A 65,196-nucleotide genomic window follows, 5' to 3' on the forward strand; every position below is an offset into this window, starting at 1 on the left:
ATAATAGCCAAAAACTCCCCCAATCTTGAGAAAAAGACTACATGAGACTTTCATAACTCTAAACAGGCAAGACTAGAAATGTACACCTCTAGACATAATATACAGAACAAAGAAAGAATATTGAAAGCTGCAAGAGAGAAATGCAAGTCACATATAAAGGAAAATTCATTAGAATAATAGATTTCTCAACAGGGATGCTAAAAACAAGGAGAACATGGAAGGATATATTCTAAACCCTGAAAGAAAATAATTGTCAACCTAGATTAATGTATCCAGCAAAGCTATTCTTCATAATTGAAGGGAAAAAATACTTGCATAATAAACTAAAACCAAAGGTATTCATGACCACCATACCAACACTGCAGAAGGTACTCAAAGTAATTCTATACAGGGAAGAGGACGATAAACACAATACAAGAAAAAAAAAAAAACCAAACAAATCCCAGTAGATGAGTAGACTAGCAAATAAGGATAAGGAAATAAGTAAACACCACAAAACCAACAAAATACTAATACCTTTCAATATTAACATTCAATGTTAATGGTCTCAATTCTCCAATCAAAAGACAGAATAGTGGGTTAGCTTGAAAAGCAAGACCCAACCATTTGTTGCCTACAAGAAATACATCTCACTGGCAAAGATAAACATTGGCTTAGGGTGAAAGGACTGAAAAAAGAAGCAAATGGACCCTCAAGTCAGGCAAGTGTTGCTATACTCATGTCTGAGAAAATAGATATAAAAATAAAATTAAAAGAGAAAAAGAAGGTCACTTCATATTACTAAAAGGATCAGTCATCAAGAGGAGATAGCAATTGTTGACATATACACACCAAACATTGATACACCCAATTTCACAAAACAAAACACTATTGGATATCAAGGCACAATACACAAACTCAAACACACTAATAGTGAGAGATTCAATATTGCACTCCTACCAATGAGCATGTCATCCAGACCAAAAAAAAAAAAAAAAAAAAAAATATATATATATATATATATATATATACAGAGAGATTTCAGAATTAAATGACACCATAGACCAAATGGCTTAACAAACATTAGAATACTTCATACATCAGTTACACAATGTACAGTCTTTTCAGCAGCCCATGGAATTTTCCATGGACATAAAGTAAGTCTTAACAAATATAAAAAAATTGAAATAACTGCCTGTATTGCATCACACCATAATTGAATAAAAGTAGAAATTAACAGCAAGAGAAACTACAGAAAATAACAAAATATGTGGAGATTGAACAATACATTTTTGAAGAAATAAGGAGGAAATAAAATTCCTAGAATTTAATGAAAATGAAAACATACCTTATGGGAACCTTTGGGATACAGCAAAGGCTGTGCTAAGAACATTTATAGCTATGAGGGCCTACACTAAAACAAAACAAAACAAATCTCAAATAATATATAACCTAATGCTATACCATAAGTTCTTAGAAAGCCAAGAGCAAGCCAAACCCAAATAAGTAGAAAGAAATAATAAAGATTAGATTCAGAAATTAATGAAGTGAGACTAAAAAGATACAAAGAGTCAGTGAAGCAAAAAGTTAGTTCTTTGAAAAGATCTAAAAGATTGGTAAACTCACAGTCAAACTAAGCAAATGAATGAGGAAGAAGACCCAAATTAACAAAATTGGAGATGAAAAGGGGCTATCTTGACAAATACCAATGAAATTCAGAGGATAATTAGAGAGTATTTTGAAAACTTATATTACACTTACCTGGGAAAATCTACAAGAAATAGATAAATTTCTAGACACATTTGACCAACCAAAATCAAACCAAGGGGGTTATAAACATTAATATATCTATAAGAAGCAATGAGATTGAAGCCATAACAGTCTCCCAACAAAAAAGAGCCCAGGATCAATGGATTCATGGATTCACTCCTGAATTCCACCAGAACTTTTTTTTTGGAAGTACTGGGTTTGAACTCAGGGTTTTATGCTTGCTAGGCAGGGACTTCACTGCTTGAACTTTCTTCAACTATAAGAAAGTTTTAAATTTAAAGAAGAACACACCAATCTTCCTCAAATTATTCTATAAAATAGAAAGGAAAGAATGCTACCAAATTCATCCTATGAGACTAGTATTACCTTAAGACAAAACCTGATAAGGACACAACAAAAAAGGAAATTATAGACCAATTTTCTTGAACATAAATGCAAAAATTCTCAATAAAATAATTGCAAACTAAATCCAATAGTACATTAAAAAGATTATACAGCCTGATCAAGTTGGTTTCATTCCAGGGATGCAAGGATAGTTCAACATGCACAAATCAATAAGCGTAATGCAGCACATAAACAGAATCAAGCACAAAAATCACATGATTATCTAGATAGAGGCAGAGAAATCCTTTGATGAAATTCAACATACCTTTGTCATATCAACTCTGAAGGAAAGGAAAATAGGAAGAAAGGACCTCAGCATAATAAACGCTATATAGAGTCTTTGCTCCCATTTCCTGCGTGAGGAACAGGAAATGTTTCTCTTTTTTTCTCCCCCCTCATCCCCCCTCCCCGTCTTTGCTTTATCCTATTATACTAAAATAAATTCTTGATAACACTTAAAAAAAAAAAGAAGGCTATATACAACAAACCTATAGCCAATGTCATACTAAAGGAGAAAAACTGAAATTATTTCCTCTAATCTCATGGCCAGTGTGAGTAGGTCCGTTTACCTGACTGGGGGCAACTGGGGATTAAGAAAAAGACACAAAGACAGACATAGGGAAAAGCTGGGATCGCGTGGGTCCGATGCTTCTGATGAGCGATGCCAGAACCCTCTGCTTCCAAGTGCATTTACTTAGACAGCATGTATGAGACAGCAGGGTGAAATGCAGGTTAAGTTCTCATGGGTCCAGTCGCATAGGTGGCAGGAACAGAGAAGCTGTGGTATGTTGTCATTTACTACAGACTATCTTGACTAGGTCAGTTTGTCCTGTTTTTCTTACAAGGCAGCCTTGTCAGCATCCCATTGCTGGGTCCTTGCCTGCCAAGAGGCCCTCCACACAGCCGTGCTCATGTCAAGGCCCTCTTCCACGGTCTCAGTCTCCTACACTCTAATGTCAGGAAGGAGACAAGGGTGTGTACTCACACTACTTTTATTCCATATAGTACTAGAATTCCTAGCAGAGAAATAAAGTAGGAGAAAGAAATAACAGGGACTCAAATTGGGAAGTATGATCCTATACTTAAAAGACCCTAAAGACTCCAACAAAAACTCCTAGACCTAATTCTGCAATGTAGCAGGATATAAAATTAAGATACAAAAGTCATTAGCTGTTCTAATACCATCAATGAATAGGCTAAGAAAGAGATCAGGAAAACAATTCCATTTTCAATAGCCTCAAAACCAAAATAGCTAGAAACAACTTAACTAAAGAGGTGAAAGACTTCTAAAACAGAACTATTTAAAACCATGAAGAAAGAAACTGAACAAGAGCTCAGAGAGTAGAAAGACCTCCCACGTTTGTGATTGGCAGAATAAATATCATGAGGCCAGGCATGGTGGCACATGCCTGTACCCCAAGCTTCAGGGAGGCATAGGTAGATGGTAATCCAAGTCCATCCTCAGGTAAAAAGTGAGAGATCCTATCTGAAAAACTACTAAAAAGGCTGGGGTGGTAACTCAAGTGGTAGAGCACTTGCCTAGCAAGCATGAGGCCCTGAGTACAAACCCCAGTACTCCCTAGGAGAAAAAAAAAGAATTTTCATGAACTAAATATGTAGACTAAAACTATATGGAACTAAACAGCAGTGTGAACACTATGGAGAGCAACCTGCTGGGATTTACAAAGACAGGGTTACCCGTGCCTGTGACCTCCACTTCCCCAATGGTCCAGTGGGGGACTCACACACACGTGCAAAGTATGTGGGTGGGAGGTGATGGTGACCACAGTTTAATTTAAGATGGTGAAAAAATGGAAACCATCTTAAGACCTAGCAAGAAAATAGCTAAATAAACAGAAATAAAGTCAATCAGTGGAACATTATGTAAAAGTTAAAATAAACAAATTGGATCTGTAAATACCAGCAAGGTGGTACTTCAAAGCAAAAATGCTGAATTAAAAGCAGATTGCAAAAAGTTGCATGTAGAATGAAACCCAAAGACAATCCCATACATTAATCATGAGTATGTTCTCACATAGCAATAGTATAAAACAGGCTTGCAATAGTGATTACCACAACCCGGAATTCAGGGTGCTGTTACTTCTGGGAGAAGAGGAATGAGAATCAGTTTGCTGAAAAGGAAATAGTGCAATTCAACCACATCTGAAATACCTTGTTTCTCATTAAAGTGTAGGACATAAATGACCAAAGACAAGATCCGACAAAGCTAAACAGTGAATGCTTTTCTGTATGTTGGAAATGTTTCATAATTTTAAAATCCTGTCTTATTACATGTTTTTGTCTTCTCTCTCCTCTTTTTTTCTCTGTTTATTGTCTCAACCTTATTGGCACCATCTGCCTAAGTGTGCATTTTTTGGGGATGGTTACAAACCCTCTGTCAAAGGTTAGGGGTTTATGGATTCCAATTCTAGAGCATTAGGACTTGTTTCCTGTGGCTCAAATGCAAGGGCTGCAATGCAGGCTGGAGTCTGTGTGGAGTCAATTCTTTCATTGGCTTTCATGTGGCCTGTGTGAGCTGGACAAGCTCTCCTCCCTCTAGGTCACTCACTTGGAGGCCTGCAGGGAGAAGATGGGAAGGGAGGTTTGCAGCATCCTTCCTGCCTCTTACAGGCTCTCTGCTGCTTATTTCAACTAACCAACAGCCAGACTGGGCTTGGGAGGAAATGGGGCATGTGCAGAGTGATCACTGACCTACTGAGAGAGGGTTCAGAGAGGCCAAAGAGGTGTGTGACTTTCCGATTAAAATGTGACTTCAACCAAGGTGGACACCAGGGCATTGAGTTCACAGATGGGAACGTATCAGCAGGAACAAACCCAAGTGGGTGACTGGGCATGGGCAGGCACACATGAATAAACTGGACAGTGCGTTAAGTTTAAATCACACTACACCTAAAGCAGGTGCTTTGAATAGCGTAGCTCACAAGTTCCTGACTCAGCCAGCACACCTTGAAATGTCCGCCCTGAACTTCCACAGAGAAATGACTCATCAAAGATAGGGAGGGCTTACATGATTGTCAGTCCCAGGAAGCCAGGTGAAAGACCCAGCAATTCTTCCCTCAAATGGGTTTGTGGTGGGTTGGTTTATTTTATTTTAGTAAGAACACTTAGCATGAGGTATATCCTCTTGACAGATACTTTGTTTGTTTGGCTGCTTTTTGTTTGTTTGAGACAGGGTCTTGCTTTTATAGCCTAGGCTCGCCTTGAACTCATGGTCCTCCTGCCTCAGCCTCCCTAGAGCTGAGATTACAGGTGGAACCACCACATCCAGCTCTAAACTCCATTTAAAGCAGTTAATCTTTTGATCCAGGATGTAAGGTCAGATGTTGTATTACTGTGTCTCCTTAGTCACTTTTATTCCAGAATAGTAACTTAGCACTTTTCTATTTTTCAACCTGACAGTTTTGAAGAGCATGGGTCAATTACTCTGCACAATGACATTCAGTTTGGGTTTGCTTAGATTCCAGTTAAACATTTTGACAGAAAAACTGAATGGTGTGTACTTAGCACACCCTATCATGAGGCAATGTCAATCTGTCATGCATTTGGAATCCTGATTAGGAGTGGCTTTGAAATGTTTACGATGGGGCTCACTGGAATACGTTTATTCACAAGATTGCTCCCTTGAGCATAAAGACCTCTTTAGAACAGCTCTCTCCTAGGACTGTTCTTCTTTACTCCTACATAAGGGCGGAGTCTCTGCCAGCCCTGCTTTAGTGCATGTGGCCAAGGAACACGCAGTCAGCCAGCAGTAAGCCACTTGCTGGCTCCCCGAGGGTTCCTATTCTAGTGAGGAGATAGGCTATGAAGTGAGTAAATAAGTCAGCTCCAGGCTGTGACAAGTGCTGTGGCAGAAATGAAACAAGGGATTACACTAGAGGGCTAGGCAGAGAGGAAGTTACCATTAACCAAACCAATCCCTGTGCTTCTGGAGCACCTCTTGCTATGGGGAGACCAAGGATGCATGCATGAGTAAATATGTAGAAGACAGGTGATGACAAAACCAGGAGGGAATGAAACTGGTAAGAAGAATAGAGTATCCTGCAGTGTTCTGTGGTGGGGACAGAGAGGACCTTGCTCAGGTGGTGACTTTTGGGCAGAGACAGAATGAAATAAGGATGGGTCATGGGAGTCTTTGTGGGGAAGGGGGCCATAAGCACTGGAGGCAGGACCTGCTTCTGCAATGGAGGAAAAGTAATGAGGCCAGAGTGGGGTGGAGGTGGAGGTGGAGTTGGAGGTGGAGTGGAGAGGACTGGCAGGGCATTGGGGGGATAGGAGGAAAAGAGAACCAAAACCCTGGAGGTTTTCCCCATGATAAGGACATCAGATGTCATCCTTAGTAGCCTGGGAATCTGTCGGGATGTTGAGAGCTGGGAGTGTTGTGATCCATATTTTAAAAGTATCAGTTTGGCAACTTTGTAGAGCAATCATGAAGTACAGGGAAGCAGGGAGATTGGTACTGGAATAAAAATCCAAGGGAACTATGGCCTTGTTTTAGTCACAGATGTCTCCCCCCTGCCTAGTAAAGGATGCTCAACATTTGTCAAATCAATGAATGGATGGACAGATGCATACAATAATACATTAGCATCTGTTGTCATTAACATTCAAGTATAGAATTAGCCTGGCTCAAAAAACCAAAAATCGTATGTTCTCCCTCATATGTGGACATTAGATCAAGGGCAAACACAATAATGGGATTGGACTTTGAGCACATGATAAAAGCCAGAGCACACAAGGGAGGGGTGAGGATAGGTAAGACACCTAAAAAACTAGCTAGCATTTGTTGCCCTTAACGCAGAGGAACTAAAGCAGATACCTTAAAGCAACTGAGGCCAATAGGAAAAGGGGACCAGGTACTAGAGAAAAGGTTAGATCAAAAAGAATTAACCTAGAAGGTAACACCCACGCACAGGAAATCAATGTGAGTCAATGCCCTGTATAGCTATCCTTATCTCAACCAGCAAAAACCCTTGTTCCTTCCTATTATTGCTTATACTCTCTCTACAACAAAATTAGAGATAAGGGCAAAATAGTTTCTGCTGGGTATTGGGGGGGGAAGAGGGAGGGGGCGGAGTGGGTGATAAGGGAGGGGGTGGGGGCAGGGGGAGAAATGAACCAAGCCTTGTATGCACATATGAATAATAAAAGAAAAATGAAAAAAAAAACATTCAAGTATAGAAATCCTTCTTGTCTGATGGCAGATTTGTACTGTGCTGATTTGGCTAAGATGGGACTACGTTTCTCTGAATTTGCTTTCCTTTATTATTTCCTCACTGGCGTTGCCCACAGAGAAATTTGCACATGATTTAGAAGAGGGAAGTGAAAGAGCTGGCAGTTTGAAAGCACTCCGAAGGCCAAGATAAAGCCAACACTCTGTCGGCTCCTGCAAGCTGTTGCTGGTTTGCAGGCTCCTGTCCCCCGGCGATGGAGAGCAGTTCTGCCTACAGCTCCTGCAGCCCACGTGGATCAACTCCTTCTGGAGTTTGAATCCTGGTCCAGGCAGGTGTGTAACTGCATGGTGAGGGGTCAGCCTCTAGTGTGGGTCACCCACGTCACTGAGATGGAAGATAATGAGGAGAGACCCAGCTTCAGGGAGTCAGGGAGGCTTCAGGTGTGTCTCATCTCCCTGGTTCACATCCATCTTCTGGGAGGCTCCAGGAGCCAGCTCCCACTTGAGCCTGCATCTAATCCTGTAATGAGCCCCTGCTGCACTTGTGCTCCTGGCTAGGCTTCCCTGAACAAGCCCGGAGCAAACAGACTGAATTCAGTGCTTATTAAACTTGAGGCTTCTGGGGCTTTTCTATTCTACATTTAAGACAAAAACTGATTAAAATTTTAAGGACTTTACTAGAATCACTCTCAAACTCTGAGCTGTTCAGGTACCAGTGTTGCTCACGGAGTTGCTCTGATTTGTTTTTGCAATATGTGAACTCAGTGACTCCTCAGCGAGTCCTGGAGGTGAGGAGGTTCACCTGGCAATCATTGGCAGACACGCCCCCCCACACTCCAGTACCTCTGCTTGGGAGCTGTGACCTTTAACCAAGTTCCTGAGATTAAAGTTCAGTCCCAGGCCAGACCTACAAGATCCTAATTCTTTGGATAAGTGGGAAAAATATAGTGGTTTTCCAGAATCAAGCAGGAACTTGAAGGTCAGATTCCAATTTTTTTCTGGAACTCAGGTGGACAAGCCAGCGGGACCTGGGACAGGCTAGAAGAGACCAGATCTACCTCTGGGGGCAGCTGCTGTTCAGAGGGGCCTATTCTTGCCATCCATGTTAGACAGAACCTCTGCTTTGTTTATGTTATTTTTAATGAACTTTATTAACATGTAGTAATGTAGATATGAATGAAGTACCGTGATATTTCAACACGTGCGTACTGTATCCACCAATCTAATCAGGACATTTAGCATTCACATCTCCTTATCATTTCTTCCTGCTTGGGGCCTTCAGGCATCTCTCTTCCAGGTCTTCATAAAATGAAAACCATAAAATATGCAATCAGTGATTATGAATCATAGTCACTTCGACTTTCAGATCAACCACCTCTTTTTTTTAAGCCTCTACATTATGAGAGAGAACACGAGAAATTTGTTTTTCTGTGTCTAGCTCACTTCTTTTGACATCACGACCTTAGTTGATCCACTTGGCTGGATTCATTCTCCTCTATGGCTGAAAAAATATTGCACTGTGCATGTGTCACCCAGGCAATGGTTGCTGGGAGCCCTCGATCCATATCTTAGGTATTCTGAAAGATGCTGCAGTGAACATGGTGTGAAGGTTTCTCTTTGATACTGTCATTTCCTTTCCCTTCACACCTTCCATTTTAAACAGTGGCCAAAAATCTGGATTTTGTTACCAATGGATTATGATTTTTAAAAATGCAAAATGATCCAAAAGATATGTGTCTGCAAGTTGGAGAAAGCTCAGCCATCACAGTTTGTGGCAGATGTCAAGGCCTTGCCTGCCTGGCTTGTGGCTGTGTGCACAGCACTGTCTGTCCAAGCAGGGCAGTGTGCTTAGGGACCACGTCAGAGAACTAACTTTGTGATGAAGCTCAAAAACAAAAAAGAATTTTTCAGCCAGCTGGATCCTGGATAGTATGACGAGGAATGTCATCTAGAAATCTGGAAATGTCACCAGATAGAAAAAAGATGTGAGGGACCAAGCAGCTACTAGGAAACAGATTGATTCTGTCTTCAGGCTGAAGAATTAGAGAGAGAGGTAAGACAACATACATTATTTATTTATTTATGTATTTATTATGGTGCTGAGAATGGAATCCAGGACCTTGCTCATGCTAGGCAGGGGTTCCACCACTGAGCTCTATCTCCTGAGAGCACAGAATTTAGACAGGCAGATCCTAGCACTCTAGGGAAATTGCTGAACCCAGAAATCACCAGGACTCTAAGCCGCTCCTCTTCCCTCCCCACTGAGATCTTTCCTGAGCATAGGGGAACTTTTTTTCATAGAGTTTACAGCTGAGGAGAACTACAGAGACCTTTAGTTCTTCATTTATTTTTTTTAACTTCTGAGGCAAATAAAATGGGGACTATAAAAAATCCAACGTCCTCATGGCCCACAGCTCTTGCCTGTATCCTCAGTGCATAGTGGAGGGAGTGAAATAAATGGACCAGGTAGGAGGGCACAGGGGCCCATAGAGATTGACCAATGAGTTAGGGTGTGACCTGCCAAATGGGCTCTTATTCAGCTGAGGCAGCTGTGACTCCCTGTGCCAAGCAGGAATTAGGCCACAATGGACAGTTAGATCTTTGAAGACAAATGAAAATCCCATGTTTAAGTCCTTGACAAATTAAAAAGTTTAAAACACAGGTGTGTGCCAAACAAAACACATCAGACATCCACATGGGACCGAGAACCTGCCAGTCAGTGCCTTTTATAAAGAATCTTCTAGCACCCCACACAGTTCCGGACAAGGTGAGTGATTCTCCCTCACTTCCTGTCAAGTGTTGCTAAACTGGGCACCCTTGATGTGATCAGATCTGAACTTTGAAGAAAGGCAACATTTTACTTTTATTTCCTCACTGCCATTCACTGGTTTGTGCTTGTTCAATCAGAAATTCAGGAACTGTTAAGAATAAGGAACATTCGAAACTCTCAGGCCAGCACTATTTTCTATTAAATACTTTTTTTTTATAGTAAACTAGAAGAAGGATGTTCAGAGTCCGAGTTCAGAAGGTGCAGGGGTTTTTGCTCAGCAGAGCACTAAAGTAGAATAGGAAAAAAATAAAATGTTGTAAATCTGTAACCCTCAAATACTACTCCTGCAGCTCCTGCCTCTGCACTTGGGATGAAATGCTGATTAGGAGGCTCATTCCAGTTTTTACACCCAGATGATTCTGTTTCTTGATTCTCTTTGAACATCTTTAATACAAGGAGGAGAGCAGCAGCAAACCTGACAGAGTCAGAGATGAGTTGTAAACCTGTGGACTTCAATTTTGGGTGTAGTCTCTCATTTAACAAAGTGATTCCCCAGATTACATTTTTTCCTATTTAGCAAACAAATGTGTTCACTTGAAGACACTAATTAACAAAGTCACTAATCAGATACCATCTTTTGAAGAAATGCAGAAAACGTTATCATGCCTCCAACTCTTTAGAATAGGAAAATACATTATTGTAAAATAAGAGAAGAGAGCAACTTAACTGATTCTTCACCTGTTAAAATTTAGGTCACAGCCAGGCATGGTGGTGCACCCCTGTAATCCTAGCTCCTTGGGAGGTTGAGGCAGAAGGATTGCAAGTTCAAGCCAGCCTGGGCAATTTAGTGAAAAAAAAAAAAAACTTAAACAGGAGACTAGGGATGTAGCACAGTGGTAGAACACTTGCCTAGTATTGTGAGGCCTGGGTTTGACCCCCAACTCCAAAATAAATTAGGTCACAAGTTACATTCTCTACACCCACACATACATTTCTGAAATACAAGAGGAGTGAGCGAGTGTATAGAGCAATGAACCACTAAACATTGTGGCATGGATCTGGGTTTTGCTCTCTGTGGGTTCTAGTTACTTTATTCTTGCCTCTTTTACTCATCTGAAAAACTTGGGCAATACTAGAGCCCCCCTCAGAAAGTTGTTGTGGAGCTGAAATGATACAAAGCGTGTAATACATATCCGAGAACCTCACGTATAAACTGAAGGTCCACAAATGCTAATGCTACTTAAACTTGCTCTTCTATGACCTTGGAGATGCCAGCTATTAAATGAAGCAGACAGAATTGTCAATCCCAGGGCTCACACACTTTCCATTATCGCCCATGGCCAGGAGAAGTGTGGCAGAGTTTATTACCTGAGTCTATTTTTTATATCACACTCTGATAAACAACGAGCCTTGGGTGATGCTTGTACCTCCAAAACCCACATTGCTGGTTGTGTCACTATAAAGCATGTGATTGGTGGGACAGACACAGTATCTGTGTTTGGAATTGTCAGATTCTCAAGGAAGCAAGAGTTTAGGTAGGTTTTGTAGGCAACTGTTGCCCTTGGGTTTTTCATAGCTGTGGCAGTGAAAAGCATGTTTATCAAATGTCCCTGCAATTTGATCAACAAACAGCCCAGGTAATTCCAGCATTTCTTCTTTGTTGGATTTACATTTTCTTCAGTTTCTCACTCAGACTGGGTACTGCTAAAATAGAGGTAAATAACTCATTTTATCTGCTTCATTCCAGCCAGAGATTACAGCACAGTGACTGAAACTTCAATGCCACAATCAGAGTGCCTGAGTTGGGTTTTTGGTCGCAGTATTTTTATTTGTTGGTTAATTTGGGGAGGGGTGAGACAGCTATGATGAAAATAATGGTATCAACTCCTAACTTGGTCAGGAGGACTAAATGAATGGGTGGCTCTGTGCACGCAGGGGTTCCGAGCTTTTGAGCACCCAGCTGTGGACTCGGTCCTGAGAGTGTGCACGGACCCTCACGATCAGATGCTTTCAGGTGCTCATGGCTCTTCGTGCTCCACTCCTCCCCGGGTAGCCTCCAGGTTAAGATCCTCTGCTGCCAAACATCTGTCTGGGGTCCTTTTCTCTACCCAGATAGGGATCATGGGTAGGCAAGGAGAAGCTCTTCCAGGGTCGGCAGTCCGGGGCCCTTGAGTGTCCAAGGCCTGGAGCTACACTGGCAGACCGAGAGGCTTACAGCTCCAAGAGCCAGGGCGTACTGCTCCAGGCTTCAGAGGCCAGAGGTTTTGACAATAGGTACTCGTATTAGGAGCTTATTTCTTGGGGCTTTAACCACAAGCAGCTCTGGCACTCCACAACTTTTGTAATCCTCAGCTTCCAGCAGCAGGGAGTGGCGGCATCTATGAACGTTATAGTTCCTGAGCCACCCTGAGGTGTTGGGACCCTCAGCCCCCACAAGCAGGTGGTGGTTCAGCTCTTGGGCTATGGTGTTGGAATCCTCAGCCCTTGGTAGCTCCTGGAACTCTTCCAGTGTCTGGGGCTGCAGTTTCTCTTTTCTGGCTCTTTTGTGTTTTCAGCCTTGGTTTTCTGCCCTCTCTTGCCTTCTCTCTGCCCCTCGTGGTCTCCACCACCTCTGCTCCCCTCATTTCTGCCCAGCTGCTCTCTGGGACTCTTTAACCACCCTCTTATTGTTACTGCTAACTGAGACAATGGCTGCCACTGCTGCCTTTGCTCCACTGCTCTTTCCACACCTTCTCTTCCTGTGACCAGCCCAGCCCACTTCATTAATAAAAATCAAACATAGGAAAGAAATGATCACTGGAGACAAGCCCTTTATTGGGGCTAATGTTGCAACACCAGGACACAGCACAGGAGAGTGCTGCCTGGCTGACTCAAAAAAATGAGCCCAACAGCTGTTTACATAGCCAAAAAGGGGATGTGGCAAGGGAGCTTGCACCAATCACAACACAGCCTTTCATGAAAATGACGGCTGTATGCACCGATCACAGATCTTCTGCTGAGCCACCAGGGGAAGGGCTCCCCCTTAGGCCTGGATGAATATGGCTGCTGGAATTCACTGAGGCTTGTGATGGTAAAAAGTCTAGCATGAGCTGTGTGAAACAGTCATAGGTGGGACAGTGCCTTCTAGAACCTTTGCTTGTAAGCAGCTGTGGTTGCTCTGTAGTTTTCTCAGGTTGTCTGTGAAATGTTCAAAGCTGACCTGAGTGCAGGCCAGCTGGCTGCTTGGCTGATAGTCCACCCCTCAAAAAAGCCAAGACACCAGGAAGGAGTCTAAGAATGTCACTTTAGGAGGCAAATTACCCCACCTGCAACATCTTAGTTTATTTATAGGAAAAATAGACATTAAAAGGAGAGAGGTACTTACAACGCAGTCCTCTCATTAGCAGTAACAGTGCTTTAACAGTATTTAACAGTGCTGTAATCCTAACTAAATACCCTTGGGGAGATCTGGGTCATCTTATTTGTTTCACTCTGTTCTAGAAAACATCTAAGAGCAGTGTGGAGAGGTGTGTTTACATTCAAGAACCACCTTCATCCTGGATGGGAGACTTGAAATCTTTTTTGACCCATGGCAAGATAAATAGGTATTATTTGAAGGAATGAAGCTGGGTTTCTTTTTTAACATGGCTAAAGTTTTGGTTTGTGTATGAGGAAGGCTCTCTCAGGCTGGTAACTGATCATTGCTTTTCTTTAGGGAAAGAAAAGCAAGGAGTCTTGACAGTGTTTCTCCTTGGCTGAGCCTGCTTTGTGCAACAAGGAAGACATGAAGGCAACCTTCTTCCTCCTGGGGGTTCCTCTCTCCATACAGTACTTTGGGGAAGGACCTTCTGAGTCATTTCTGTTTCTAGACACATCAAAGAGCACAGACACATCTGTGCCTGCTTGTTGGGCTCAGTAAATCCAGTGAGGAGAGCCAACATGTTGGTTTCCCTCTGAGTCACTCAGAGTGAAGGGAGGGGTTGGAAGGTGAACAGGTTCACTAGGCCTGGTTTGAGCTCCACACATGCAACATTCCTCCCTGGGAAGGCAAAGTCATGTTGACTCTTGCCAAAGACAGTCAGGTAAGGAAACACTGTTGATTTTGTCTCTGTGTGTTGGTGCCAGAGCAAACCCTAAATGGCTTCCAAAATGTTGATTAGGTTTAAGCCTTAAAGAAGAATGTGACTATCATTCAACAGTGTATGCACTCAATAAATTCCTGGAGCATGAGTTCAGGGCACATACCATTAAAACGGGCCACCATTAATGAAAAGAAATTAATTAAAAGAAATATGAAAAAGTCTGATGAGAGCAAAGGTCAAATGGTAGTTTGTGTTCTTCTCAGAAGCTGAATCCAGCACAGTTAAATCGGAGAGTCTCACTATTTTCCACAAATTTCCTTTCCTTAAAGTCACTTTCCTCTTAGACCTGGAATGTTCTACCACATCCCTTAACAGATTTAATTTCAAGCACATCCCACACTAAATCACATGTGCATTTACCGCATGTGCACACGTACACATGCAGGCAGACAATGTTTGCTTGTCAGTTCACTATCATCATAGTTTTGTGTCTCGAAGATATTTAATTCCACTTCTGTTACATGTGATTTGGGCATTTCTTTTGTATAGATTAAAAATGCTTTTCTAGGTTTCAGTTATTTTTGGAGATTCTATGAACTCCTGATCCTGATTTAAGTAGTCCTAACATGACTGATGAGTAACTCAGTGTATGTTTCATGGCTCCATCATAAATGAACTTATCATGAGGGTTTTCTGAGCCTGCACAGTTTCCAAGACTGTACACTTGACTCTATACACTTGTTCAAGTCAGGTGGCTCCATTCTGTAACTGGTAACTGGATACTAGGTTGGTTCTGGCTTGAGAAGGAAAGAACATAACCTCCCAGGATCTAACAGCACAAAGGAAGTGGACACATAATACAGTGTGTGCACTGAGGTTCTGAAAGGAAATTTTGTCCTGAGAGGAGCATGTGCTTCAAATAGTATATGAACGTAGGCAAACTGGATGCTCTTTGCAATGTCATCCTCAAAGGAGGGCATCCCCCATCCAAAGTCTCTGTAGGAGTAACTCATAGTGATCTTAGACTTTCACCCCTAGTTGGATTAAGACTGGCTAAAGGCACCAACAGTTCCTTCCACGGCTCCAGGCTGGGTAATAGTGGATGAATGCCCTTGTCTCCCACCAGACTGCGGGCTTCATGGGAACAGGGATGGTGTCTGCTTTCACTTCTGTGTTACACCCCCCGCACCAAGCACAGTGCCTGACGCATAGCAGACGCTTACTAAATTCTCTCTCTCTCTTTTTTTGTAAATACTTAAAAAATTTTTTTTTATTTTTTCTTTTATTCATATGTGCATACAGTATTTGGGTCATTTCTCCCCCTTATCCCCCTGCCCCTTCCCTTACCCCCTCGCCCCCTCCCTTACTCCCCTGCCCCTCACTCTCCCTCCCACCCCCTCGCTACCAGGCAGAAACTATTTTGCCCTTATCTCTAATTTTGTTGTAGAGAGAGTATAAGCAATAATAGGAAGGAACAAGGGTTTTTGCTGGTTGAGATAAGGATAGCTATACAGGGCATTGACTCACATTGATTTCCTGTGCATGTGTGTTACCTTGTAGGTTAATTCTTCTTGATCTCACCTTTTCTCTAGTTCCTGGTCCCCTTCTCCTATTGGCCTCAGTTGCTTTAAGGTATCTGCTTTAGTTTCTCTGCGTTGAGGGCAACAAATGCTAGCTAGTTTTTTGGGTGTCTTACCTATCCTCACCCCTCCCTTGTGTGCTCTTGTACACCACTTCTCTGGACTAAGACGTTGTAGTGTAGTCGTTCTATGTAGCTCTGGAGTGCAGCCCCAGGGTCTGAGCTCCAGGTCAATCACTTACCTACTGTGCATCTTCAGGTGGGTCACTTCTGCCTGTGGCTTGTTTTCCTCCTCTGTAAAGTGGGGATAGAGAGAGGACTCACTTCCTATGGTGGCTGTATTCTCTCTTTATCTGCCAGTTTTATGAGTGCAAAATGCTGCTTAGATTCATGCTGACTTGATGTTTTTAATGCACCACACTCTGTAATTTTAGATTTAAAATGTAAGTAATTTTGGTTATTTTCTTCTTAATAAATAAGTAGTTTGGTTTAGATAAAAGAAAAGGAGAATGTGTATGTGTGTGTGTGAGTGTGTAATTTCTTCAGCAGCTAGTAAGACATGTCAAGCCAAGTTTTAATTCTTTGTAGCTAGTGAATCTTTCATTTTAGGAAGCTGTCACTTCTCTTTTCTGTTATTTTTTTAGACAGGGTCTCACTATGTAGCTGAGACTGATTTTGAGTTCACAATCTTCCTGCCTTACCTTTTGTAGTGCTGGGAATACAGGCTTACATCACTGTGCCTGGCCACATTTTATGTTTAAACATGTGAAAGATACATCTTGGTGATGTCTTTAAACAGCATGGGATTTTTGTAAGATTTTCACATTTGAAGAAGGGAGCAGAGACTTGAGTCCAAATTGACACCTTGTATTTTCTAGGCCCCAGGAAATACTGGGGTGTGTGTGTGTGTGTGTGTGTTTCTGGTGGTCCTGGGGTTTGACCTCAGGGCCTCACACTTGCTAGTCAGGTGCTGTACCACCTGAGCCATGGCCACAGCCATTTTTGCTTTAGTTATTTTTTGAATAGGGTCTCCTGTTTATGCCCAACTGGCCTGAACCGTGATCCTCCTGTCTATGCTTCTTTCATAGTTGGGATGAGTTATTGGGGTCTCACTAACTTTTTGTCCAGGCTGACCTCTAACCATCATCCTCCTGATCTCTCCTTCCAGAGTAGCTAGGATTACAGGTGTGAACCACAGTGCCTGGAAATGTTTGTGTGTTTTCATTACTGCCAGTATGCATCTGAACTTTGAAGAACACTCACAGGAGAAAGCAAAGGGAAAATGCCTTTATTTTAAAGGCTCCTAACTGAAAGCATGTTTTAGAAGGTCATGCTTTGGGGCATGTTTTGATGGGGGGTACATCATCCATGGTTGTTTATAAGGCTGGTAGCAAGGAGAATGAGAAGTGCAGGGGTGCTTCGTCTTTAAGTCAGGAATGCATTCCTCTCTTCACAATGCTACCGAGTTGAGCCAGGCGAACTGAGAGAAGGAAAGACAGACGACTCAGAGTTCTTGGACTGGGCACAATGGATTCCTGAGAGGAGCAGGTTGTATACATGGCACATACCTTTCTTGGGGTGCTAGGACACACCATAATACTCTGTAATGATCCCAATCTATGCTGAAGAAAGAGCATCGGGCCTCCTGGCCGGGCCCAGCCACCTCTCAGCTCAGTACAGTGGAACTGACTTTGGGGAGTCAGCCTGCAAGATTCTGACATGTAGTAGGACATCCTTTTCTTCGGGAGAAATATTACTGCTGTCAACTTGGAATCTTTTCAAGCCTTTGTGTGCTCACTCAGTCTGACACTGAAAGGTTTTCCACCCAGAGAGCGTATGTGGACTCTATGGAACTGTGTTTCAAACCTCTGCTCCAGTCCTCTACCACTTAGAGTTGACCAATTGACTGTTTTCCATTGGTTATTTTTATTGGTTTTCCTTACAATTACCAGCATGGGAAAGTAAACTATTCTCCAATGTGTTCAAATCCAGTGGCAGCTGAGTGTGTAGCTGGTGAGAAAGTTTGGGATTTATTTTATGACATTGTTCATAATAAGCAACTTCAGCCCCATTCAGCACAGGATACTATTGTCCTCATTTTGACTTTTTTTTCTCACACAAATTTCCTTATGAGATCACCCAATAATTCTATCACTCCTGCTGGGAGTGGTGATACCTGGGCCATAACTGAACTCACTGAATTTGTAACTGGGCTACACACCAAAATGTGCAGGAGAAAGTATCTCACCAGCACACCTGGTGACCCTAGCTTTCTGTACTTGGGCAAGAAAGTGCTCGGCGGGGCACTTACCAGGCTAAGGGCTTCTGTCTCCAGCTCTCTCCCGCTTGGCTTGACCACGGGCTGTGTGCACATTCCTGCCTGAGGGGCCACAGGAAGTGCCTGGGCAGTCTGTCTAGTTACCACCTTTATGTTGGGGCCATTTCACTCCTTTCTTCATTTCTAATTGTTTTTTACCTTTACAAAAATATTTTTTTTCTTCTTACAGGTCAGTTCTAGAAATTGTTTTGGGCTTGTCTTTTTAAGAAGGAACTAGCTTGCTAACCGTGCACTGGTGAGAACAGTGATGTCACTTACCCACTTCTATTGAAATGGGCATTCATTTTCTTTTTCCCCCAGAGGGAAATGAGTTCATGTGGAGAGTGCATGATAGGATGCATTCTCCCTGGTGGCAATAAACAAACGTGTTCTTTTTTTTTTGAGCTAGGGTCTCCCTATGTTGTCCAAGCTGGCCTTGAACTGTGATCCTCCTGCCTCAGCCTCCACATGCTGGGATTCCAGACACGCCCCGTCATGCTTAACTTCAAGTGTATTTTTTTATTCACTTGGAAAATCATTATGATATATTACCTGTGCTAAGAATGAGGCTGGAAGGAAAGATTGTAGTAGATGGCTCTCTGTTCTTGGCAGTCCTTGGTTCACCAAGGGCAAATGCTAAAGAAGGGAGGACTGCCCCGCCCCCTCCCCCAGTCCCCGCTGTCTTGAGACTCAAGTAGGGAGTGACAGTAAGGTGAAACCCAAGGGACGAATGGGAGCTGGACTGGTGAAGAGGTGGGTGTGTGGGGGGATGATGGACATTTCTGATGGGAAAGAACATTCCAGTGAGGAGGAGGAGCATTCACAGAGCCCTGGAAAGAGAATGTTAGGTTTTTTCAAAGTACTTATGCTTGCATTATGCATATTTGTTTAAAACTGTGAATAAGTTACACAACTCAGCAAGTCTTAATTTCCTCATCTGTGGGAAGGATAATAACCCTTACTTCATGATGAACTTGGGAATGAAAATGTAGTTTTGAGAGCCTGTTATCAGTTCCATCCCAGAAATGGGGTGGCTGGATTACATGATAGTTTCATACTAATTTTCTGAGTATTTTCTGACTGTTCTCCACAGTAGTCACACCATCATACATTTCCACCAACTGTGAAAAAGAGTTCCAGGTTTTTCACATCCTTGCCAAAGGGTGTTATCTTCTGGGTTTTTTTTTCCCTTTTTTGTTTTTTTGATAACAATCTAACCTGTCTTAAATTCTCTTTGGACCTAGCTCGGATACCAATAAGAGAAGAGAAAACCTCTCACTGAGTTTTCAGAATACCTTTACAGTTAGAGTCAGGAAGATAAGTAACCAGGTGTGTGACAGGTGGTGGTTTGATAGTGGTCACATACGAACTGCTTCACACAGTTGGGGCAATTCTGTGTCTGTTTCATCATTTGATCTATTTTATCATCAGGAATAACGTGACATGTGTATCAGGTACTCCCTGTGTGCCAAGCACTGTTTTTAATGCCTTTTGCACATTTGGTCATTTTCTCTTCATGAAAATTCTCTGACACAGGTTTTATTAATGTACTTAGTACCCCACTGTACAAATGAGGAAAGTGAGGTGAAGGTGAAAGGATTTAAATGCTTTTCTCAGGATGGAAGCAGCTGGGATCAGGAGGAATCAGGATACTTACCAGGCAGCAAGGCCCATAACTACGGCACCATTTCTAACTGACTTCCTACTTCTAACTGTCCATATGCTGAGCCGACGGTGGTGGTTAGGGGGCTAAATAGTCCAGCACAATTTGGGGTCTAGCAGCAGGAAGGAACCCCTGCTGTGCAGACAAATGCCAGCATCTACTATGACCTGCATCACCCCTCGCGAGTCTTATATCTTTATTTTCAAAGTACAAACTGGGCTGGGACTGGTAAGCCAGGCCTCTATGCTGGGATAGAAGCAGGGCTCTGGCCCTCTCATTTCCCATTCTCTGATTACCTACTCCCATTGGCTGAACTGCCATGTGGTCCCTGGTGATGGCGCTGGGGCCAGTGATGCAGCCTGTGCAGGTCCACCCTTAGGAATAGAGTCAGGTAGAAATGGATCTTGTTGGCAGTGCAAAAAGATGCATGGAGTGTTGTAACTCCATCGAGGACCCTCCACCCAGGGCCTTTCTCAAGAGCCTTTGCCAGCCCTAGCCATGAGGGCCTTTCTCAGCCAATAAACTCACCTCTCATTCAGCGAGTAAACTTTTTTGGTTTCATTGCATATGAAATGCATAATGTCCCACTCACTCCTCTTCCTAGTCTCTTGTCTTCTCTTTCTTTTCTTCCCTCCTTTTCTTTGAGACTTAATCTAACGAAGATCTGAAGCTCCCTGAAGACGTGACAGCCCTTTTCTGAACTTTCCCCTTCCCAGAGAATAACAAAATTTTGATAGGGCAGTTCTAATTTTGAAACTCAGAAAATTGCTCAGGACTTCATCTTCAGGATACAAACATTGGTCTTGAGATAAGACTATTAAGAGGTTTTATTAGTTTGTTTAATATAAATGGTTACTTCTTACATCATGTAGTGAAAGAAAAAAACAAAACGAAACGAAAATCCATGACGAACATTGTAAATCTTTTCTCACAAGATGACTGTCGACTTATTTCTCATTTCTTCTTCTGATCAACCAGTGCAAAGCACTGGTTGCACCACTCAAGCAATTCTTGGTCTCGTCTTGAGAGCTGTTTCCGGTTGGATGAAATAAAGTTGTTCCAATTGTTACATACAATGTGGCTAGTGAGTCTGACAAATAAATCATCCTTTTATTAAAATTATTGATTATTAATTATCTCAGTTTCCAAATATGGTGATGAATTCATTATTGCTTAGCCAACAGTTTTCAAAACAAGAACTTAAGCCTTTTATCAGAAAGAGGGAAAACTGTTTTCCTTTTCAAAACAGGAATGGATTTTCTGGTTACCACATGAAACCGTATTTAATGGTCCCGAAGCACGGAGAGGAGTGACTCATGCACTGAAGGCGTTGGTTTCACACACTTAGAAGTCTGCAGTTGCCCCACTGAGATTTGGAGTAGCATGCAGGTGGGCATCGCTGGGCTGACAGAGGCACAGAATCCATTGGAGCACTCTGTGCTGGCGTTTGCCATCTCTCCCTCCTGTCTGAAGCCCTGTGGATATGTAGAGGGGAAGTTTGCTAGGGGAGCTAGAGGAGATGGTTGCTCAGCCAACTCTGATCCCCTGGCAAGGTGAGAGTTTGTCATTCCCTTGAGGCTAGGTGTGGACCTTCTAGTAAGTGGTAGGGTGTTTCCGGGTAAGCTGCCTGAAAGGTTGGGAGTCCTATCCTAACATGGCTTCCCTTTTGTTCACCCTAACAGGTGTAATGTCCACACAGATCCTGGATTTGTCTTTAATTATTAGAATGCCTGCCTGTGATGTGTCAACTGCTTGATCACTCAGAATTGGAGCGAAGCTGCCGTGGGATTCATAACCTGTTACTTTTAGGTTCCAAAGTGCCTAATTAGAATGGAACATAGACACTATGTGGAGGAGAAGGAATACAAACAAGATTGTTCATGTGTTGCTGGAATTTTCTTTGAAGCTGTAGTGTTTTCTATGGAATCAGAGAGTTGGCAGTGAGGTGGAGCCTGTGATCAGAAGACTTCCAAATTCTTTGTGTCCCACTGGGAAGAATGCAAGGCAGGACACATGGGTGTAAAGGGAGTTTATTAAACATTAGGGAAGGGAAATACGAAAGGGAGCTTGGTAGGCACAGGAGGAATCTGGAAGCAGGTGCTTTTAAAACCTATGCTAACCTATGGGAAGGGAGGAACCAGGTGATTTCCATACATAATCAATGGGTGGGGAGGAACATGGAAGGTTCTTGGCCAGGTGGGGTGTTCTCTGAGCTAAAGCATGGGCAATCTGAACTGCAGTATTTTTCTATGAGTCCCGAATTTTCCCTAACTTTAGCCTGCCTCAGTAGGAAGCCGTTCTAAATAACTCTGACTTCACCATGTGGCCATTGTGCAGAGCCCTGAAGAAGTCACAGTGAGTTACAGGTGGGAGAATCCGGAACGTCCCAAATAGAACTGGATGTAGTGTGGGAATAGAAGGTTGTCAAGTGCATGACCTGTTCTTCCCTGTCACACCTGAGTACTCGTTAATATGGCCAAAGTGCCATTTCCATTCAGGTCCAGGAAACAGTTTAGTGGTGCTTGGCTTCATCCCAGAGCTGAGTCATGAATGGCAGGGCTAAAGGTGTCTTTGTTTTGCCTTTCAATTGCTGCTCTCCCAGGGTCCCCAGTCACAGTCCAACTGGCATTTCCTGTTGTTAGTACTTTGTACTGCTTGCCTAAGTCCAGATTCAAGCTCTTCATTTGCTTCTTCATCCATTCATGAAATAGCAACGTAAGATGACCTTAGTATGGGGAAGGCACTATTTAAGATGCTCGGGAACACACAGCAGGGAGCAAGATAAACAACAAAGATGTTCTTGTGGAGATAAATAAGTACACAAACAAGAAAGAATTTTAGGGCTGGAGGTGTGGCTCAAGTGGTAGAGTGCCTGCTTTGCAAGCATGAAGTCCTGAGTTCAAACCCCCGTGCCACCAGAAATACTCCCCAAAGCAAAGGATTTTAGACAGTGCTGTGGGGCAGGACGGGATTGATATGGGATGGTGTTACAGAGAGCTTCATGAGGATGGGGCAGCAGCATTACCTGAGGCTGTGTTCTCTCTGAAGACATAATTTTTTATCCTGAGACCTAATAAGAAAAAGCCTGCAAGTATAATATTCTGGAAAGAAATACCAATCACAAAAAAGCCCTCAGGCAGGGATGAGCTGGGCTCATTAAAGGAATTACGATAGCGTCACACCATCACTGTGTGGCTTTGCTTAGTGTGCAAGGGGGTGAAGGGGTGGGAGGTTCCATCAGAGAGCTCTAGGAGCTGGTTATGGGGCCCAAACCCTTGGAACCATCCTTGCTTGTCTGTCTCTGCCTTTCACATCTCATATGTAAGGTCTCAGTAAACCTCATGTGCCCAGCTTTCTAAATATAGCTGAGTTCTACCACTCCATCATGCCTCCATCAATACCAGTCAGGTACAAGCTATGATTGCCCCTTGCCTGTATAACTATCACCTCCCAGTGACTTTCCCTGTCTCATTCCTGCTCCCACAGCCTGTGACTCAGAGCCTCCCATGGCTTCCCTTCTCAATTAGCATAAAATTCAGCCCCCCTCTAGTGGCTTGCAAAGTTTCTCAAGGGTGGCCGCCTCTGACAGAGTCCCCTGTCACTGTTCCTGTGCTCCCTGTCTCAGTGTCTTCTTTATCCTGCCCAAGAGTGTGTTTTGTGCCTCAGGCTCTTTGCATGGGCTGTTTTTTTGGATCTGTAATGCTCTTCCCCAAGGTGTCTACATGCTTATTTTCTCTTCCATTCTGATCTCTTCCCACATGTTCCCTGGCCAGAGAGGATCTCTCTGCCCATTCTACCTAAAATAGCAATCCTTGTTCCCTGTGTCTTTCTTTTTCTGCTTTCTTTCCTTCACAAAGCATATCATGGCTGGGCACAGTATATTCCCTTGCTCTGCTTGTTCACTGATAGAATGCAATGAAGTCAGCCACTTAGGTCCTGGGAGGGTGTGCAGTACATAGCAAAGAGTTGAATAAATAGCTCTTTTGTTGTTGTTTTGAGACAGGTCTCACAACGAAGCCCAGGCTGGCCTCAAACTCAAGATCCTCCTCTCTCAGCCTCCCGAGTGCTGGGATTCAGGTGTGCACCACTACATACTGGCTGCAGATAGTTTTTCAATCAACAAATGCATTAGTTCCCTGCTCTTCTGTCCTTCTTTCCCTCCCAGTTTTACTCTTTTCTTTCTTTTCACATTCTACTTACCCCTTCATTTTTGCTCAGATTGATATTAGAAAAACAGATTGATTCAAAACCTTCAAAAAGAGATGTTTCAATGCAACCTTACAAATTATCATAAGTATTATTATAAAGACCAGAACCCTGTGTAATTTGCTTCAAAATAAAAGGCAGTTGAAGACCTGTTGGGGTGATGCATACAGTAGGGAGACTGTCTCAAAAAAGAATTTTTGAAAAGCAGCTGAAACTTTGGGGCTAATGGCACAAAAAGGAATAATTTGGTAGTATATCACTGTGTTATTTTGACTAGAGTTTCTAAGATTACTGTGGCTTTTCAAATAAGCCAATAGAAAAAAAAAAGGCTCTAAAAATTTGCCTGTGCCTGTAACAGAAATAAAGTGCTTTTTTGTGGATTAGCTTTGTTATATCGGTTAAAATTTCCACAATAAACCTCTTAGTAATAGCAAAATTTTCCTATATTCTTTTTCCCTCTACTTTTGACTTCTACACCCGACCTTTGATATTTTTGTTAAGTCAATATTTTAGGATTGGCTCAGCAAGTTTATTTCCGAATGATGCTTTATCATTTTGTTGGCAAAAACCAAATACCTACAGAAGCAGGTAAGGGACGTAATTGAGTGAGGCAGGCGCAGGAAAAGACTGAGACACAGGAGATACTTGGTCTAGCAGGAAGACTGTGAAGATGAGGGCAAACTGAGCTGTTGGGTGTTTTGCCTCAGACATAGGCAAATAATTAGAACAAACTAGTAGCTGACATTTCTTATAGTCCAACCAGCTAACAGTGGGATGAGGAACACAGTATCAAGATTAAGATAGTAGAAAAGAAATCAAACTTCGATGAAAAATATCAATGCGTGAATATGTAAACTTGAGAACATGCATGAGTGTGTACATTCAAGATCATAGCTATAATTATTATACAGTCGTGTGTTACCAGTCTCTGGAAATTTAACAGCCCCCTAAAGAAGGCAGTACGATGAGACAGATCACGTAGTGTTTGCAGGCAGTCTTATCCTTAGGTACAAATATTCTTAGGAGCTTCTCTGCAAGTACTAGCAGCCGAGAGGAGTCACTCATGCCTATACCAGGATCAGATTCCAGAGACCCAAGCCACCTAGCTGGAAGCCACCTAGCTGGAAGCCACCTCGCTGGAAGACCTTGTCATTAGCTGCTTGAACCCCTTCTGCTTCGTGGTGCATTAATGAGGATGCCCTTGTGTGAATTGCTCCAAGAAGTTTTCCTTTTCACATGGGTAGTTCTTGCTATGTTCAAAGCTGAAACCCACGCAGACAGGATCTGCTCCTTTCCTTTGCATGATTCTGGGTGGCTGATAACAGCCACCTTTGCCACCTACCTTCGGCTACTAGTGCTGTTATAACCAACTGCCTTAGACTGGGCAATTCAGAAGCAACAGGAATTTATTTCTTACAGTTTGGAGGGCTAAGAAATACAAGATTAAGGCAATAAAAGATTCAGGGGTGGTGAGGGCCCATTCCTTTTTCTAAGATTATGTCTTCTTGTTCTGTTTTCACATGGTGGCTTCTTTGAACCTCTTTTATAAGAGTAGCAATTTCCATTTAAGTGACATATTCACTTCCCAAAGACGCCACTGGTTAACACAATCACCTTGGGTATTAGGTAATTGTGCATTCTGGGGACACCAACATTCAGACGTTTGCACCAGGGAACCTTGCAAAGGAAGACAGTGGTTTGCACAGGCAGGAGTTTTGCTTTATCTGGCAGTATTCAATTGGACTGCTGGACAGGAAATCAAGGCTACTTGTCTTTCATCCCTTTTAGTTTTGAATTCAAACTTACCTCTTGTCACTATTTTGACATTTGCTTGTTTTAGAAACTCATTGGAGTTGTGAGCTCATGTATTCTGGGGTCGCTAAGACTCTTCGGTTCATGGGCCAAGTGTATCACTTATTAGCTCTGTGACATGTGGCACATCCTAACCTCTCCAAGTTTCTCATCTGTATGAGGGAGATGATCCTCCCTCGCTTCGCAGCTCATGAAGGATGTAAAGATTGAAGAGAGGAGATACTTGCAAGGAACTTAGTCATAATGGGCATACAAACTCTCACTATTTATTATCAACCCCTCCCCTTACTACTATTCATTTTATTAGTAATGCAGGACAGAGCTACTCACGGAATTGTTTCATAATATTCAGTGCCATTCTGATGCTTCTGAGAAGCCAAACATACAATCAGTTTGATTGGAGAGATGGTGAACTTGGTGTTCTTTTTCTTTCTTCTTTGGCAGTAGTGGGGTTTGAACTCAGGGCCTCACACTTGCTAGGCAGGCGCTCTACCACCTGAACCCTGCACCACCTCTGAACTTGGTGTTCTCGATGAGTGCTCAGGATGCAGGCGCTCAGACTTGTCATAAAGCATTTGCTTCAATTTGGTAAGATTCGACAGGCTCTTGCTCACGCCTACATGAGCTGTGAGCCCACAACTGGGCAGCTCACTAGGAGCATTTAAATTTAACCCCCATGCAAAATTGATGAACTGACTCTCACAGTCAATGGATGAGCGGATGAGTCAGGTATTTATATCAAAAGGTGCTAAAAGATTACTTGGAACATGGTGGAGGGTACGAAATGAGATTTCAAATCCATTCCAGAATTATATTTCTTGTGACGAATGGATTAAGAAAATGTGGTATCTATACACAATGGAATTTTATGCAGCCATGAAGAAGAATGAAATGTTATCATTCACTGGTAAATGGATGGAATTGGAGAACATCATTCTGAGTGAGGTTAGCCTGGCTCAAAAAAACAAAAATCGTATGTTCTCCCTCATATGTGGACATTAGATCAAGGGCAAACACAACAAGGGGATTGGACTATGAGCACATGATAAAAGCGAGAGCACACAAGGGAGGGGTGAGGATAGGTAAGACACCTAAAAAACTAGCTAGCATTTGTTGCCCTTAATGCAGAGAAACTAAAGCAGATACCTTAAAGCAACTGAGGCCAATAGGAAAAGGGGACCAGGAACTAGAGAAAAGGTTAGATCAAAAAGAATTAACCTAGAAGGTAACACCCACGCACAGGAAATCAATGTGAGTCAACTCCCTATATAGCTATCCTTATCTCAACCAGCAAAAACCCTTGTTCCTTCCTATTATTGCTTATACTCTCTCTACAACAAAATTAGAGATAAGGGCAAAATAGTTTCTGCTGGGTATTGGGGGGGGAGAGGGAGGGGGTGGAGTGGGTGGTAAGGGAGGGGGTGGGGGCAGGGGGGAGAAATGAACCAAGCCTTGTATGCACATATGAATAATAAAAGAAAAATGAAAAAAAAATATTTCTTGTGAGTCTTCTAGGAAATGAGACTAATAAATTTTAAAGAGCATTCCTTTATTCAGTGAAGGTTTTGAGTGACTACTTTATACCAGGTTGGAGGGTCAGTTATGGTAAAGTAGCTTAGAACAAGACTAGCTGGGCCCCAGCACTCATGGTATAAAAATTTATATCAACAGCTAGTGCACATAGCCCTAATTACTCAGCTTGGTGCTTTAACTTTCTGCAAGTTGTCAGAAATTGCTAGAAATTTGAGCACTGTTCATCTATGTATTCAACTGTATTACATTAGTGGGAGGGGAAAATCCCATTGCCTCCATAATACTTGAACCCCATTAGTCAGAAGCTTCTAGATATTTAACAATAAACACAATGCATTAACAAATTGAGACAAATGTGTTACCTAAAACTGAATTACCAGGAACATGTTTGGCCAGGAATACACAGGTCACACATCATTCTTCTCAATTGCCTTTGGAGTGCTGATACAAGATCCACGGAGACCACTTGTATTTCAAGGTAAGAACTTACTAATGAATAGATCCCCACAGGAGTTTGAACACAGCATGGAAATTTATACATTCCCTAAGCCTTGCTTCAAACACAGGTGAAATTCCTTCTGAATTGGGTAAATGGAATGTGCTCTGTAAACTGCACCTGTGTTACCATTAAGTCATTTGCTCCCTTGGTTCACTGTGTGAACCAGGTCGGCCTGACCTGGCTGGAAAGCCAGTACTTCATTCCATTGCTAATCCATAGTTCAGATTTTAATCTCTAAGAATTAATAACCTCACATATGGTAGTGCTTATGACTTATGACTACCAATGTGGACATTTATAAAGTCACATATGCAGGGAGATGATAAATGTTTGTCTTAGGGAGACATGCTCCTTTTAATATTCTCACTTCCATGAATAGAGTTTGCATCTAATACCTGAGATTTTGTAGTCCTTATTAATGGTATCTTAACAGAGAAAAATCCTAGCCATAGAAGGATCTAGAACATAGTTCTCAGCTCCAATGCCTTGGCAGTGCCTGGTGACATCTTTGTTTGTCACAGCTGAGAGAGAGTGCTTTTGACATCCAGTGGGTAGAGGCCAGGAAGGCTTCTAAATATATTATCCATAAGACAGCTCCCCTCTAAATTCCACAAGTACTGAGGTTGACAAACCCTAAGGTACAGGGAGTGCTTTGTGGAAAGTAAGGGCTGGTCTGGATAATTTTGTTTAAAAGTTTCCTATGAAATAAAGAGAGAAAATATTAAGAGCTTGAACTTTACAATCAAAATCCTATATCCATGCCCAGGATCCCCTTACCAGGCAGATGACTTTAGACAACTTTTTATTCATTTGTATCCTGGGGGTGGTAACAGTGTTGACTTGTTGCTATTGTTGTGCACTTAAAATGAAATAACGCATACTGGGTGCTTTGTGCATTCTTGGCACACACTTTAGTGAATGATAGCTGCTGACTTATTATTTGCTTCCGTATATAGAGTGCAATTGTAGTAGCTTTCAACAGTTCTCAACAGGTATTACAGCCCTTGTGCTGTCCCTGCTTATCTGTGTGAGTGGCAGGAAATTGCAAAAATAATAAGGGTAACTTCAAAGCTGTGTCCTAAAACAAAATGTGGCTTCTGTCTTGCTTATTCTTAGCTGACATTAACCAGGGAAATGGACAGGTCCATGTGGTGAGGAACAAAAGCTCTTTATCAACAGTCAGCAACCTGCCCACCACCTGAGTGAGCCACCCCAGATTCAGTTGGGTTTCCTGATAACTGCTGTTCAGCCAATGCCTGGATGGCAATGCATGAGAGACTCCTAGCCAGAAGTGCCCAGCTGAGCCACACTGAAATTCCTGCCCCCAGAAGCTAGGTAAGGTAAATTCTCCTAAGCCACTACATTTAAAAAACTTTCTTATGCAACAATAGATAACCAATAAAGCTACTTTGCGTTGTTTCCATACCAACTGGCCTCATTACATCTTCCCATATTCCACCGAGGCAAAGAAGAATGGTGAAGGATATTCCTGTTTCATTTTGTGAACAAAGACTTGGAGAATGTGCTGTCTTGCTTGGTTAATGCAATCACACACTGCAGAGAGGTTGTGCTCATTGGCCTAAGGAAGGCTTGGATCTGAAGTCCAGATCCGCCACTTTCTAGGCTAGTAATATCTCTAAACTTTGGTTTATTAAATCCAGGCTAGCAATAGCACCTGTTGGATAGGTTGCTTTGGTGGTTTCAAGAGATAACCACGTAAGGTGCTTAGCATAGTGAGTGGCTGGTGGTAAATGAACTATAAATTTCTACTGAATAAATAAATGTTTTATGAGTGTTTTTTTAGTCACATAATTCTATTTTTCTAGATCACATATTTACCAATCAAACATTTGGGAATGAACCCCAAAGCCAGTGACTTAAGATCTGGCATTTTGCTGAGTTGGAATTAGAATTAGTTGGACAGTGAGGTTGAGCAGAAGTCCTTCAAGGCATCCCCAGCTTCCTTCTCCAGTGTTTTCTCTGCAGCTTGTGGCTCTCTGGAGCTGGAGCTATGGGAACGCAAACAGGGCACTTACTTTGGGTGTGAAATTGACGGGGGCACCAATTCAGTAGTCAAGATGAAAATGCAAAACTAAAAAAATTACAGCTCAAAGACAAGACATTTATTTTTAATTCAATTTTTATTATAAGTTCACTACTCACAGCTGTGAATTCTGTAACTCTCATCAAGACATTTAAAAGGATTATTTTAAAATTTGTATTTTTGGTCAATGGTAAACTTTGCATCTAAGTGATATTCACAAGGGTGAGCAATTGTGAGGGTCATGGCATCTGTCCCCTGAAAGGGGTCAGCATGAACTTGGATGCTGTGGCACTGTCCCGAGGACGGTTTGTCATGAATGGCTGCAGCTGACACTCACATGGTTGCTAACACATCTCTTCTCATCCTTGGGTTCTTGCTTCTTCCTCATTCATGTGACTTGTAACAAAAACTTTGTCACTAAAAATGTGTCTTTTAGCAATTTTTGAAGGAAAAATTTTCAAACTTTATTTTTCATTTTAAGGCTCTAGAAATCAGGGGGAAAAAGAACAATAAACAAAAAGAAAAAAACAATGAGTAATAGATATGAGAGCATCAACCGTCGAAATGACAAAAACTAAAGCTTTGTTTTTTAAAAAAGCTAAAAATGGCTGGCAGAGAGGCTCAAGTGGTAGGGTGACTGCCTAGGATTTGAGGCCCTGAGTTCAAGCCCCAGTGCTGCCAAAAACAAACAAACAAACAAAATACACAAAAAACAAAACAAAAGTAAAAATAGCTGGGTACTGGTGGCTCATGCTGAGATCAGGAGGATCATGGTTGGAGGCCAGCCTGGGCAAATAGTTCACAAGACCCCATCTCGAAAATAACCAGAGCAAAATGGGTGTGGCTCAAACAGTAGAGCACCTGCTTTGCAAGCACAAAACCTTGAGTTCAAACCCCAGTCCCACAATAAATAAATAAATACACAACTTTTAAAAAGCTCAAAATGTAGGTTTTTGTTAACATACAAAGAAGATAAAAATAATGCTAAAATTAAAACATTTTATAATTAAAATAGGTATTTTAAGCATCACAGAGAACACATTGAGCAACTATGTCACAATAAGTTTATAAATTTAAGGTGACAATTTTCCAGGGGGAAAATAGAACTTATTTAAGCTGACCCAATTAAAAAAAAAAGAAAATTGGAATTTAAGCAGTAAGCATCAAGGAAGTGAAATGGTGGTCAAGCATTTGTTGGCTCTGTGTGTGGAACTTTACCTGGCTACTCACCTGGACCCCATGCTTAGATGGGCCCTGTGCCTAACACTGTACTACAATTCTTTATATTAAAAATAAAGATTCCTGATTTTCATTTTGTCCTGGACAGTGCAAATTATATAGCAGTCTTGACCATGCCTGGTGAGATTTGCAGTTACTTTTTAAGGTATGGATAGTCTAAAACTTTTCCAGAAGCAGTAAAGGAAGGCAAGTTGTTCCATTCATTTTAGAGGATTAGTGTAACTTTGCAATTTCCAAGATCTCTTCATCAAAGCCATCTAGAAATCTGTAGATGAAGTGTGATTCCCTCACACAGGACTAGCTCCCATAGCCATTATTGCCTAGGAGGTTTGGTTTTGACCCGCACAATTCAATTTTTCTCTCTTGAAGTTGTTTTCTAATTTCTTCCCCAGTTCCAACCAGGAACATGCTAGCCCAGCTTTTCCTGGGTTCATTCTGGGTTAGTTGATGAGTTAACTATTTAAAACTCTTCCGGAACTTGTAGACTTTTAAAGTCTTAATAGGAATTTTTTTCCAGGTCACTTGCTAGTCAACCTTGGAAAGATTTGGCAAGTTGACTTATTGCTTGCCCAGAGTAAGATTCAGCATGATTTTCCAGAAGCTCTAAGAAAAAAGTATGGAATTAGTGTCAGAAATCTCCCTAAGGGCACAGTTTATTTTATGCCTATTGTTCTGACATAGCTGCCTCTGTTCTTCCTGAAGGCCAGCGTGAGCTCCTCTGTGGCCTTCACATTTATGATTTTCCTGTGCATTTGAGTTAAACATTGCTTCACTGATATCTCATCAACATCTGTGCCCTTCCTTTTATCCACTTTCATGTTTTCTTCTTTGCTCTCATTTTTTACTTTCAGTGAGAACTGAAGTGACTCTTATGTGGAGGGTTCTTACAGTCAAAAATCTCTGTAATTAAAAACATTAAGGCTATTTGAGAATAATGATCTCAGGTAATTTGCTACTACTTAGGTCCTAAAAAAAAAGAGCAAATAAAACCCAGGATGAATAGTGGCATGAGCCAACACCTTATTTCCAGGGAGGAATCAGGACAACTCTTACAACCTGAAAACAGAACTCCTTGGTTGTTTAACAAGTATATGAAGTCTGTCAAAAGTGTTGGATAGATGCTAGTTGGATAAGTTAATGCATACTACTGATTTTGATGGCTAATTCAGGACCTTCAGTTCTTTCCTTTTGATGAAGAGGCTGCCCTCTCTTTGCCATGGGGTCTTCCCACACAGACTTTTGGTTCTCCAGGGCAAGAGGGAGTTTCTATTGTTTGAAGACATAATCACCAAGCAACAGCACATCACTTTTGACATTTTCTATTGAAGCAAGTCATAAGCCCCCCAACACACTCAAGAAAGTGGGGGGAGTGAACACTAAGCCCTGCCTCAGGAAGTGGGGCTCCCTGGTACTGCCTTCCTGGCAGGTCTCCACACTCAGACTTCCTGGGTTCCATTCCTGGTCCCATGTCATACCAATTCCATGAACCTTAGGCTTGTATGTTAATGAAGAGTGTATGTACCACTTTATCATAGGGTTGCTCAATTCTCATGATTTCTAACTTCTAGCCATTCTCCCACCATTGTCATGATTTTTGCCCAACTTGCACATCTCTTAAAACATTCATTATTTTTTAAATCACTACCCCTTTAAAACTTAAGCCAATTTAATCATATGCATTACCAAGAACGAAATTTACTTGTTTGTATACCTCTAAAATGCATCCTGCATGTAACTGAGAAATGACTTTCACCCAATAAAATACCGAAGACAATCGATGTAACGCACTTACTCTGATGTCAAGCATATGGTTGGTGCTGATCAATGTACACTATGACCAGCATGAGTCCCTAAGTTTGATATTGAGAATACAGGAGATAGCAAATACAAGACACAGGTTCTGACTCTCTTTTCCAGCCCTAGTAGACACCCTATTATCCTGTCTTCTCCTATGTTTGGACTCAGGTTCCCAGTGCTTCTCAGCTGTTTCAGGCAGCTGCCACCAATCACTTGGTGTTGGCAAAACCAGAAGACCTTCTATAGATCTCACCTGGCCTAGAGATCTACGAAAATAACCAAAGAGGTGTTAACAACAAGTGAACTGAAAGTGGACATTTACTTATGAAAAGGAAAGCCAGTACAAAGACAAAGCACTCATTTTTTAGGTATGTGTAGTAAAAATATTCTGTTAGCAAATTTTTTCATTCATTCAAAAAGCATTGACACTTGGGAGGTAGATGCTACTTGGAAGGCCCAGGTACAAGGTGTCCTGATGAAGAGTTCTACAACTGTTTTATTGCTAGTAAGAAGGTTTGGCAAGACATTACAATCGTGGAGCAGCAATAAGAGATTCTGCCATTTGGGTCAAGGTTCAAATTCAACACATTAGGTTGAATCATAAATGGGCCCTTGGCTTACAGCCCAAGTTGTTCAGCAGGTTTATACTAAATACTTGTTTATAGGTTATCTGACTGACCCATTTAGGTTCCTATACTCCTCCACAGAGTATAGAAAAATGAGTGAGGGCTGTGGAGTTAGACACACTGGAGTTTGCACCCAAGTTTTCTGTTTATTGTGTTTTTCTGAGCAAGATATTTAACTTGTCTGAGTCGACTGAAAATAAGCAGATCCCCAGCTTCTTGGCAAAGGCTATGTGAGGAACAGTTGAGGTAAGATTTGGGAAAGGGCCTGGAACGTTAGTGTGGGCTTAAGAAATGTCAGATATGTTATCGACATATTCACACATTTTAGCTTGTTAGCAAAATGCAGAGTTCCTAAAGAGCAAAGGAAAATTTGAAAGTACATCTCAGATGTACTTTCTGAGATGTACAAAATAGAGGCTGAAGATGAGGTAAGGTAGGTGGCCTAAGCGTGAAGGCTAGGTCAGGACATACAGTGTTAGGGTCAGAAGCACAGTACCCCATATGAGCAGGAAGCTGGCTCCTGTGGATTGTCTGTGATGTGTGAGCCATACAGACCAGACCTGTCTGTTTTCCATGGAAGCCAGAAATGTGAAATGGGCCTCTCACTTCACAGCTGGTAAATCTTAGTACACAATAAAACAAACAAACTAGCATTTACTAGGGACTCAGAATGTGCCAGCAACTTCTGAAAGTTTTAATCTAATGCTTTAATTTATTCTCTAAATAATGCTGTGTTGTGATCATCATCTATAAAGAGAAAATTCTAGCACAGAGAGGTCAAAATTGCTTGCCCAATGCCAGTGGGGGAGCTGGGATTTGAAGGATATCTACTTGCTTTCAGCATTCTATTTCAGCACTCTAAACTCTAGCTGCCATTCTACTTTTTTCTTTTTGTTTATTTTGACATAATTTCAAGGACAGTACAAAGAACTCTCATATAGCCTTCTCCCAGATTCCCCGTGTTTGCTTTATCTCTCTGTCTCTGTCTTTGTCTGTCTGTCTCTCTATCCACACACACACACACATCCCATTTCTAGCTCTGAAGCGCAGTGTCTAGAAGCAATAACATCCCAGCGGCAATGAGCGCACACAGGACCAACACCTTGGTTTCTGAAAACCACTCTACTGAAGCAAACTTGGATTTCTTGAAAAAGAAAAAGTAGAGCATTCCTGGCCTGGGATAGGTGAAATACAAGGTCACCTTGGTGTGTCTTCTTGTTCTAAAAAGAAAGGAACCGTTTTAAAATACGATGACAACATGTCAAGAAAACACAGGGACCTATTTGAAGAGGCTCCCCTTAGCCAAATCAGGACAATATGTTCATCAAAATAATTAGTAGTGAAAGATCAACATCCGCTAAAGAGCATACACATACAATGAACTCACACTGATAGACAAATTAAGAAAACAAAAATTCTTCCTGACAAAATGCCAACTATAAAATTAGGAGGGTGGCTGGAATTCAGAAAAAAAAAAAATCACTATTCGGCCATATGTGAACCAGATAGAATGCATCAAATTGAATCTGTGGGTTTTTAGTTCCTAACATTTGGCATAAAGGTTAATGTGGTTAGATTATTGCCTAGATGGAAAAATATTATTTTTTAAAATTGTCCTGGTAACTTCCCATCCAAATTAAAAGTCTTGGTTTTCCTCAAGCCTTCTAGGGTCTACTCTACAAGTAGGTGGGACTGATTGTGTTTCTATTTCCCTGTGTCCCAGTTTTCCTATGTGGGCCCAGGACTTTTCATTTGAGGTGTGTCTCTGTTTTGTGCCTTTGATCCAGACATAGTGGTCTGGCACTGTCCCTGCTCTGAATTGAGCACTGAGCTAAGCACTTTCCATTTCTTCTAGTTCTCGTGACAGCACTTGCACCTGAAGTATGGCAGCTGAGGCTCAGAGGGGTTAATAAATCCTCATGCCACACAGCTAGAAAATGGCTCCCATGGGATCAAAACCTAGGAGAGCTTATCAATTCTAAAACCTGAGTTTCCACACTGCCCCAGCATGGAGTTCACAAGGCCTGGAACTCACAGGTATTTCACTGGAGCAGGGGGGATTAAGGCTGGAAAACAATGAAAGAGACTTCTTAGACTTACAGTAGCCCTCACAATCCATAAAGGCACAGCTTTATCTCACAATTCCACACTGACAGTACGTGCTCCGGTCGAGGGCTCTCCTTTGCTTGCAAACAATATGAAGCAGTTGATTTGGGTCTAAGTACCATGTCATATGAAAATGCTAGAAAATTTCCAGGACCACACTCAGGGCGGCAAGCTTGCACTTTGAGACATGCATGAGAAATCAGTCAGGAGGAGAACACACCTCCCATCTGTCTGCTCTGGGATGGGGTTGTGGGAACTCCCCAGGTCACATTCTTCCACAGTCAGCCCTCTACTCCAAGTGCAAGTGTTAATACGCTCGGGTTAAATAGACAATATGGTGCAACTTGCCTCCATTAGCTGCTCAGAAGTCATTTCTTCATTAACAATTTTCTACTATCCAGAGGGGCAGCCACAATCTGTAGAATCTTTGCCAGAAATGTCAAGAAAGTCTTGGAAACTCTCAGTTCTCTCATCCCCACCCCCTTCTTTTCCTTCTCTCCTGAAAACACTATTTGGACATCACGAAAGCCAAATGGACTGCATCCCCAATATAGCATTGTAAATTGCATTCCTATAAACATCCAGGGGACTTTTGTTCATCTAAATAATTGAGTCAGTCTTCCTGGACACAGAATAGGGGCTGGAGAAGATTGAGCAATAAGCTGCCTGCACTGAACAGCGTATATTGATGGTGACCACAGTAACTCTCACTTACTAAGCATTTACCCTATGACAAGCACTATGTTACACACTGATCTTCAGCACTTTAGAGAGGAGATTTTACAACTTGGCATGAGTCCTAGGTCAGTCACATATCAAAGGGATAACCTTGGAGAACTTGCCTAACTTTATTGGTCACCATAAAAGGCTGTTGCAGACATTACCAAGAAGAACAAGGTGAAGAGAAAGTATCTAACGAGTGCCTGTTATGAGCTGTGATCCATGTATCACAGACACAGCTGCAAACTGAAATAAGAATGCCCCTTTCTCATTGAACTTCATGTTCTAGTGGAGGGAAAGGGAATTGGGGGATGGTAAGTGGCAACCAAAAGATTGCATGAGTGCACAAGCATGCCTTTGTGGTGAATTATGAAGGTACGAATCCTATAGGGCCTGGCTGTAGTCCATCTTCACTGGACTCTTGGCTCCTCTGCATTATATATGGTTATCCTAAGCAGATTACTGACTTCTGTGTCTGTTCCCCCCGGTGTGAAATGGGAGGAATTATTGTATCCACTGTACAGCGTGGTAGTGAGGGTGAGTGAATGCAGCAAGTGCTCAGAAGTGCTAGGGCAGCAGAGTACTCAGTAAATATTAGTTATCATTACCATCACGATCACAGCCATGTTGATGTCACTGTCCACTCACTGTAACCTGCTCAGGGAGGTGGGGGCCGACAGCCATTGTCTATGCTCCACATTAACACATTGCTACCCCTTTGCCATTTGTTTGCCCTTTCCCAGTTTCTGGGTGCTTTGCTCCTGGTGATGAGCACCTGTAGCCCTCTTCAAGACAACTCTTAGACTGCTCTAACCACTGTGTCTGCATCACTAAGAGCTAGATATCCCTAAGAGTTACATACCTATGATGTAGCCCGAACTGCAGGAGTATGGGAACCCCATCCTGTCTCACAGGTCTAGGAGTCACTCCTTCCAGGAGTACTGATCCCAGGGTCAACCCCCACTCTAGGTTACCAAGGAAGACTTCCTCCAGGAAGCTGGAGCTAAGCTCTGCCTGGCACTTGAGAACAGAACTAGTAGAGAGAGAGAGAGAGAGAGAGAGAGAGAGAGAGAGAGAGCCAGGAGAAAGCTGGCTGGCAGGAGGGAGGGCTGCAGCTGTGAGTAATCATGGGAACATGGCAGCATGGCAGTCGGGAAATAGACGAAACTGCAGAAGCCTGTGTGTGGCTCAAGTCCAGAGGCATTGGGGTTGGATGATGTGAGCAGATGCTCTGGGGTTGGTGGGACCACACCAGCTTACAGAGCTGGATCTTCATGTGAGAGCCACGGGAAGCCTCAAGACAGGGGTGAGTAGAGTTGGGTTTGGGTTTTGAAGAGACCAGTAAGGCAAATGTCAAAGGATGGGTGCTGTCAGGAGCTACTGAAGTGGTCCAGGCGAGAGATCTTAGTGCAACTGCCAGTGTGATGGAGGTAGTGCTGGAGGCAGAAGTGAATGGACTTGAAAAATATTTAAGCAGCAGAAATTGGAATGTTATTTTGTGATTCAAAGAGCCATCTTTCAGTAAAACTGCTATCAAATTCCAGATTTTTGTAAGAGTAGATTTGTGATATCAGGCTAAAATTTAAGATGGCCGCATAAGAAAAATTTCTACTAGTCAGAAAAAGTTTGAATTTTTAAAATCTTGTCATACAAAATGCAATGAAAAGGAAACAACAAATATTTAAAAAAATTTATTCTTACTTTCAGAGAATTCAAAGATACACGGATGGAATCTGACAACACATGTGGACTTATAATTCTAAAAATAATTTTACAGCAGAGAAAAAGCATTTACCCACTTTAGCAATATGCACATATTTGTTTAAATACAAAGACATAAATGTATTCTTCAGAATTATTCTAAAAATATAACCAAAATTGAGAAATTTTTAAAATCAAATATATAGTAAGCTTTCAGGAAAAGAATAAGTACAAATATGTGTAAACCATATGTAAACAGTTTGTCAGTTTTGTACATATTGCATGCATCTCTGTGTATTTTGCATTTATAAGATCATGCTCTTCCAAGAGGTTCAAATAACAAGAAAATGTATATACACTTTAATGTCCCATTGAATAGATGAAAAAATTAAGGTGTGAAAAGTCACTTTCTTAAAGTCATGATGGATGTTCTTAAGCTATGACTGGACTTCAGAACATTGTCCTGCACCCCAGATCTTAACTCAGTTCCATATACCTTTATAAAAACATGACAGAAGCAAATGGCCACTATAACACACACACACACACACACACACACACACACACACACACACGCCTACACAGGAACAATTTAGACATTGTTGATTCATCCACACTCCAATCCGTAAAGAAGAGATACTAATGAAATAAAAAATTTCAGGTTCCTTTGATGAAATGATGCCATAGTAAGTCATTAAAGTATTTTTAGATAAGAAATTTTGACTTTTTGAAGATTTGTCTAATTTCCCAATGTTTCCACTTTTATGCAGGAAGAAGCAGTTTTATGAGGGGTTGATTATTTTAATCAATATTTAGCTTTGCTTATATTATTAAGCAAGTATTTTCCCAACTACTACCTGAAGCAGATTTACATCAAGTGGATTGCCAGAGTTATCCCAAATCTCAGACAATCTAACTGTAGTAGGTCTTTCATTATGAAGTGTAAACTTACTTTGGAGAATTACAGACTCCACAGTGAACTTTTACCAGACTCACTGGCAAGTGCCCAGCCTCCCTTTCACCTCATGGAAGATGCTCAAGACAACAGGCTATGAGCAATTGCACAGAAGTGAGGCTGTTGCTGACACTGGGTCCGGGCAAACCAGCCTGGCATTCCAACACTTGTACCGCTTCCCTGAGTTGGATGTGGTCAGTAAACACTGTCATGTATTACTATAGCTTCTAAAGCAGCCATGTAGAAGAAAGCTTGCAAGCACCCGGGCCTGCGTGTCCTTTCTATGTTGTTGCATGTGCTGGGTTTTGAGGTTGCTCTTCTTTTATTCTTCTTCTTTTTTTTTTTTTTTGGTGGAATTGGGGCTTGAACTCAGGGCTCTGTGCTTGCAAAGCAGGTGTTCTACTGCTTGAGCCATACCTCCAGTCCAAGATTACTCTTCTTGATCTTACTGAAAAACATCTGGAAAACAAAGCACACTCCAGTGATGTGTCACAGAAGGACATTTAAATGAGAGAGATTATTAGCAAAACTAAATGCTAAAACCTAAATTATCATGGCTTCTGGCCAAAGGTGTGGCTAGCCACATGGAACATGCGTATAGTCTGGGGAAGACTGGGGGGGTCCCATGCTTAAGCTAGATTTCTTCAATTATTCTGCTTCATTCAACTCTGTTGGTCAGAAATTTGGCAAATTTCCTAGTGATGCCAGACACTTGGGGCAGAATAATGAAGTATTCATTTGGGCCTCATTCGGGAACTTCATCTGTGACTGCATGGTCCTGTGATAACCTGCCCACTGCAGGGGCTGCTTCCCTTGCAACTGGCAAAGAGCAACTAGCTCTGGGTGGATTCTAGGGACACAGCTGAAAAGGCAGAATGACGGAGGCTGTGTTTGGATCTGAGCACATAATTTCTACAAAGCTGCATGCTGGAAATGTCATCATCGCATGTAACATGATGTTAAGAGGTTTCTCAGCCTGACTTTGGGTCCCTTCAGTAGTTTTGAGAATATTTTGATGTGTATTTGGAGAAAATCACTAGACTTACAACTCATTTTGTTAAAGGAATGATTGCTTAGGTTAAGACTAAAATCCCATTAACCGAAAGAAAACAACTCAATTAAATAAATAGTATTGGCATATGGATGTGACAGAAGTTGTGAAAGGGACATGAGAACTTGTCTGTGGTTAGAAAAGGTACTAAAAGGCACACTGCTGGTAAAAGCATTACCTTGCACATATGCAGGTTACAAATGTACACCTTTATATCATATGTCTTTAGCTGACATAAACCAAGACCCCGGGGCCAAATACAGCCCACTTTATTAAACAACAACAAGCATTCTATAATGTTTTATGGCCTTCCAAATGTCAATGCTTTAATACTCAGAACCTGTGGGATTTTTTTTTTTTTTTTGTGGTACTGGGGTTTGAATTCAGGGCCTTCACCTTGAGCCACTCCACCAGCCCCTTTTTTTGTGAAGGGTTTTTCAAGATAGGGTCTTGGGAACTATTTGCCAGGGCTGGCTTCAAACCGTGACCTTCCCGATCTCTGCCGCCTGAGTAGCTAGGATTATAGACATGAGCCACCCGTGCCCAGCTAGAACCTGTGAGTTTTTTGGCTTACATGGCACAAGGGACTTTGCAGGTATGATTGAGGACTTTGACAGGGAGCTAGATGATCCTGGATAATAACTTGTCAGAGAGGTGGGACCCTAGAAGGAGAAGAGATCAGAAGCACAAGAGACTCAGGGGTTTGTTGCTGGCTTCATGATGGAGGAAGGAGCCACGGGCCAAGGATTGTGGCAGACCCTAGAAGCTGGGGAGGCTGTCAACTGATAGCAGCCATAAAATGGGGACTACAGCCCTATAACCATAATGATCCAAATTTTCAACAACTCAAATTAGCAAGGGAACACATTCTCCCCTAGAGCTTCCAGAAAGGAATGCAGCCTGGCCGACACTTTGATTTTAGTCCGGTTAAATAGTCACATCAGACATCCAACCTATAGGACTACAGGGTAATAAACTCGTGTTTAACCCAAATATTAGCAATTTGCTTTGTCAGCAATAAGGAAGCGAATACAAAAGCCCATCAATTGCAGTGATTGTCTGTGGCTGCTTCCAGTTCTCAGGGCACCCTGAAGTGGATATGATAGAGAGTTTATGGCCCACCTGGCCCTTCACAGAAAACCCTGTCACCCTGTGCTGTCCACACACGAAGTCGCAGCTAGAATTTCCTGTGTGCTTGTTTGATACCAGGCTCCAATAGTCATTTCAATTTGGTATTCATATCAACCTCCCGTGACAGAGACTGTTTCAGTCCCTATTTGAAACAAATGGAGGGAGAGAGGTTAAGTAACTTCTTGAGGTCACCAGAGTCAAGGGTGGGCAAGGATTCAAATCCACTGTCATTTGCAGCACCTTGCAGAGGATCCATGAACAATGCAGATACTGACCTGAGTATCCTACCGTGGGCAGAAAGCGATGGGGAGCTCCCTGCTGGGCACCAGGATGCCCAGGTGCAGCATCTCCACAGGGTCATTGTCTGTGGCCACAATGTCATATTTGCGGATGATCTGGAACACATATAATATGCAAAAGAGCAGAATTACCCCTCTTGCCCCTGCTGTGTGGAATAGCACAGAACATGACTGCAGAAATCCAATAAGGATTTTACCCAGCAAAGAGCCAAGTGCAGCTGGAGCTCAGCCAATCGGCGTCCAATGCACATTCTTTTTCCAACGCCGAATGGAAGATGGGCAAAGGGGTTGATCTTTTTATCTGTTTGAAGCCAACGTTCAGGTCTAAACTGATGTGGATCTTCAAAATTGTCTTCATTGGACCCCAAAACCTGGGTATTTAGCATCAACACTGTCTAAAAACACGTAGAAAATAAACAACATTAAAAATAAGCAGAAGAGAATATTTGAATGGAAAAATTTACAAAGGTGAAAAAAATAACCCACGAATATGTCATAATGATGTTTGACAACATGCATTGAGGCTGAAAATATGTCAGGTCAACCTTTAAATTTTGCTGCCCGTTTCCCCAACCACCTGCTGTAGAAGGGTCTGTTTTCCTGCCCATTTTAACAAATGAAGAAGTTGAAGTTCACACTCACTTTGTAATTCACTGAAGATCACAGAGATCAAGGTGGCACTGAATCCTGGTCTCCTCCATAGCCCTTTTTTTCTAACTCTGTACTGAGTGACATGTCAACTGTGCCCTGTCCTGCACAGATTTCCAGAACTAATGCTCTCCTGCTAAAATGTCTCAGGGAGAGCTGATGAATTGTTTGAAAAGTGTGAGGTACAGATGGAGAGGTTCTACTTACTCCTTTGGGTAAAGCATATTCACCCAGAACTGTGGTCTTGTCAAGAGTCCTAGTTGTGAATGGTACACTAGGGGTAATCCTGAAAAAAAACAAAATTGTCATGGTGATGGCCATCGGTGACATTCTGTCTGAAGTGTTGACTGGTTGCAGATTGTGCTAACCAGCTAACCAAGTGCTGCACAGGTTCATACTTAAAAGGAAAACATAATCATGACTCTTCATAAAGGAGCCCTGTCTCCTTCTTCCCCATATTTATGTCTCTTGTTCCTTTTTCTTATGTTATTGCATTGTTAGGTTCCCAGGACATGGCTGGTGAGTAGTTGTGAGTGATGGTTTTCCTGTGTTTCATTCCAGACTTCAATGCATATGTTTTCATACTTCAGTCCCAAGCCTGATGCTGTTCCATGTTTTCTATCTCTCCTTCATGAAGTTAGAAGTGTTTCCTTCCAACCCAGAATGTGGTGAGTTTTGCTTTCCAGAAAGGGTATGTAAAGAATTTTCAAAGACTGTTTTATACCAGAGCTCAAAAACAAGACATCTCTGCCTTACTCTAGAACAATATGGTTCTCTTGCTCAGCTATCGACTCAAATCTTGCAATTGTTTCCTGCTTTTCATTAGTGCTGATAACATCCATTAGAGTGCTATTGTTATTGATTTAAAGGGGAGGACACTAACTGTCCAAGACTTAATAGAATTTTCCCAAATAGGAAATGAGTAATAGAAAAAGAAATATGTTCACAAGGCTCTCTCCTCCAGTTGGGTAAAAAGTTTGTAATCAATTAGAGGAGTTGTCTATGAGTGGGATGTCCTTGTTATGTATTGAAGAGAACAGTTTCCTAACATTTGCATTTGGGTTTAGACAAATGCACTCACCTCATCGATTCTTTCAGACACGCCTTTAAATAGGGCATTTTCCTCAAGTCTTCTGCACCAGGCATTCGATTCTCAGGCACTATGCTTTGAATTTCCTTAAGAAGCCTTTGTTGCACTTGGGGGTTGCGGGATAAATTGTAGAGAATCCACAGTAAGCTGTTTGCTGTCTGAAAGCCAATCAACACAGATGTGAGTTTGTGTAATGATCATCATCATCATCATTATTACTTAACTGAACTAAAGTTGATGCCTACACCTTGCTCTGCAGATAGAGTAATATTTTTATTTGCTGTGCCATATGCAAATCCCATATATGAAAAATCAGATTTATTTTGCAAAGTGTATCAACTCAGGATAGCTTATTTATAGGGGGAATCAAAATAAATCCTTTGAAATAATCAGTTGCATTGGGGTATTTGAAATATAGTTTGACCCAGTAACTGTTTGAACACAAATGAATGCATGTACAACTGATGAAATGAATAAGATTGGTGGATTGTGTCAGAGCCAATTTCAAGGTTTATAATGTCTTGCTGCTATGTGAGATGTTACAACTGGGGACAACAAGATGAAGGAGACGAAGAAGCCCTCTCTATTTTTCTTTAGGACTGTATGTCAATCTATGGTGATCTCAAATTGAAAAATTGGGTAATGTGAAAAAATTGATGTAAAAATTAAAGAGAGAGACAGCAATCCTTGGAGGGTTGCTAATAAGAGTCTTTAAAAAACATTTTGCAGTGCAAATGTGCTGCTTTTCTGGAATTTAAAAGCTCTTTTGGACACACCCTAAAGAGTTACCACAAAAATGGAGAGATATGATCGGGGTTTTTTAGCCACATGCGAAGAGTCCTTGTAGGAGGTTGCCAACATCGAAAGAAGAAATTTTAGAATCCAGTTAAGTACTTCGAGGCCCCAGCCACAGTTTCTGACAAAGGCCAATGGCCTTTCAAGAGGCCACCTTTGTTTGCTTTCCAAAGGCAATGGGAGGAAAAAGCTATTGGCGGAACCAGCCATTATATTGTTTAGTGACACAATATCCACCACCAGGAGTCATATGAACTAGTGTCATAGGCATTTCTTAGCTAAGTTAAGCCAAATATTCCCCTGAAAATGGTCACTGTGTCCTCCCTGGGCAGACACGAAGGCGCTGTTGCTAAGTGCCATGTGCCACTCACACAAGGGAGCAAAGTGCAAATGGGTCAGAACCAATGGTTATTTATTATTTTTGGAAGATGAGGCCACCAAAGCAGGCCTCTTCGTATGAAAGGACTGGGTCTGAGCTGCAAATAAACCAGGGATAGCGTTATTATTAGAGTCCCATTTGTAGGACAGGAAGAGGTGCAGCCACCAAATTAAAGGCAGTCAAATTCCTCTGATTCTCTAAATGTGACTTTCAGAATAACCGGGACTAAAACAGAAATGGATGAAGTGTACAAGCATATCAGTAAGTGCCTTACCACAAGTGCAAAATAGAGCTCCCCAAAGCCAGATTACTGTAGCTTTTTCCAAAGCCATGTTAGTCTAGGCCTGTTAGGAAAACTGCAGGCTTGAATCAAGGGGAAGTGGCTAGAAAACCTCAAGGGCACAGGCTATCCTGGCTTGACCTCCCAGAGAGGAGACCCATCTCCTTAGCTGACCTCCTGCTTCTACCTTCCTTCTGCTAAGTTCATTGTCCACCACTCCACTCTGGTTGCAGAGTCCACTTGTCAAATTGATCAGGTGGCTCCCTTGCTTCAATTGTTCCAAGAGCTCCCCATCACAGGTGTAATAAATCCCAACTCCTTAACAAGGCTTACAAGACTTGGCTAACCCTGCCCATTGACTCTCCACTCTCAACTCTGATCCCATTCGCTGGTTCTCTAGCTCTCTCTCCCTCTTTCTGATCCTTGGCCTTTGTCCATGCTGGATCCCCTACTTGGGTGCTTTTCTACCACCAGGTTTCCCCATGGTTGGCTCCTTTCCCTCATTCCAGAATCAGCTCCAGTATTTCTTCCTCAGAGAGTGATCCCCCACCCACCCCACCTCCCCCACCTCTTCCATCTCCATTGCTCTCTGTCACACCCCGGGATGGTTTTGTCCATGACCCATGACCCATACCACTGTCTAACACAAATCATATCTATTTGTGTACATGTCTGTTGTTTGTCTTCCCCACCAGCACGAGTTCTGTAAGGAGGAGGACTTTGTCTCTGGTTTGTGGTGAACTATCAAAAACCTGCAACAGTCCCTGGCGTACACTAGATACTTTAAATTTCTCAACATCCTTCACTTATTCAGTAAGTGTTTATTGGCCATCTACTCTGCGCCAATTATTGTTCCATGTCCTGGGAGTACAGCACTGGACAAAACTAAGTCACTGCCCTCACAGAGCTCACACACCAGTTTAAAAAGAAGAAAGAAGGAAAGTGGATGAGCTGTACTTCTACCACTCTAAGGACAGGATTGCCACTCAATAGGACAGCGAGAGAGCCAGCATGAGTTCCTGCCTTTGCCAGCCTCCTGGAGCAAGAGAGAAAATGAGAAGGATGCTGTTTGCTGATGTAGGAAGCCCTACTTTTTTTTTTGGACCAGAAACACTAGGAAAAGAGGAAATGTGAAAAAAAATGCACTGGATTGCATTCTGCTCAGAGACTTTGAAGTGTATGTGATTTCGGACCTCCAAGGAATGTTAATGTGTGTCACTCCAACGATAGCTCAAGAAGTGAATCAAAGAAAATTAAAAACATCTGAAAGAATATGTTGGTTTTGTGTTTGGATCTTGGCTGCATGGACTATCTACTAAGAGTATCAACTGCACCAGAGACAGAATTTTATAGCTTAAAATCAACTGTTGCATTTCAGTTAAGATCAAGCTGTCCCAAACTCATTATGTATATAATTTTAAGCAGAAAAAAATATTATTGGTCTAAAAGATAGTATGTCAATATTTTTATAGTAAACATTACCAGGTAGGCACTTTGAGGAAAGATGTACAATGACCTAAAATACATCTAGTTTTTTAGAATCTATCTTGCAAGGGCATAAGCTTTGCTGCTTCCAAGTTCCCATAGGAGTTTTCATGTCTGCTATGACCCTGGTCAGATCCTCCTCTGGAATTTGGTCCCTGGAGCATGTGAAGTCTTCCTGCTATGTGTTTAAGTACAAGAAGCCAGGCCTTGCATCTCCCACTGAGTGCAGTAGAAGACCTTTTAGTTTTGTTAGGTTAATACTCAGCTAGTCATGGTGGAAAGAGTGAGTTGAATGACTACTTAAAATTCATTACGAAAAAAATTGCACAATTTATGTAGCAAACTTCACCCCAGCCCACACTTACTGTTTCTACCGCAGCCAGCTGGAGTTCTGTGACCGCAGCATACAATTCTTTCTTGGAAAGCTGATTGTGGTGATAAATGTCACATAGGAAATCTGCTCCAGGCTGCTGAGAATGTTTCTCTAACCGGGTGTTGACAGAAGATTTGACTAGTGAGAAGAAAAACAGAGAAGCCAGGTGAAAGTTAGGATGAGGAAAGGACTCATGGGAAGAAAAAACTCCTGGTCTCTCTCTTTTTTCCTGTGGTACTGGGATTTGAACTCAGGGCCTATACCTTGAGCACTCCACCAGCCCTCTTTTGTGAAGGCTTTTTTTGAGATAGGGTCTTCCAAACTATTTGCTTTGAACTGCGATCCTCCTGATCTCTGCCTCCTGAGGAGCTGGGATCACAGGTGTGAGCCACTGGCACCCAGCTCTCCTGGTCCTTCTTGCCATATCTAAAGAGGCTTCAGGGACACAGCCAGGTTGCTAAATCAGTAAGTGTTGTCTTCTTGTGAAGCCAGCAAGGATTTGTGAATGCCCACTCACACAAGGCTTCTCAGGTCCCATGGGCATTTTCTTAAAATGCAGGTACTAAGTTGGAGGCTGGGGAGGTCTGGAAGTTGGCATTTCTAACAAGCTATCAGGTGGCAGAGATGCAACTGGACTGCAGTCACATTTTGAGCTTAATTTATTTGGTGGTACTGGGGTCTGAACTCAGGGCTTTGCACTTGCTAAGCAGACACTCTACAGCTTAAGCCACATCTCCAGGTCTGCAGTCACATTTTGACCAGTAAGGACTCAGAGCTTGGGAGAGATCAGCATGAGAGAAAGTGAGAATGGGGTCAGAACTTGGACCCAGATATTGCTAAGCACACACACATGTACACTCACAGGTACACTGTGCATGCATTTGACAATAAAGGTAAAGACTTGTGGCATTTATAAAGTACCTTCTAAGAACATGTACCCTTCACTTTAATTCTTACTACTGGACTCAGAACAATGATGGTGGTGGTGATGATCACCTCACATGGAATAGCAGTTATCATTTGAGTCCTGCGTGGCTGCACACCTAGCATGTAGTCTTGGGGAAGTTATTCAAGTGCATCTCAGGTGTATCACTCAGGGCTGATAGAAGGACCTACCATACAGGTTTGTTGTAGGGTTTAAGTGGATATGTGTGAGCGATCTCTAGCAACAAATATTCCCTCAGCCATGCAGAAGTAGCTCTAAACACCTAGATATTGTGATATGCCTGCTGTTTACTGTTTCTAAGTCAGGTCCAGAAACAGTTACAGAGGTACATATTATAATTATTTATCTCTTTCAGAGACAGGGCAAAAGGATAAAATGGTGGTGCTTTTGGCCACTTGGCACACACGGGGAACTCTGGGGCTCTGACTTCAAACTCTTGCTTTTAATCACTTTTACTTCCCAGAGAAGACTACATGGCTATTTCCTGCCTTTTCCTTAGAATTTGTCTACATTCCTGTGTGTGAATCAGGAGGGACAACTCCATGGGAGATCAAGGTGGTCAGACCAAGAAGATCACTACAGATCTTCCCCAGCTGCAGAGACAGGGTCTCTGGGGTTCTGGTGGTGGCATGTGTGCAGCAGCCCTCTTACCTGATTTAAAAATGGTGTCCCAGGCCAATGTGTGGTCCTGCCAGACCTTGGTGTTGAGGCTCTTGTGAAATTCAACTGGGGTGACCATCATCTTCCCAAACGTGCTCATCATCTGTGAGAAACACAGGCGCTTGTCATTGTTCATACTGAACAGAAGTGCCCTGGAAAGCTGGCATTCAAAGGACCCCCCAAGCCCTCCTACACCCCAGATCTAGTGCAATATCAGAAGTCATCTTGAGATGGGTTTACACTGTGCGTTTAATAAAAAGCGTTAGGTCTTATGGCCTGACTGTGAATTAAGTAAATAAACAGAGAGGAGGAGGAGGACAGTGAGGAGGAGAAGAAGAGGAACTGTAATATTCATATTCAGTTCAATTTTCTAATAATTTCCTCTTTCTTGATTCTGAAATCAATTTCATAGTGTTTACTATATCCATGCACCACCTAAGCCATTCAAAAATTTAAAAACTGAAAAATTTCAGGCACTTTAAAAATATTTATAATCGGGGGAGAAATGACCCAAACATTGTATGCACATATGAATAAAATTAAAACAAATTTATAATCAACTGACCATTAACTGGAATACTTAAAATAGATATAAAATAAAATTTCATTTGATTAAAAATAACCTCACCTAAATAAAGAAACGATGGATTTAACATGATTCTTTACGATATCTGTATCTACACTTGGACAAATATTAAAACATACACATGAAAGTGAAGAAATTAACTATTGAAACAAGGTTTCACTCCCTGGAGACAGAATGGCACCTACATGCTAAGTTCTATAAAAGGTCCGTCCTATGGGACTTGGCTGTCCTAAGGAGGACACTTACTGTTTTGATGGCCATGATGAAGTTCAAAGCCTCTTCCCCTGTGTGCTTCTGAAGTAGCCCAAATCTCTTCTCATATAACACGAGGCAGATGCCTGTTATTTAAGATAATGCTCACTGTTAAACACTTACAGTGACTCTAGGGTCTCTGATTAATTGGCTATCAAAGATGTAATTCTATGTCTCATAAGAGTGTGGACTTTCCTCAGAAGAAACAAAAGCTGAAGTCCAAGAACATCTAGGAAAGGCAAACATCCTAAGAACAAGATTATTTCCAGGTTCAATGCAATGACCCACCCTCCCTCAGGACCTCCTGGTCAGAGATATACTGTCCTTGGCTCTAACGGTCACACAAAGATCCAGGGCAAAGGTGGTGTAGGTCAGGACTCTGTCCTGCCTTTAACTCAGCAGTGCTGTGGGATTCTTTATTGGGTTCTGCTGCCAAACACTGCCAATGGACACCCTATTCAGAAGAAGGGCAGGGAGGGAGGGGTTACCACTGAGCAACCATGACCTGCCAGGTACAGGGTAGTGCCTGATAGATGCTTTTTACATTTAATCATTTTACTTAGGTGCAACTTTTTTAAAGATAAAATTCTCAACTGTGCAATAAATACCCAAGTGTTCTAAATTCAGATGCAGTAATCATTAGCATTTTGCTCCAATTTCTTTCTCTTTACCAGTATGGGTTTGTTTACATGTAACTCTGTATGTGCTTGTGTGTTGAACCATTTGAAAATAACTTTTAGCCCTCATGACATTTCACAAGTAAATACTATGTGGTAATCTCCGAAGACTAATGACATTCACAATGTCACTAACATCCCTGATAAAATACCTGTTCCATAATATGCCTACTATGTGCCCATTTAAACATGTCGTAAAAATGATCTCCCATAACTGTTTTCTTTTATGATTCAGGATCACAGGAAGCATGGTTTGATAGGTGGGTAATTCATTGTTGATTTACAAACCAGGAACCTGTCTTGAGAGAATGAACCATTGGTCTAAAGTTATGTAGCTCAGAAGAGAGGGGCACCTTGCCCAGTCAGTGCAGATCCAGGGCTTTTCCAACTGCATCCAGATTTTCTGAACTCACTCATCCTGATCAGCTTTTGAAGTTGACCTCATTTTTATTCCACAACTCATGGCATGGAGAGCACTGGCAGTATGTGCGATATTCCAGATGGTCCATGGGGTTTAAAAAATACCACTATTTCTTATTTTTGCAGTTTTCTAGTTGTGGTGCTGATCTGGCTGTGAATTTATGGAAGTGTCATAAGTTTTTCTCCAAGATAAACTTTGATCAGAGAGAAAGCGTTCCATAACTACGTGCTAGATATATAGGAAGCTTGCAGTTAGGTGTGATATGTGCATGGATGAAATTTGGGAAACACCTGTTCAGCACAATGTATACAGATTAAAATAATACTTTCTTGCTTACGAATATCTACATTTAGTAGCTAATAAAAGAGTTGTTTAAGAGCACTTAGCATAGCACTTATCCCTTGTTCTGGTATTTCAGATCCACTAAGTACAGGCAGACTCAGCCAGGCGCTGTTTTCCCATTGGCTGGGAGTTTTTGGGAGTGCACATTGCAAATTGAAGCCACAGAATTTAGCCAGTTCTTTATACATGGATGAATCTCCCCTGTAATGTCTTCTTTTGCCAAAGTTGATCACTGGTAAGGTGTGTGGCAGACATTGTTAATGGCCTACCCAATATTCATCACCCCCAACTTCTTCCCTAAGAGAATCCCAAAATTATTTAGGCTTAAGGACAACAGTCCTTAAGCAGAACAACAGAGTCCTGATTTAGGACTCTGAGGACAATCTTGTTCCCTGATGTCCCAGCTTTTCTTGTTTCAGCCATGGTAATCACATGAGCCAGTTTTGGCCAGAGACCGAGGGGGGAAATTGTCTCTCTGCTTTCCTCATGGCTAATGAGGTTGGGTGGTGGGGAGACTGTCAGTACAAATGCCTCTCCAAGCCCTGCCATCAGCAGCCCAAGTGACCTAGTGTGTTAGCATGCCATCTGCTAACACACTATTATAGCTCCCAACTACCTCAGACTAACATCCTAACTCCTGGTCCTAGATCAAAGACCTCCCTGGAGCTGGCTGCTGTCCTCTGCCATCCTCAGTCCCCCCACACTCCTCTTCTTGGGGAAGTGCTCCAGCTGCCCATGGCTTGTGTCTGTCCCTTCAGCATGATACTCTGTCTTCCTCCTGCCTGCTTGGATTATTCCCCTTTCCCTCGCTTTGCACTCGGTAAACTCTGGCTCATCTGTCAGGTCTCAGCTGACAAGACATCACCTCTGCAAAGTGTCACTTGATGGAGCCTAGCCTAGGGGGGACCTTGAGGACTGCCACACCCCCGAACTCCCTCAGTCAGGCACTAACCTACTGTGTTGCCATCGTTCCTCTCCTGCTGCATCCTCACCAGCAAAACGTCCAGAGAGAGGTCTGACTGGATGCCTCCCTAAGTGGGTACTCTCCATGGCTCCCTATCTGAATCAGAATAACAGTGCAAGTTCTTTCTGGGACCTGCTCGTTCTGCCAGACCTGGAGTCTGCCTTCTTTTTGACCTTGTCTTCTTCACAACCTCTGTTCTGTCCATCACAGTCTGCTCACACCAATATCCTTGAAGCTTCTCAAACACAGCGCTCATGGTTCTGCCTCAGAACACTTGCACTTCCTGACTTCCTTGTCTGGAACACTCAAAGACACTTCCCTTCCTTCAGATGGGCATGGCTCCTTACCACAGGACTTCTCTCACTTAAGCCCCTCTCTTCTGTTCTTTCTTCGCTCCCTTATTCTTTTCCTTTACTCTGTGGCAAAGTACTTACTGGAATGTGTTTTCTTGTTACTTGTCACTCTAGAATGAAAACCTCATGAACACAATGATGCTGCCTATTGTGTTCCTTGCTGTGTCCCTCGTATCAAACACCGTGCCCGGCACATAGCAGTTGTTTAACAAATGCTTGTTGAATGACTTCATAAATAACCCATAGTGAAAAGCACAACTTAAATGCCTAAAAGAAGCATTAAGGGGGCTTGGATGGCCTCTCCCTAATCGGAAGTAAGGTATCATTACAGAGGAGCTGTCAACAGAGAGCACTGTGTTCCCCAAACTGCTTACATAATGGAGTGGACAAGACTGTGGAGGTAACTTACTTTCAAATGACCACTTGTTCAGTTCGCTGTATAAATCTTCGATATGGCCTCTTTCATCACAGAGCTCATCTATTCTGCCCATGAAATCAGCCAAGACCTTAAAAGAAAGCAACCAGGAAAGGCACATTTTAACAGCAGGGAAGGAAAGCAAAAGTTTCAAGGTCAGTGAGTCACCTAAAGGGTTTGCTACATTGCATTCTTGCAGGGTTACTTCTTTACCCTTTCTTCTCAGGAGCCCAGCTCCTCCTCTCACAGTGCTGTCCTGGCTTATTTCCTGCAGTGACCCTGAAGCTTATGTTTCAGTGTTTGATTTAGAAGTGATTCTGGCAATTTAAGAAAAGAAAATGCTCCTTTTAGCAGAATCAGCCAAATGGCCCTGTCGGGATGACAGCTTGAGGACGGGCAGGCTCCAGCCCCACTTCCATATGGGGCAAGAACACATCTCTTCATTGGTGGTTTGTGGTTAAGGAGATTGACTGTGGAGCCAGGAGATCTGAACATTTTGGATGCAGCTCCCTCATTAAATAGCTCTGTGACCTTGAGGCAGTCACATAAGGTCTCAAGATGCTAGTTTCAAAAGCCAAAGTTTTTAATGACTACTGCCCCACATCACATTTGATGAGCTTCAAACAGGACAAAGTACTGTACAAAGTGCATTATCTTAGCTGTTCTGCACAGCAATCCCTTATCACAGATGAGAAATCAGAGCCTGGGAGAGGCTAAGTCACTCGCCTAGGGACACATAGCTGATAACTTGCCATGCTGGGCCCTGAAACAAGGGATGTGTGACCATAAAGCCTACAAGTATAACCAAGGGGCATGTCTAGTTTGCTCAGAGTGCATTAAAAAGTAGTTTTGAATTTGTTACCATTAAAAAATCAAGAGATTTCACATGAATTATCAAAATGGTAATAATGCCAACAGCAACAATACAATTACTAGGTGACACTGGGTGTGCAGTCCCCCATGAAAGGAACTTGCTGAGGCAGCTGTCCCCTCCAGGAAGGCCATGCACTATGCTGTTTGCTAAACTCCTTGCTGAGCCTGCCTTACTATTTCATTAATGGCCTTTCTTCTGGAAGCTTCTAAGTCTGTAATCCCTCGCCTATACCATCCCATGTCACTCAAACCAGTTCACAATCTTCCAAAGTGAACAGGAGTAAAAGAGGTTCCCATAGGCTTAATGCCCCCATCTGGCCCCCTGCTGGCTAAAGGATATCCTTCAAACACTTAGCATGGTAGAAAACCATCGTCTCATTTCAGAGAAAGCCTCACTCCAGCTGCCCTGAATACTGATTCTCTGAACACATCATGTCATTTCATTCCTCTAAATTTTCAGCATACCAGTCTCTCTCTTCGGGAATGCTTTTCTTCTCCTTCTTTGCTGTGTAGACGCCTATTCAGACCACAAAACCCAGCTCCAAGTCACTACTTAAGACCTTCACAAGCATCGTCTCATTTAATCCTACAGCAAACTGTTGGGGGGGGGCTGTTACTCCCATTTTATAGATTGGGTAGCTGAGGTTTAAGAAAGTTAAGTGGCATATCCAGCTTCCATAGCTTGGGGTAAAAGGTAGGGGCTCTAACCCAAGACTGTGGAATATCAAAGTCTGTGTTCATAACTGTTCCCTAATTGCAATATGACTTTAAATGAGGTTGGAGGAGAGAGGAATAAGGGTTTGGGGGAAGAGGATGCAGCATGGAACGGAGAAAGAGCAGCCTTGAGTCATTCAAATTGCAGGCTTTGCTCTCTGCACTTTGTAGCTGTGACTTGAAGCTCCGTTAACCTCCCCCCTCATCCCCAAGAAGCCCAGGGAAGCTGGTTTCAGTCTGCAGACCTCATTGATTTTGTTGTCCAGCTTCATAACTTCCGTTGGCTTCATTAGCTTCTTTTGAAAAGTCCCGCGGACCCTCTGCCAGTCTTCTCCTTCCCTGCAGGAGAAGCGGGATTCTATTTAGAGCGAATGGAAAGCCGGGAGCTGCAGAGACTCCTCTAGTAGCCTTTCCATGAGTCGTACCAGCAAGTGAGCTTTAAGACCCACACCAGGAAACACGCAGGGAGCATGAGCATTGAATATTTGCAACTGTCTTGACGTTAGGGGAAAAGTGCCTTTCTTTCTTGTCCATGATTACACCTGAGAGGTGAAGCCTAGATAAACTGAGCTCAGGGCTTTCAATGTGGCCTTGTCGGGGGTAGGGCAGAGAGGCCAGGGACCTGAATTCCCAGCAAAAAGAGCAGGCATGTGAACTCATCCTCAACAACTGGAATTTGTTTGAGGAAATTCAACAAATTGGTTTGTGTGTCACATTCACAAAGCACTTGGAATGTGGAATTTTTCCATTATTCCCAAGTAATAAGGAACAGTCAGGGATTCATTGGAGTTGTCAAAAGCCTGGCGCCATCTTGCACCCTTAGGCACTTGCCCCATAGTGAGCTACACAGCTTCTGGTACTCCTTGTCTTAATAGTTTTAATGCCAGTAATTACCTCCTGAAAAATACACTTATTAAGTATTATTATAATTTTGGAGTTAAACAGTGCTACCTTCTACTTTGTTAAATACTAATGGTTAAAAAGCAGAGGAATCGTATCATATTGTAGCATTTAGTTATTTAAAATGTGACACTCTCCCTCACTCTCCTTATCCCGCTTGTACCTATAGATCTAGTTCATACCTCTAGTCCTCTCCAGCAAGATTGTCAGTCAAAAATCTCTCCTGCCCTCCCCTCCTCTCTTCTACCCTCCCCTCGCCTCCCCTGTCCTCCTTTTCCCCCTTGCCCCTCCTCCCCTCCTTCCCCTTTCCCTCTTCCTTCTTTCCTCTTTTTTTTTTTTTTTTTTTTTTTGAGTTTACAAGGGATTTCAGGGAATTTTGTCTGAACCGAGCACCGGTGGCTCACGCCTGTAATCTTAGTTCCTAGCTACTCAGGAGGCAGAGATCAGGACGATCGCGGCTGGAAGCCAGCCCAGGTAAATAGTTTGCGAGACCCTATCTTGAAAATACCCAACACGAAAAGAAAAAAGGGCTGGTGTGGTGGCTCAAGTGATAGAGTGCCTGCCTAGCAAGCGTGAGGCCCTGAGTTCAAATTCCATTACAAAAAAGAGATTAAGAGTCTGAGCACCACAATTTGTACAACTCTAACTTGTCATTTCCACCAGAAAGCAAGCCCGCATCGGGTGTGCAGTACAGCCTTGCGGGGACCAACACTGATCTATACCAGAGCTCAAATTGCACCTGAGGCTTTGGTAACCTTTCACGAGAAATCTTCAACCCCAGGGAATTCTAACTCCTGCCCCCTCTTGATTTCCAGGCACCTCAGGCTGCGAACAGGACTCACAAGATCAGCAGCCCGTAGCTCTCCTTGCGATAGTCGCGATAGGCCTTCCACGGTTTGATCTCCAGCCGCTGAGGATACGCGCTCTCGGTGCGATACAGCGCTTCCAGCAGACGCGGCGAGCCCAGGTGCACCGAGTCGAAGGAGCCCAGCTTCATCCGGAAGATCTTGCCGTACTTCTTGTGGTACTCTGCCTGCAGCGCGCCGGGCACAGCGTGAAGTTAGAGCGCATCCTCGCAGCGCGGTGCCGGGCGCGCTCTGCCTCCTCTGTGGCTAACCCCGCAACCGGAGCGCACCGTGCGCCCGGAGCCGCGCGCCTCTGCAGGGTGTGAAGCGCTACAGGGAGCGCAGGGCTGGGAGTAAGAGGGAATTAGGACGTAACAAAGTATTTACCAGAGTGTCGTGCTGTTTCTTCAGGCCCCCTTTCCAAAGAATATCCAGCAGACTGCCCAGCAGTGGCCATTTAGTAGGGCCGGGCAGGGCTGCCAAGTTCTGCGTCTCACCATGTGCCATCAGCGGGCAGGGTACCTCTCGCTGTGGAAGGGGCGTGGACGCACTGGATGTCACAGGTCTGGGGGGCTGCTCGAGGCCTCGCAGCCGTCCCAGGAAAGCGGCAAGGGAGCTCGGCTTGCGGATTGGAGAGCTCATGATGGCAGGAGAGACGCGAGGCGCGGGAAGGCTCAGGGACTGGAAAGGAGACAAGGTTGTTAGGAGGAGCTCCTGGGACTTGGGGGCTTGAAGATTCTGGGAAAGAGAGGCAAATGGGGCCAGTAGATGATGGAGCAGGCGAAAGAGGGCAGGGAGCAGAGGGAATTTGGCGAGGATGCTGGACGACGCTGCAGGCAAGGTGCGGCAGCCTTAGGGAGCCGGGTGCCTGACGGTCTTGCGCTGGCCGCAAGGTCTGGAGGCTCTGGGAATAGGATCGCGAAGTCTGTGGGTCCGTCTATTGGTCTGCAAGTCTGACTTTCAGAGCCTGGAGCGGCAGAGTGGTAGTGTCAAGGAGGGTAGAAGGGATGGCACTGGCTCCAACGTTTTCTGAGGTGCCTCTTCATTCTACCGTGCCCAGGGACCCTGTATTTATGGAGACAGGGCAGGGCCTGGGTGGCCAATGAGCACGCTGAGTAGGGCTGGCCAGGCCCCGAGGGATAGGGTCGCCGGGGTTGGGGATGGAAAGAGAATGGAGTCAGCGAGGTGAGTGAGGTCGTCTGGGCCTCGGGTGACCGATGCACTGCTTGCGGAGCGGGAACACCTCGGACTCCACCCCGGAGATACTCCGGAGAAGGAGCATCCAGCAGCGAGGTCACCGGGTGCGCGCGGAGCGCCTCCCCGCCCCTTCCCGGCGGCTGCAGCCGGTTGCGCTGCAGCCCGGCGCTTGCACAATCGCAATGCCGGGCGGGCGAGTTCTTTGAGTGCGGCCCGGGAAGGCTGCGGACTCCTGCCAAGGGGGAGACAGGTTTTCCCAGCCTGGCCTGGGCTTCCTTTGGAGGAAAGTTGGCTTTCTAAGCCTGTGAAGGATTTGAAACTTACTACAATGCATGAAAGAGGGAATTTTTAACCTTGGGGATCTTAATGTTGGGCCACGGAGGGCCAAGTGAGTTTGTAGAATTTCCTTCTGGCTGTTGTGGGCTGTGATGAGGAATAAATGAATTGATGCATGTGAAGTGCCTACGCTGATTCTTGCCAATAGTCATCAGTCAGTAAAGAGTAGTTGTGGCCTTCCTCACCTCTTTAGGTGGTTATGAAACGCCCTGGAGGGCAGGGCTGGCAATGGCTGCACTTGACCCCTCTGCCTCCTCTAACCCCTTTACCCTCTTTTACACCCCCCTCCCACCTGCACAAAAGAGTGGCAACTTCCCATCAGGACCCCCAGCCATCCCACCCCATCCTTGAGAAATCCATCCTTCGCAAGCATGTATGTGCTGACCCGATGTCTAGAGTCCTGGGCTGCCAAGAATAGAACTCACTTTCCTACCTGAGGAAGGGAATTGGAAATTCCTGTTCATTATTTAAAAGTAACTCATATTGTTTCCTGCTGACCCAAAGCTACTAGCAGCCAGGGAGGAGGAGGTGAGGGACCGGCCCTCCTCTTCCAGTCACTTGACTGGGTCATTGTTACTGTACTGTTGCAAATCATTCCTTGGTAAGTCTCCTGTAAACAGTTTGTTTCTTGAAAACCTTTTGCATTCGACTTGAGCTTGAACACTGTCATTTCAGGTTTGTCCTCAGAGGTTAATAAAAACAATAGTTATAATATACAATCTCTATATAATACATTACATCTATTAAATATACACTCATCATATAGTATATGATACGTAAATATGCTATAAATTTATGTAACCTATGCAACTTATGTTAAAAACTATGTGTAATATACAACAGAAAATGCAATTTACATATGCAGCACATGTTACATGGTGCACAATTGAGAACTTTTCTAGGGCTTATGATTAAATGAGGCACTGAGTTGGACGTTTTACATTAATTTTCCCATTTAGTTTTCACCTCAGCATAATGTCAAGAACAAAACTGTAATCCCATCTACTTGGGAGATGGAGATCAGGAGGACTGAGATTCCAGGCTAGCTCTGGCAAAAAGTTAGCAAAACCCCCCATCTCAACAAAAAAAGCTGGGCATGGTGGTGGTTGCCTGTCATCCCAGCTATGTGGGAGGTATAAGTAGAAAGAGCTAGGTATAGGCCTGCCTGGGCAAAAAAGGGAGACTGTACCTGAAAAATAACAAAAGCAAAAAGGGCCAGGGATGTGGTTGAAATGATAGAGTACTCACAAGTGTACCAGGCCCTGAGTTCAAACCCGAGTACTGCTCCCTCTCCCCCAAAAAAAGCACATACAGAATCCTCTGGTGCTTAGAGAGCTTAATAATTTCACAGTGATGCAGGTCTGATTAGAGGCCCAGGTGGGGTTCATACCTTTAACATAAACACCCATATACATCACGTCATTTATATCACCTTTTTAAAAAACAGTATCTCAGGATGCTGGAAATATTCCTTAATCTGGAGGATATCTCCGAGGGGGAGAGTGGCTATTACAGCAGTGTATGGGAAGAAGGGCCAGTGAGATGGAGCTGATGGTGGTGACAAAGCTCCAAAGAGAAGATACATTTTGCTCACTGCTGGGTGCCTTTCTTGTGCCTGGCTGCAGTAAGTGCTCAGTGAATGATGGCTCACATTGTTATTTCAGCTAGTGAGTTATTTCTCTCCTTGTTCTCTTTTCTCTCTTTCTCTGTCTCTCAGGAGGTGTGCTTAAGAAGAAAAGGATGTATTTCAGAGCTTATGAGTTTAGTGCGACATGCTTTATATATTCATTTTTATTACTTAATTTATTTAATTTTGGTGTCAGGTGTGGAACTTGGGGCCTAGGGCATGCTAGTCAAGCACTCCACCACTGAGCTACCCGCAGCTCAGCTTTATATATTCTTAATAGACACTTAGAGGATACTCAGAAGTAAGGAGCAATCGTTAGTGACGTCACAGCCAATGGGGAAATTCCTATTTCAGAGAAGTGGTTTCTCCTGCTCAATGGAAATTGATTTTCATTACTGAGCTGCAAGGGACAGCTCATGGTTCTCTGAAAGTTCATTGACTATAACACTTGCCCTTCCTTGATGATGTCCAGTTACACTTGAAGTGACGATTTTGAGCACAGTCCCAGGAACTCTTCCTTCCTCCCTCCATCACTGTGTAGTTTCTGAGTCAGCTGGTCAGGGGGCCCGCCAGAAATTCCTAATGAGAGGTCTAGAAGTGCCTCCTAAAGGCCACCATCATTCCTGGGACAGACCCAGGCCCTCTGTCACATTCTGGAAAGTCCTACCAGGTCCTGGAGAGGATAGTTATACTCTAGCCCTCATACCCAGCAACCACAGACAATACTGTATGCTTGCACACACACATACACACACAGATGCACATGCATTTGCAAGAAGGTGAGGGCAAATACTGGGTCTTTGTACTGGGAAATACAGAACTGTTTCAAGTATATGGAATGGAATATAGTGTGGTGCTTCAAACTTCAGCTACACTGGGGTGAGAGCTCAAAATCTGCCTTTTGAGCGTGGAAACTGGGAGGACCTACTTTCCACCTGTTGAATGACTGGTGTTGGAATCAACTGCATAGTAAAGCTTGAACATGATGGGAATAGAAACAGGGACAGTAGTAAGCTTTTGGGGCTGCTGTGAGAATAACACAGATAAATACTTAGCAGAGTAAAGTGCCTGGTAAGTATCACTGTGTAGCAGTCTGGTGTTACATCCGTGGTGTTTTTGAAACTACATAGAAGGCAGGTGGCTTAGTTGTTTCAATTATTACTTGTGTTCAACTGAATAGCTGTGATTTTGATGCAGAAAACTGTGTAATTGAGTAATGCTAATGAAGACCAGCGAAGATTTGGTGAGTTCAAATCCCAAGGCACCCCACTTAGACTGGGTGTCTAAGTCTTGGTCACCTAGTTGGAAATAGTACCTCATTCCACAGGGCTGTTCTGAAGAGTCTTTGACATAACTCCCACTGTCAATGTTATAAGAACCACAGGGACTGGGCTCTATTTCCTTTTTTTCTGCAATTCTCTGTCCACTTAGATCAACCTTCAAATTGTAGACCTTGTCTCCTTGTTTTCCTCTCCTGGAACAATGACCCAGAGTGCTCATGTTGGCCAGCACCCAATAGGCAACTGACTATTTCCTCATTCTCAAGTTAAAAAGAGAAAGTTCCAACGCATTCTTTGTTTTCTGAGGAAGTTATTGGTAAATCCTGAGGGACCTCATTTGGGTGTCATATAGAAAGCAGTCCTATAGGACAAAAGTAGTAGTTTGGATCTCAGTGGGTTGAGTGGAAACCATGGCTCTACTATTCACTCGCTGTGTGCTTGGGCACATTATGTAACTTCTATGTGCCTAATTTCCTTATTGGCAGAATTGGAGGTTACTGTACCTCTGTCTCAGGAAGCTAAGATGAATATTTAAAACATCAAGTAAAAGACAGTCATTATCTTCACAAAAGCCCATTTGGTCTCTGTAATGGCCTGATGGTTTCTGAGCAGGATTCAGTCATGTTGGTAAATCGAAGTTTTATTACAAGTATGGAAAAAGGCATCTTAAATCCTCCAAAATGCAATTATATGGGGAGAAATATTGAGCAGATCCATCATTAAAAGGGTCATCCTATTTTGAAGGAGAGGAGAAAATATAGCGTGTGTACCGAATTAACAAATCATTTCACTACCACTGCCGGTGATATTTTGTTTAGAAACTACTGTGCATGTGTCAGCCTCTTTGTAATCTCTACCCACACATCAAAACCAAAGGTATTACTGTTTTCCATTTTGCAATGATAAAACCTTGCTTTCTTACAAACTTTAAGACAGACCATTGTGACCACATTAGTTTACCTTATCCTCACCTATAAAATGGAAACAATAATAATAATAGTAGCTCTCCTATATCATTGTAATATTATAACTGTAATAATAGTACTTAGCTATAATAATGTAACTTAAATTCTAGCTGTCCTTAGGATGCCAGCTTCCTGGTACAGGTGGGCTGTTTCATCTTGTTCTCTGCTATGTTCCTAGTATCTATAGTAGGCCTGGATCAGCTTAGGGGTTCCAAGAATACTTGTCAAACGATATATTGCAAAAATAACAGAGTAGGTGCCCTGCTTGGTATAGCTGTATTTGCTCAATTGATTTGTTCTGGTAAAACACAACTCTTGGTAAAAGGGGTGTAGCTATAAACCTTGCATATAAAGAGATACTGTGCTTTCTTCTTTAATTTTTTTAAATGTCTCGGAAGAGATTCATATGAGGAGATGCACACTCTAAGTATCAGCTCATAGAAAACAGAAGCTTGATTGAAGGAACTAATATGTGTCCGATATTTTGAACAGTGTTTGTCACGTGACAGTGTTAGCTGTTATTATTATTAAAAATACTTTTGGAAGATATAGATGTAACTATCTGATCCAGAGTCAAGTGAAACCAGCTAAGCAAGAAGTCCACGGGCTTTTTTTTTTTTTTAACCAGTGTTTATTAATTGTACAAAATAATGGGTTTCATTGTGACATTTTCATGCGTACAACATACTTTAGTCATATCTACCTCCTAATCTAAGGAATTTTAAACCTTCCATTTGTACCATACTTGTTTCATAATTAATATGTAAAATTATATCATCACATAGATACCTATTCTAGGCTTTCTTGTATTATATAACACGGCTAATTCCAGCAGAGTGAAATTTGGGGGAATTCCATCACAGAATGATTATTGCCAATTACTTTAGACTCCAAATATAGTTTGTTTTGCTTCTGTATGTCAAGAGCCTGCCTCTACATATTTCATATGGCTGTTGACTTGGATGGCCATTACTGAATGTTGACTATATTTTGACAGAGTTTAATATGAACTAGCAAGCACACACCTTGACAGGTGATTGGCACCTAGAGGCACTGGTGGGAAGTACTTATGTGGCTAGTCTGAGTAAATTCCAGCAGGAATGAATGTGGATATCTGGTTGTTTGTGGATAATCATAACTGGGTGTGTGTGTGTTGGGGGGGAGCAACTGAACAATTCCAAAACAATAAAACTCTAGATGATCCTTTTGTCTTTGGAAAAAAAGAAGTCCAGTTGGAAGAATACTTGTCAGCATTTGTGTCATACCACTTACCAAACAGTTCTCACAATCTGGATTACCTGATTTTCCATCGGGAGAGAGCACCCATGCAAACTCCCACATTCCGATTCTTGTGCAGTCACCAGGGCTGATGTTTACAGCTCTGACGAGGAAGTTACTCCTGGTGCAATTCTATCGCAACTTGGGCAGAATTCTTTGGGATCTTGTCTGCTTACTTAGAGATTCCTCTAGAGCAATGGCATGTTCCATTGAAAAATAATTTAATGTACATCCCCAGAGATTTCTTGGTTTGTTTTGACTCTATCCAGTTAGGATGGAATTCTTTGGAGGTGAAATCACTCATCAACGAATTCAGGTTATTATACATATACACATGGAAAAACGTCACAATGAAAAACCCTGTGTAGCTATCTTAAACAAACAAAAATGTCATTAAAAAAAGGACAACAAGAAGGCCAAATCCGGTGGTGACTGAGTACCTGCTCTGTGTCAAGCACCATTCTCAGCACTGGACAAGCAATGGACAAGACCGGCAAGGCCCCCACTCTTGGATTTCACATTCTATCAAGGAAGACAGATATAACACATGTAACAAAGAAATAGTATAATTTCAGAAAGGCATAAAAGTGACATTTGAGAAGTCATCAGTCTCAGGAGGACCTACAGGAAGGGAGGCAGGGACCCATTAGCTTGACAGCGAAAAGGCTTAAGAAGATCCGCAGAGAGACCCACACAGAGGATCCTGATCAGAAACACAATATATTTTGTTCACCCTAAAGACAAAGGAATGGTGTTCCCTCCTGTCATCTCCAAATCTAATGATCCCATAGCTCCTGGTTGCCAGCTCAGGATCGAATCTGGGTGATGATTCTTGGGTTTTGATTGTCTAACACCCAAGAGCTCTTTTCTCATTTTTGTTCTAGAAGTTGCTTCTCCCACCAGATTTCTGTGCGGTTCATGTTGGGTAATCTCATCCTCCAGGAGAGCACATGATTTAGAGTCAGTCTGCATATCCCATGTTCTTTGCAGAGCTGGGGGACATCAACTAGAAGGAGTCCATGTTCCAGGTCAGTCATATCCTTGGACTTTGCTGGAACAACTAAGAAAGAGAAGATCTTTCTCCTGGAAGGATACCAGAGAGCCCAGGTTTGCTGTGGCCCCCACATAGGGAGACAACCTGATGGCAAAGCCAGCCGAGAGGAAATGAGATGGAGATGAAATAAAGCAAATGTCAAATTCTGATGACATGATTTGAGACTACCCATCTGGCCCTGGATTTCCTAGACATGGGAGAACAAAGTCCTCATTTGATCTGGGTTTGTCCTTTTGCGGCGGGTACGCTCTTGAGTACCAACTGATACAATCATCCCAACTATTAAGTTAATGTTCAAACCTTCTTCACTGTTGATAACATAAAAAAAATCCAGGACTAATAAAGGGTGTATTAGTTTTCTGCCTGACATGATTTAGTAAAATACAATTATGTGTGCACCTGGAGATCCCAGTCCTGAAATGAACAGTATTCTGTTTCTTCACTTCTGTTCATTTTACATTAATGTTTTATGCAATGTACTTTTCAAAACATATTTAATATCTGATTTGTAGGTATGGCATGGTGCCTGTGAATGTGGCTCCTGATTGGGCTGCCATCACTCTTCAATCATTGGGTCCTCTCTGAGGATGTTCTTTAAAATCGGGGAAAACAATTACATTTACCTTGTGAGTTATTATAAGAATTAAGAGGATAATATTAGTCAACCACTTAGCACAGTGCTTGGTGAGGTAGGCACTTAATTGTGCTAGGTATAGTTATTTGGTTGACGGTTTATGCCACATCTGATTTGACATGATTCAAAATGATTTCATTTACCACATATGCTTCCTGTCCAAAGCACCCACAGGCCATGGTCATTACCACTTGTAACTCTTTCCCTTTCTCACCTCTGCTTGAGATGAATGCAAGTTCAACAGCTATGGCCCCTTTGGGTCATTAGCAAAGTGCCTTTCTTTCTGGTGTACTTGGGAATGAAATGAGTGGCTTCACAGATTGAGAGTTCATGTGCCAGCCCCACCTCATCTCACCTCATTCGCCCAAGAAACTTTTAGAAAAGATGCTGCTGCAATCACAGAACTTGGGAAGACACTGTCACACAGAATGAAGTTGTGGCGGGAATTTCCAGGGCTCCTTGACACCTTTGAGACTGCCCTTACCCCTGCCTTCCCGAAAAGAACACTGATAACTTTTAGGGCTAAAATGCACACAGGTAGAACTGGATGTGCAAAAAAGAATCTCTTTTTCTATAACTGTCCTCATCTGGCCCATAATCCCTGTTCCTGCTGGGCCACTCAGGGAAATGCCAAGGAATGGAAAAGCTGCCCCCTAACGGTGGGGGGTGTAACTGCTGTAGAAACCGCACACTGCTTTTTAAGCTGATGGGTGGTACATTTTACATTCCTGCCTGCAGTCATGCGAGGTGAGAGTCCTGCTTCCTCTACATCCTCACCAACACTCTGCTCTTTTGAATCTCTGTCACTCCTATAGTGTGCAGATAAATCATTATTCTGCATCTGGCTTGAGATTTTCAAGGAATGTGCTCACTTCTTTTCAAGACATTGAGTCCTTGACATGTAATTGCTCATTTTATTCTGTAACAGATACTTAAACTGCTTTTGCTGAAGAGCACTGACTTATTACTTGAGCTCGCGAATTACCCAAAAGAAACAGAAAAGCTTGCATCCTTGCCTCCATTTTGTATCTGTTTTTGCTCTAAGCCATTCTCTCCATGGTCACTTTGTTATCCCCTTGGGTTCCAGGAAGGACAGGACAGACGGATAACATTATTCTGACAAGGGACTGAAACTACCCCTGGGGAACCCTGAGCCTTGCAGGACAGACCACCCTTCAAATAAGGACTGCTACCTGTAATGATGAGGCTGTATCCTGGAGTGGTAGCAATCATCTCCTGGGAACCAGATTGTTCCCCTAAAGTGATGACATTGCTAACAAATTCTCCAGAACCCCTGGAAGAACCAGAACTGAGATAATAACTAATCAGGCCACACTTTGACCAGGAATGTTTAATGGCGCACATCTTTCTCCCCTTGCCCTGATTCTTCCTCG

At 42.7% G+C, this 65,196-nt stretch overlaps 1 protein-coding gene across 1 annotated transcript; it reads right to left on the reverse strand.

Annotated features, from left to right (window-relative positions):
• Positions 1-37,972: 37,972 nt before the first annotated feature.
• On the reverse strand, positions 37,973-56,647 carry Cyp24a1 (cytochrome P450 family 24 subfamily A member 1). Its single transcript, XM_020176788.2, has 12 exons — positions 55,819-56,647; positions 55,429-55,619; positions 53,932-54,025; positions 52,094-52,190; positions 48,922-49,013; positions 48,081-48,192; positions 46,476-46,621; positions 43,163-43,329; positions 42,289-42,367; positions 41,631-41,828; positions 41,410-41,529; positions 37,973-39,411 (listed from the first exon to the last, which is right to left on the reverse strand). Exons 1-11 carry the CDS (start codon positions 56,071-56,073, stop codon positions 41,419-41,421), a joined length of 1,542 nt encoding a protein of 513 aa, XP_020032377.2. The 5' UTR covers positions 56,074-56,647; the 3' UTR covers positions 37,973-39,411; positions 41,410-41,418.
• Between the last annotated feature and the right edge of the window lie 8,549 nt (positions 56,648-65,196).

Source organism: Castor canadensis, chromosome 5 (genome assembly GCF_047511655.1).
Source record: "Castor canadensis chromosome 5, mCasCan1.hap1v2, whole genome shotgun sequence".
NCBI lineage: Eukaryota > Metazoa > Chordata > Mammalia > Rodentia > Castoridae > Castor > Castor canadensis.

Bases quoted from the DNA above. Each gene is read 5' to 3' on its own strand.
- Cyp24a1 (XM_020176788.2), bottom strand. From the start codon at position 56,073: ATGAGCTCTCCAATCCGCAAGCCGAGCTCCCTTGCCGCTTTCCTGGGA. The intron at 55,620-55,818 runs GTAAATACTTTG...GGCGCGCTGCAG, and splicing joins AGAAACAGCACGACACTCTG to GCAGAGTACCACAAGAAGTA. The intron at 49,014-52,093 runs GTAAGTTACCTC...CTTAAATAACAG, and splicing joins GAACAAGTGGTCATTTGAAA to GCATCTGCCTCGTGTTATAT.